Raw genomic sequence first — 72,089 nt, forward strand, 5'->3', positions numbered from 1 at the left:
CTACCGCTATCAATAACAACATCCAAAATCTGATGAAGTATACCACTTAAGTTATTAATTTAACAATATGCTTTTCATTGATTTTGGCAGCCATTTTGAAAAAAAGCGCCCACAACTATGACCTCCTGTTACCTTCATATTAATAACCTGACTTAGTAGTACATTATTGCTATCAATAAAAATCCAAAATCTGGTTAAATATGCCCCTAAAATGACTAATTTAACCATAGATGTTTTTCATTGATTTTGGCGGCCATTTTGAAAAAAGCGCCCTCAGCTGCGACCGCCTGATACCTTCATATTAATAACCTGACATAGTAGTACATTATTGCTCTCAATAAAATCAAAATCTGGTTAAATATGCCCTAAAGTGACTAATTTAACCATATATATGTTTTTCATTGATTTTGGCGGCCATTTTGAAAAAAGCGCCCTCAGCTGTGACCTCCTGTTACCTTCATATTAAAAACCTGACTTAGTAGTACATTATTGCTATCAATAAAAATCCAAAATCTGGTTAAATATGCCCTTAATTGACTAATTAAACCACATCATATTGGATTTTGGCGGCCATTTTGAAAAAAGCGCCCTCACGGAAAAGTTCTCAGGTTACGGGCTTTTTACCCAACAAATTCTTGTTCCCCATGCAAAACTGGTCCAGATAAACCATATGAGAATTTCTGGTTCTCCAAGTGGTACTTAGCTCAGTTTTAACCTGGTCTACTAGTAGCTATCTAAAGATTTTAATGCAATGTTCAAAAATAACACAAATTCTTGTTCCCCATGCAAAACTGGTCCAGATAAACCATATGAGAATTTCTGGTTCTCCAAGTGGTACTTAGCTCAGTTTTAACCTGGTCTATAGCTACTCTAGGAAGGAAATAAGAGTAAAGGACCATTCCTGATGGAACTAAATTCCAGTTATAGACCAGGTCTGACTTTAGACCAGGTCTAACTCTTTTGTGCATACAGCCCTAAGAGTTTGGTTTTAGTCGTATAACCTTATGGCTTGCATACCTTTTGGACTACCATGTGCTCCATGTGTTGTTCAATTTGTTTGTTTTTTGTTAGTAAAAGTATATCTCTCTGACTCTGGACAACTATATGTTCTTCTTTGTATACTGAACTAATGCTCATCCATGAAAGGACATTCATCTCAAAATGGAAATGTCAGCTTCTGCAAACTGCATGAATGCTACTTGTAGATCTCTTGTTTTACCAAGGTATCAATTACTTTAAAAGTAATTGATATTAAAGCAAAGCAAGCCATATAACATGGTCCTATAAGTGGTTTCCGGATATATGATATTGCATGTCCTGTTATATGTTGCAAACCTTTTTATATGTTGCAAACCTTCTTACAAGTGCAGCTACAAATTTGGTCCTTCAAAAAATGGAATTTGTCCCTAAAAACAAAAATGAATGAAAACAAAGGACGAGGAAATTCCTTGTTTTAAGGAGCACTCATCTTCAGAAATGGCTGGGTTGTGTAGCGGACTATTTGTAAGTTGGGGTCATTGAGATGAGGATGTTACTCCATTTTCATTAAATACGTAACCCCAGATTAAATTATACATCAAGTATTTTCATGGTTCGTCATGGCCACAGTGGCAGCACCACAGGGGGTAGGGGGGGAAATCCTCTAGTCAAAACTCTTGCCCACCAGTATAAATCAAAGATTAGGAAAATTTCCATTTTTTACCCCCTTTCCCCATACCTACTCCCTCACTGTAAACAATTCAGTAGATGAATAGAAGAACCCTTTGTCTGGTGTGGAACATACAAAATAATGGTATCAGACTTATTGCATGATTCTCAGTGCCAATTTGTAATGATGAACCAAAGGGAAATCAGATTCAAATCTCTGTAGTAATGTTTTTTGAAACAAAAACATGACCCTTAGATGTCCATCCAGCATTTCATTTCCATTTCTATAATTCTCTGTCCTCCTTCCATAACCTAAATCCATCTTCAACCTGCTGTTTCTTGGAAGAGAATAGATCCATGTAATATATCCTAAGGCTGCTTTCTGTTCTTTGATTATTATTGTCATTTACCATGTAATGATATACATTTGTAATTGATAATTAACAAATACACTAATAGAGCTTTTTATGTTATTCAGCTCTATTGGGGTAAACATGGTGTTGAAAGCATCTGTCCATAGAAAAATATAAACATGTACACTGAAATCACAAATCCAGGGGGGGGGGTCTCAACTTTGGTTTGGGTGGGGATGTGCGGCCGGCTGGGACTCATAAAAACTACCTAACTTTAAACCAAATTTGACAAAAGAAATCTCTGAAATTATACCAATTTTTGAAAAATGTTTACAAATTTTGCCAAAAAACAAAGAAAAATTGGCAAATTTTAGAGAAAAGTTTGAAAAAAAACACCTTTTTTAAACCAAATTTTCATGAAATTGAGGGTCATCAATAAACCAAAATGGCTGAAAATGCTCCCCAGGTCAAAACTATAAATGGCTGAAAACAGGGACTGCCTTTTAAGGAGAGCAACAGCAATCACTCTCTACTGCTCTACTCAAATCTGATATGGGAGAGTGATTTTTAGCTCTCCTTGACCATTCTCTCTTTACATTCTATTGTAAATGCTCTAAACAGCTCTCCTTGAAGGCTCCAGAAGAGCTATTTAATGCTCTCCTGCAAATTCCAAAAAACAGCCCCTGTGAAAATGCTCTCTGAATCTGCTGCACCCGGAATCTGCTACCCTTTGGATTAAAAAAAAAACCACCACTTACACCAGGCAGCGCATGATATACATATATATCCCATTCCCGGCGAGCTGTTCGTTTACTATATCTGTATAGCAGAACACACCTGAGAACATGGCTGGCTGGCTACATCAACTATACTTGATCTCATATGACTACATTCATGTTATGTTAACCCGCTTCTCTTTTTCCTCTTAACACAAATGGATCAATTCTAATAATAAGGTTCCAACCATGTCTGACCTTATTTTCATTTGATTAATCAGTTTTTATGTTTTGTTGAGGGAGATTGCCCTCTCCGGAGATATATTCTATCACAAATTATGTTTCATAACATGATAAAGATAATAAAAATATATTTTGAACAGAGGTTCAATTACCAATTAGTATTAATTCTATGTAGAATGGAGTTTGTGTTTTCCGATATTAAAGGTTCACCATCCCGGGCTCCATCCTTAAACTAGCAAGCGCACATGTACGGTTATAAATTATGGCGAGTTTGTGATTGAAGCAGCCATGGCCACTCCAATGTAATTGTTTGTTTTTGTGTTTGTTTGTTTGTTTTATTTAAAAATTATCTTCCTTTTACTTGACAATGACCCATTACATTAGAGGGTTATGGCTTGCACTACCCCCATCCCCGGTGTACTTAAACTGGCCCAAATAGGCCAATTTCTACAAATTGTATGTCTGGAAATGTCATTTCGTAAGACTTGCATCTTGAAAATCCTTTTTGGATAGTACAATATTTGCTCTAGCCTTTTGGGTAATGAGGAAGAACTATTCCACTCTCTAACACTAAAGCCCTCACTATGAGCGTGTTTCCACAGAGCCAAATACCGTTTTGGAAACGGTATGGAGCCGTTAATCACTCCTGTGGAAACAGCCTCCAACGCCTTTTTGCAACGCCTTTTCAACGGCAACGGAAACCTCGTTGGAGTAGGTTTTTGCCGTTGACGAAGCGGGTAGATTTTCTGTAGAAACAGACCGAAGCGGTGAACTTGCTGTTTATTGAGCAAAATCAGGCAAAATGGCTGTTAATCAAACACGCTCTAAAACATTCTTAGTAAGTTTAAGAGAGCACTCATCAGTTCATCCATCCCCAGTTTGGCAAGTCTGTTTATGACTAGGAAAAGGGGGAGTAATTATATATGGTTATGAGTACTACAAGTCAGAGTCAGCTAAGTTAAATCATGTTGTTGATAACCTAAGTCTAGAAAAGAATAGCACTGTATACATGGTACTTTCACTTATATTAATATGGTCACCATCATCATCATCACTATCCCCATCTGCATCATCATCATCATCATCTCATGCATCACAATGCAATGTAATGGACTTCTGTAAAAGAATATCAACCTTGCCTTGCTTGGCTCCATTAGTTTGTGAAGTAAACAGTAAGTCACAAGTCCCTGAGCGGTATAAGGCTGCAGTGAAATAGAATTACCATAGCTGAAGGCGTCTGGCTGAAAACAAGGTATATTACTGCCAGTCTAATTATGGAGTATGCAAAGATCGGGCTCTTCCAGTTAAAATACATACACCCCTTATAGAAGACATGAACTTAATCTCCGCACACAGGGGGTGTACATTTCAAATGGAGTCACCCATTCAAGTAACCCTATTTGAAATCCACACTCCCTGTATGGAAGATTAAAGTCATGCCTTCCATAGGGGATGTATGGATTTCAACTGGAACAGCATCTTTTATTAAAGAGACACCCATCATCAACTTCTAAATTTGTAGTTGGTCTATGATGAACGGAGACATACTGTCACCATCTCATACATGTATAGCCAATTGTTTTTCAAATGCATTCTAAATGAGGTCATCAAGATCCCTAGAGCTGACTTGACTACCATATCCTTCAGTATTTTATTTTTGGCGGTTCCCATTTGCATCTTTGCTGGAAGCAATTATTAAGTTTGATTGTGTTGGAATGAGATCAAGGAGGGAGATAAAGGATTGGAACCCGGGAATTGAACATATCCATCTCTGGAACCACAGATATTGGAACGTGTGCTGGAGCTCTCGGACTCCAAATTCAATGTCCAGTTCTAGAATTTGTTTTCATTAACGAAGGTCAATTCCAAAGGTATGTTACTATCCTGCAGAGTTCAGACATGGGTTAATGTCCTTTTATCAGCATTTTAATAGTCATTATTGATAGGTGTTAATGTGAAAACATTGAGATGGTTTTGTGTTACATAGGATTGCCTGCAGCCAGTCAGGTTCAAGTGTTGTTTCCTATCCTTGAATGTCAGACAGATCTAATTGTAATATCTTGGGGATAATTGTTTGGAGTGTTTGTGAGCTCAAATCATCAAATCAAAAGCTATTTAGTAAAGCATAAATTACAATTTTTGCCTCTAAAGGGAATGTTTAGTCATGCATTTTAGATACACAGATGTTTTCTGTGCAACATATTTGGGATACTGCCAATGAAATGATTAATTAGCATAAAAGAGATACTAAAAATTATAACATAGCTAATGTACTTAGAGTAGACCCTGCAAATGTTAAATGCTATCCCTGGATACTATCCTGCTAGCATTAGCATTGACTGCTCACATTTGAAAAAACTACAGCCTGGCTGAAATGGGAATAAAAGATTAAATCTAACTTCATGTTATAAATGTCAGATTTTGTCAAGGTTGATTTGTTGTTTGACATTAGCTTGATTAGTATGTTTTATTTATTTATCAAAATAATGCTAATTCCAATCATGCAAAAACACACAAAGAATTTTTTTTGACATCTGAAAAGAAATAAATAAAATGGACACTATGGATTCTGGTTGTTACAACATGACCTTTAATTTTTCGTTTAGAAAATATTTGCGAGCAAATTATCAATATTTTCTGAAATGGCACAAATATATCAGAATGTATACCTCAAGTCCGCAAATACAGTTTTCATTTTATGTACTAAGATTTTAAATCCGCTTCCACACACTCAACACTTCATTTTTGAAAAATGTTAACTTACATGAAGACTCGTCGCTGTGTTAAGCCCACAGCAAACAAAGTCAGCAAAGTGACGATCTTTTGCCATCCTTATATATTATTGCCTACAGTCAATTTGTTCTATATTACTTACAAGATATATCTTACATATCACTATGAAATTACTATATGAAATAAACACTAAAGGCATAAAATGTCTGTACTTGATAGGTTTCAAGAGAATGCCAACGTAAACAAGTCAGCCCGTTTGAATAAGCAAATATTTTGTCCTCGACACTTGATTTCGCAAACTGGTACAAGAATCCTTAAAAAGTAGTCGCCGGTAATTTCAGATGCTCAATGATGGGATATGTTTTCAAATTACGATCAAGATAAGATGTACTTGTGCTGTTTAAAATTCCTATAGTGAAGTGCGTAAGGGCTCGTTTTTCCTAATGTGTTTGCTGTTTTTGCTTTCAACTCCTCTAGTGAAGCAGGTAGATGGCCTGTCCTTGGCCTCTCGTTTGTCTCTACTAGATGAGCGCTATTGAATTAATTAGGGAATGGTCCGTATTATTTACACTTGATAAATATGTTCAGGTTCAGTTACATTGGGCCGTTCCATTTGAAATCCACACTACCCCTGTAGAAGATTTTGAAAACATCTTACACAAGGGAAGTATGTTTTTGAAATGTAATTAGTCAGGGCTAATCATTTTAAAACCCATACTCCCTCTGTATTATGACTTTACCTATATCTTCCACAACTGGAGTGAGTATTTCAAATGGAAGTTATTCAACTGTCTATTCTATTTGAAACTCATACTCCCTCTGTGGAAGGTATTTCCAAAATCTTCCACAGGGGTAGTGTGGATTTTAAATGGAACAGCCCATTTCAAACATATTGCCTCAAGCCTTCTCTGTTCATCTCATGAAGAGGATGGATGGAAAAAGTACTTTAGAATATAAAATGGTTTTTGGTTTGAACTTGAATTGGCCGTCGACGTCGTTTTGATTGAATCCGACAATGTTAAGCGTTGCTGAGTTAATTACGGGATGGTGGATGGGTTTGGTATGCTGTTTGCACTTGGTATATGCACTTGGTTAAGTTTTATTACAAAACACCTTTGTTACTGGTATTGGAATGCTTTATGATAGAGTTGAGCATGTTGATAAAAATGGGCTAGAAAGTACAAAAAGGCATAAAAGTTGTAAATCAGGGCAGCCATCATCCAGGGGTGGGAGGAGGGGGGGGGGACAAGACTTCTTACAGAGGGGCAGCTGCCCACCCCCCACCCCCATGCCACTGATGCACACAATTACAGATTCAGATACAAGAATGTGGTTGTCAACTGATCATAATAAGATTCATTTATAGTAATTGCAGCTTGGTGAGAGCTTCCAGTAAAAGCTAGAGATAGCAAGAACCCACAAATACCTGGTACTTCATAGTTTATACTCCATTGAAATTAGGCTATACAGGGGTGTAAATTTCAAATGGTGTCACCCTGTATGGAAGATTAAGGTCATGTCTCCCATAGGCCCATTATTGTGCAAGTATACTCTTCCAGGTATCCAGAAGGAGACAACAAAATTAATGCGGTCACAAACAACCAATTTTACAGCTAAGACTTGGGTCAAAGACAACCAACAATTTTACCGGTAACAATTTTTGGTCGCAGACAACCAAAAAATGTGCGACTAAATATCCGTGCCATTTGAATGTGACATTTTCATGTTGACATCCACCACACTTTGTCAGCAATTGCAGCCACTCATTGGTACACACATTAGTGGCATTGAACTCCTCATATAGCCCGATCTATGTGATGAATTCATTGGAACAATTTGGGATTTGGCAAGCTGTGTTTGCACATCAATCATTTCAAGCTTGCTTAGCAAATTCAATAATGGTGTATGTGTTTGTATAGATTTTCTGCATAACCAAAAAGTTAACATACTTCGAAGACATCTTTCCAGTTTATAATAAGCGCAATGCAAGAACTACTGACCCAGTATCAGGTTTGTTTGTATTGTATTTACTTATTTATACAAATTTATTCGAATGGCAAGTTCTAAAATCATGTCAAATTTAGCACCATAATGACACAAATTTCACCTAATAGGCACACAAGCACATAAAATGTTAAGACACGGAACATGCATGCTGTCAGCACTTGGCAATCAATGTTTCAAGTGGAGTCCCATTTACCTGAATATTAGGCCCAGGGACGCCTTTTGAAATTTCAAGGGTCCTCTCGAACTTGAACTTAACTCGGTGGTCAGCATGTACCAATTATTGAGAATCTAAAATTATATTAACCATGAAATAGCCGGTGTTGCCAAAACAGTTCAGCCCAAATGGAGGGGAAAATCAGTGTAAAGTCACCCAATTTTTTAACCATTGGTTAACACCATGATCATGTGTTATCATGGTTAAAATGGTTAATGGACAGGTGCAACAACTAAAAATTGTGATGGCCCTAACCCAAAGTTGCCTACTGTTTTCCTTAATTATTGGTTCGTATTGGTTGGGGATCAGTCAAAATTCAATGAAAATCTTCAAATGTCACCCAATTGTCACCCGGTTGTCCTTAACTATTGGTTTGTATGGGACAGTGAACAGTTAAAACTCAGTAAAAATCTTCAAAAGTCACCCAATTGTCCTTAACCATTGGTTTGTATTGGACAGGGAACAGTCAAAATGCAGTGAAAATCTTCAAATGTCACCCAATTTTACTGAACTATTGGTTTGTATGGGACAGGGAACAGTCAAAACTCTTCAAATCTTCAAAAGTCTCCCAATTGGGCTACCAAATCATTGGTTTAGTAACTATGGAAATAGATGGCATCATCTCATTATCACTGTAGCGTGTATGTAAAGTCAGTGAACCCACATGACACCAAGAGGTTTCCCCCATTGTCTCTTGCCATTATTAGAAGTTAGCGCAAGTATCTATGTCCGCCTTTGAACCATGAAACGATATTTTTCACACCTACCTGTTCAATGGGTTATATCAGCTGGGGGTTGTCGGAGTGTGCTGTGAATTTATATTGTTCAGGACAAATTTTGGGAGAGGCAAAGTCAATATGAAGGTTTAATAAAACAAACACAATCTGCAGGTTTCTCTGCATGAGGAAACTGGGGCATAAATGGAGAGGTAGTAGTTGATACAAGGCCTATGGTCATGTGAGGTTGAGTAGGGATATTTTTCTTCATGAAATACGATGTGTATGATATTTAAACGTAGGATGGATGAAGTTGTGGGATGCTAATCGTAACCAGATTTATAAGTTGTTTTATGTTAGGATGTTCTTGTAATAGCATGAAAGTAGCGAGATATGACAGTGAGATCATAATATGCATATCATTTGTTTTCAAGTGAATGAATACAAGACATTTACCACACTAGTATACATTACAAGTGCCCCACCATTTTTATTGATGTTTACATTGTCATCATCATATTCATCTTCATCTCCATCTCCATCTCCATCTCCATCTCCATCTCCATCTCCATCTCCATCTCCATCTCCATCTCCATCTCCATCTTCATCCCTTCCACCTCCTTCTCCTCCTCCTCCTCTTCCTGCTTTTGCTCTCCTCCTCCTCCTCCTCCTCATCATCATCATCATCATCATCATCATCATCATCATCATCATCATCATCATCATCATCATCATCATCATCATCATCATCATCATCATCATCTTGGACCACTACTTTCACCACCACTAACACCACTACCAACAACAACATCAACAATGACATATCAAAGATTGAGAGCCAGAGAGCCTCAACTCACAAAGGATTTCTTTGTGAGGTAAGGCTTTCTCACAGGTTCTTAACCCTCGAATGTGAAAAAAACACGGATCAATATCTCTGAATTCTAAAAGCTTCTGCAATAAAAACAGTCATTTAAGTTCAGCTCTTCCTGTCAATTTGCATACTTTGATTCATCACAGCTTCCTCAAACACATAAAAAAGGAACATACTCATCAGCCTGATCATATAGATAAACTCTTTGAAAAGAAAGTTCAAGTATGTTATGCTAGGCAAGACATATTTATCATCTTCACATGCTAGTCTTATCTGTCAAAATGTACATCAGAATCCATTCCTCACTGTCTCCAGTAAACATAGGTATCGGGCTATTCCAGTTATAATCCACCCACCCTCTGTGGAAGACACAACCTTAATCTCCAACACAGGTAGTATGAATTTCAAATGGGGTTACTTAAACGGATGATTTCATTTTGAATCTACACCCCCTGTGTGGGAGAATAAAGTCATGTGTTCCATAGGGGGTGTATGTATTTCAACTTTAACAGCACATTGTATATACCATACTTGGTCCTGTCTGCTGTTATTAATGTCTCATCCTATCCACTTCATGGATATTTTTGAAAAGATAATTTTCACATTTTTCAGTTTCATATAAATTTCTGTAACATATCGTAGTTTGGATCAATAAATTGATTCTGTATGTCAACTTATGATTGATGCACTTATAACATGTGTCAGTTTATATAAACTTAATGTAATCGTCTATTGAGTAAAAAATGATAGCTAAAAGCAAAGCTGCAATAATAGTAGCCTCAATCATCAATAAATCAGTTGATTGTTTACACTGTATGTAATCCAGGAAAGGTTCCTTCATAAATAAACATTTAAATTATTGGTGTAAGGTAATGTATTAAAATACACAGTGGGAAAATAACAAATTTATTATTCATTTCTCCGACTTCAAATTTTATATAAAAATGAAATAAATCCAGGAAGTCGAGTGCTAAGTTTCTACCTGTAAGCCAGAATAACACCCACGTTTGATACGAGCTGAAATAATATTTCTCCTGAGTGAGTTCGACCTTAACACTTGTCAGTAAGCTCTTTATTATATTGTCCTTATGTTGTACAAAAAATGAATTTCAATACCCCTTAAATGCTAAGTTCACAACCATGATACCTCAGTATGTGGATACTGAACTGTGTACTTGTGAATTTTCACATTGAAGGATCGTTTTTTAAGTTACAATACATTCTATGATGTTCTTAATACAGTGCTCTCATTTTGGAAGAATGAATTTTAATATCATCAAATGCAAAGTTCAAAACCATTATACTAAAGTATATAGATACTGAACTTGTTCTTTTGCATTTTTTACATACATTTGACTAGGATCTTTTTAAAGTATATCAATAAATTCTATGAATTGTAACCTATCTCCTCCGTGCCCACTATTCTCATCAATCTACATGAGCAAGAAAACCAACACTATTTATACTCCAAGAGTGTTTCATTTCAAGTTTTCGCAAGCAATTTCCAACCAATTTGTCACAACAGAATTTGTTGGCTATTAGCCTATTTAGACCTGCATGGTGTTTCTTTTTGGCAGACCTCTGGCAGGCAGGCTATGATAAGCAGGCGGTGAGCGTTTATGGAGGGTAGTGTTTTCCCTGATAGGGGACAAGCTGTCAAGAGGCAGCCAGCATTTATAGTGAAAAGACTCATAAGGTGGAATGAATCAAACCTGTTCAAATTTGACACTAAATAGTTGCCTAAAGGCTGCTTTTCCAAGACCACTGGTATGCCTTAACATTTTCATGTATAAATTTTTCCCAATTTTGGTAAATTCATTTATTTATTTTGTGGTCTTGATTAAAATTGAAATCAGATTGCATTTATTAACAAAACTTGTTGGGGAAACAATTGTTTATTTTTTTCAGGTTCAGATTTAACACCAGAGAGATTTTTGTTAGACATTGAAAGACAAGTACATTTTCTTTGCTGATGTGTATATTGAACATCATGATGATCCGCCATATGGAGTAGAATTTGACACAGGTCATTATCATTTTCTTTGCAAATATTACAGTAAACTGTCAGATCATATAGTTAACTAATATGAAGATTTATAAAGAGACTATACAATGATGAATTTTGAGTCGCATTAAGAATAAACATGTCAAATAGTTTTAGGTAGCCGATGTAAGATGGAAGGTTTAACATTATCTCATCATGAAAAATGCATGGCAACGTATGTAGCTATCCATTTTATTATGAATCACAGGCCCATAGCTATGTAAGAAGTTATTAATATTAAAGTAAGTTTCTATTATTATAAAATTGTAGTTTCCACCTGCACACAAACAAATTTTACAAAATATTACGATCAGGATTTAGTAGTAGTAGTAACTTTACTGACGATCACAGCCTACAGAACATAGGACAAGTTTGTTAAAAGCTATTTTGTGCACTTCTACTTTTACTAATTATGTGTTTGTGCATTATTTTATCGATGTTTTTATGTTTATTACCGCCTTGCATTTCTTTACTTCCATTTCTTTGGTTTTGCATGGATACGATTACTCAGAATGGAAAATACGAAAGCAACATTTATGCAGCTTACTTTGAAAAACATAGCAAATGCCAAATTGAAATTATGTGGGCCGGAAACAGCGATTTCAATCGAATTTAAGAAGCGAACAAAATGTGTTTGTGAAATATTTCAGCATTTGGAAATTCCTGGAGTACCTCTCTATACTGTCATTCATATTGATATTTAAATTTCCCATGATGCATTATGTCCGGAGCTCAGCAGAGGCTTCTGGGAATTTTGTTAGGTTTATCGCCGTCGGATGTTGATTTTGTGTGCTGCAGTAGTGATGAGGCATCACTATGGACCACAATGGCCTCATCCCAATGGCATAGTTCAATAACCTCAATTAAACAATCATGGTGAAAAATTTGACCTCAAGTTGTGGAGTATGAGTTTTTGTACCCAAATTTTCAAAGGACATTCAATGAATGTACAAATGTATTGGGGTTAAAGAACTGTGCCTGATAGATGAACATGTTGTGGATCCTAGTGCATGTGAAAGCTTAGCTCTTCCAAGCTTCAAGGGATGCTAGTTACATGACAGATAATGGTGTCGTAAAAGTCTTGAGATGAATTTCAATGATTAGTTGTCTGTTTTTGCTTGGAGACTCATAGTTTTGTTTTTACGAAAGAGTCGTGTTTGTCTGTCGCCGGGGGCATGTCAATAACATTGAACCCTACATTTATACCTTTTGTTATTTTTAGATAAAACATGCTCAACTTAAGGTAGATTTTGTTCCCTAAAGTCCCTAAAAATAGTGTTAGATTTTATTGTTGGGTGTTTAGTATCAAAATAGCTATTAAAAACATTTGCAGCTAAAGTAGGGATTTGCTAGAACATATTCAATTGGAAAGAAAAAAAGACATAAGTATGTTAAGATGCCACTGGTTTGATGAACTATTCTAGAATTGTAGAGAGCTCTGTTGTTTCTCTTAACATCAATGTTTGTATTTTCACCTGCAACAGCTTTTACCAATGACTGCCTTAATGGAACTAAAATACCGATGTTTACCGAGTAATTGAGAGACGACACGATCGGTCATGAGGCAATCGGCTTCCGCACCTGATCACGTACATGCTACGACAAGTATTATTTGCTATCAGTAGTTCACTGGTGGAATAAAGGGTATTATCTATAGTGCTTGTTTGCCGGTGTGCAATTGTGCTCCAATTACTGATATGTTAACTTTTCTAATTTGGTTTTGTTGGTCAAAAGGTTAATGTTATTATTTACTGTGAGAGACGGGTTAGATGATTGGTACTCTAACAAGTATAGCATGATTTATTGATTGGATTAATTCATTATCATGGCTGTGATCTACTCTATATGCTTATACTTTGATCAGCTCGTAATCGGCGGGAATTTTAACATCGCGGATTAATATCAATATATTTTATTTAGAGCATTGTCTTGTGACACCTTGCCAGAAAAATCACAAATTATTAATTCAAGTCATATACTTGCCTACTTTCTTTAACATGCCCATTGTAGATCTTCCAGATGAACAATATCACTCTTAACGTGGATCTACTTTTTCGGCGTAGTGGTAAAAGCCTAACAATTCCCGCCGATTACGAGCTGATCAAAGTATAGGGCTCATATTGAAATGCCCTACCACGTTTTCACACAGAAAGAAGGCAGGATTCCCCTCGCTAAGCGCGCGCCTCAGGAAAGGTCAGTCATAAAAGCGGATGGATTATATGCATCAGTGATACACCCTGCCCAGGATTTTAACAAAAGAAGGCTAGCACAGGAAAGCTGCAGGATGGCGCACACCTTCCTGTGTAAGGGAATTTCAATATGAGCCCTTAATATAAGCCTATTTTATAAATACCTCCATCTGTGGTTTGCCGTTAGTAACTAGTTTATCAGTATCATTTCAACTTCATATGTCAAATTGGTATCATTGTCCTCATCTACAAGGTGTCCCTCAACTGCTTATATCAGATGTTTTTGATTATTTCACCTATCTAGTGACAGCAGTCAATTGCCTGATTTCCATATGCGATACTACTACAAGATTTTTGTTTTACGCATCCATGTACCCCTGACAGTTGATCAATGCATCTATCTACTGCTGATAGCATATGGTTTATAATATATGCATCGTATACTATTGAAAGTAAGTTACTTATCAACGTCTTGTTTATTTCTGATGCACTAGAGTTCATTGGCACTGTATATTCTGCTAATGAGCGTAGCCTATTATGGTAATTATGTGGCAGTTGGTGCCAGGTAGTTTATCGATGCCCACATCTACAACTGATACAAGTAGGTCATTGGTACCTGTGGCATCATCTATTGCTCCTCAGATTGGTATCAGTCCACATTTGTTGCTGTTGATACCAGGTAGTTTATTATTTGTTGTTAAATGAGATATTTATAGGACATCTTCTCACAATAAATGTAGTATTTGGTAGGTAGTTCATCAGTACACCACCTCTTGCTAGTGCAGAGAGTTTACCGATTATATTATTGGAAGCATATATTAATCATCTCACCGGTATCGTATTTGTTGCTGGTACCAGGTAGTTTTTCAATATACACGTCTACCACTGAAAACAGGCGGCTCAACAGTACCTCATATACTGCTGATAGCAGTTATTTATCAATATGCACAACCTTTATCATATCTGTTGCTGACACTGGATAGGTTTTCAATATTGATGGCAAGTTTTAGGTCATTAGCAGGGACAGGCGATTTGCGCGGGAAAAAAAATAGCAAATTGCACGGAGATTGCGCGGAACTTTTTTCAGTGCAAATCATGTATCCCTGCCAAGGTTTATTAGTGCAACTATCTACTGTTGATAGCCAGAATTTCACCAGGATACCAATCAACAGCTGATAGCAAATAGTTTGTACTGCTGATAGCAGGTAGTTTAATGAGTGCACCTATCTACTGCTAATAGCAGGTAGTTTATCAGTGCACCTATTTACTGCTGATATCAGGTACTTTATCAGTGCACCTATCTACTGCTGATAGCAGGTAGTTTATCAGTGCACCTATCTACTGCTGATAGCAGGTAGTTTATTAGTGCACCTATCTACTGCTAATAGCAGGTAGTTTATCAGTGCACCTATTTACTGCTGATATCAGGTACTTTATCAGTGCACCTATCTACTGCTGATAGCAGGTAGTTTATCAGTGCACCTATCTACTGCTGATAGCAGGTAGTTTATTAGTGCACCTATCTACTGCTGATAGCAGGTAGTTTATCAGTGCACCTATTTACTGCTGATATCAGGTACTTTATCAGTGCACCTATCTACTGCTGATAGCAGGTAGTTTATCAGTGCACCTATCTACTGCTGATAGCAGGTAGTTTATTAGTGCACCTATCTACTGCTGATAGCAGGTAGTTTATCAGTGCACTTGGCTACTGCTGATAGCAAGTAGTTTATCAGTGCACCTATCTACTGCTGATAGCAGGTAGTTTATCAGTGCACCAATCTACTGCTGATAGGTAGTTTATCAGTGCACCTATTTACTGCTGATATCAGGTAGTTTATTAGTGCACCTATATACTGCTGATAGCAGGTAGTTTATCATCAGTGCACCTATCTACTGCTGATAGCAGGTAGTTTATCAGTGCACCTATCTACTGCTGATAGCAGGTAGTTTATCAGTGCACCTATCTACTGCTGATAGCAGGTAGTTTGTCAGTGCACCTATTTACTGCTGAATGCTGATAGCAGGTAGTTTATCAGTGCACCTATCTACTGCTGATAGCAGGTAGTTTATCAGTGTACCTATCTACTGCTGATAGCAGTTTATCAGTGCATCTATCTACTGCTGATAGCAGGTAGTTTATCAGTGCACCTATCTACTGCTGATAGCAGTTTATCAGTGCAGCTATCTACTGCTGATAGCAGGTAGTTTAATCAGTGCACCTATCTACTGCTGATAGCAGGTAGTTTACCAGTGCATCTATTTACTGCTGATAGCAGGTAGTTTATCAGTGCATCTATTTACTGCTGATAGCAGGTAGTTTATCAGTGCAGCTATCTACTGCTGATAGCAGGTAGTTTATCAGTACACCTATCTATTGCTGATAGGTAGTTTAACAGTGCACCTGTCTACTGCTCCGGGTAGTAAGTAGTTTATCAGTGCACCTATATGCTGCTAATAGCAGCTAGTTTGCAGGGCATCTTTATGATGTTGATAGCAGGTAGTTTATTAATGGCACATCTACTACTGATAGCAAAATAGTATCTACTGCCGATAATATAATTTTTATCAAAACACCATTTGCCAAAAGCAAACAATCTGTCAAAGACACTTAACCCCCACAGTTTGATACATCGAAACTAAACCTACATATCAATCCAAATGAGCAAGTTTTCAGTCCAGTAATCCAAACACATCATGATGATATTCAAGTTGACATTTTAAAAAAGTAGGTAAATATACAAAGTAAATAGGGAATTGAAGGGAAACAAGTGTCGCTAAGTTGATTGAATTGTAAGCACAAATACAGCAAGTAGCTGCCTATGCTACCCACACATTGATTATTGAAGGTGTTATTATGTAAGCCTTCATTCGGGCTTCATCTAATGGAGGAATTATTTACGGTCAATTGCCTTGGAATATCCTGAAGGTATCGGCTGCTACTGTTAACAGGCTAAAAAGTAGCACTCCTTTAAATAGAAAGTAAGAGTTGGATCGTTTTTTTGCTTCTCCAGGCATTTATTTGACCACGGACCTATTTTTCTTTCACACATGTGTCTGGTTAGAGCAGTGTCTGAAGGAACGTAATTGAAGAATAGGTCAAGGCTCTTCACCTGTTTTTATTAGAGGAGAAGAGGAGCTGTGCACTTTTTGTAGTTCACCTGTATACTCGACTCAATTATTTCTCTTTCATGTTAAGGATTGTTTCTGGTCATAGTATAGTCGGTATAAATAGTGTGGACTTGTTAACCGCTACTTGTGATTTAATAGCTGGACTGATTTACATTTATATATCCACATCTACGTAATGATAAACTGTGAGGCTCTGGATTGGGTTATTAAGATCAGTGTCAGGGAATCGATAGTTAATTGAAAGAGGCGATTCCTACTCCAATTGTGGTGCACGTGGAATAGTGAAATTTTATCAGTATTGGACAAGATAGAAAACGAAATATGTGAAATTAATTTAGATGAAAGTTGGCTACAAGAGCAAAAATAGTAACTTAATAAATTTGTGTATAGCTAAATATTATTAGCAGATTACTAATTGTTTTTGTTGTGTGACAAATCCAAAATTGTGCTTTTACCATCCAGTCTGATGGCTTGATCACAAGTAATCTGGTCCGCTGCATACAATTTTTGGATTTGTCATTTCAAAAATAATCAATTTTATACTCAACAACCATGTACAATCTTATGATCTACTCATGTATCTGTTTACGGAAGCTAAAGTAGAAGTTTGGCAAAATGCCGTCATATATACAACCATTTTTTTCACACTTAGTATCTATACTGTTATAAATATGTGATAATTTATTAGTTGTGGCTGAAAAGATCAAATTCAACATGTTGGCTGAAGTACTTACTACTTGTTATATAACAATACACCTGATTCCTCTCAAGCATATCAGACATTTTCATTCCAAATATATATTTCTCAACTTGGCACTCAAAAGCATCGATTTGTGCGAAAATGCGCTCTGGCATGGCACTTACGAGTGTAAAGAAGTGTTTCAATATTTGTCATCTTGTGTAATCATTTCTATTCCAATTCACCAAGACACAGTTCGGTATTCTGTATACAACTATTATCATTATAAACTGAACTGTGCATTTTAGGTACCTAAACTCATCCGTCAAAACATTTGGGTCAGGGTAGGTGATTACATGTGTAGAACTTTGACAAGCGAATTGAGGCTATTAGAGCCTTGTGTTCTCCAAGATAAGCATTGAATCACCTGTAGACATTGCTTCACTCAATGAAATACTCATCCCTAGTGTGGGTTACATGAATGTTTTGGTTGCAGGTATGTCAAGTGATTGTTAAGGATTAGTTTACCTGTGACAAAGTGTTATCTTTTAAAATCTGGGCAACTAGAAAGTGTAAATGAAACTGGTATGTCATCGTATACCTTTGACAAACAAATGGATGATGCATGAAGAGTAGAAAAAATGAATGAAAGAGCATTTTTGTAGGGTCTCTTGGAAAAGAGAATAAGGAGGAACGGTTATCAAATATATTTTGTGGCACAATTTTGAATTTGACGTAAATAAGACATATTATATGTTTTCTCCCGGAAGGAGAATGGGTTAATGAGTACACTAGCACAGATATGTAACAAAACAAATTTTCTGAAACAAAACAGATTTTCTTATTACCCCATGGCCTTTTTATCAGTCAGTATGATATTCTTACAATTATCGTTAATTTGTTTGGCCTAAATTATCTGAAAATCAATAAATAAAGTTTTTAAAACCTACAATTTCGTAATTTTTTTTTGCAGTTCCAAACCTATCAATATTTTTCCAAATCTAGATTTGTCATCGTTTTTTATTTGCACCGATTCCTTTCAAATAATTTGTTGAATATATCGCTCCTGCAAGCATAGCAGGGATCAAACGGCATCACGAAGAGTAACAATCCCATGTATAGCGAAGGATTTAACAGAATATATTTTTTTACATAGCATGACGATATGAGTCTCCGATAACATTGCATCGCCATGGCGTCGCATGAATTTGACAAGAAGTGAGAAATCAAAATATTGATGCGCTGGGTTTTCCCTTGAATCTATAGGAAAAAGGTAGTGGTAGTGAGACATTCCCAGTAGTATATGATTCATCGGTAGGAATAAAATCTGATGCTTACAGTCACTTGTTATCTTAATCACTTACTTTCACTTTGAAGATTCTTTATAAAGGTTTTTAACCTATCGTATGCAAAATGGCGGGGTAGCAGACGACGAGATGAACATTTTTGCAGTTGTGAAAAAAATTCTTCATTGGTTAATTTTTATTGGTATATTTTAAATAAAGATTAAAAATGCATTTAAATAGGGACAAACATGGCTAGTACCATACCAGTAGTTTTTTATTAAATGACAAAATTAAACAAAAATGTGATATTACGAATAACTTGACATTTGTGGTGTTATTGATACCTTCACCATAGCATATGCAATATTAACATGCATGTCACTGACTTTTTTTGAAGAGTAGCTTCCCTAGTGACCTGTAGTGCATCAGAAATCTGATCTTTAATCATCAAAATGCAAAATGTTATGTAAAATGGTAAAGGAAATACATATTTAATAAACTTTGATGAACATCTCTACGTGTTCATGCTTGTGCCGTGTACCTTTACTGCGAAGATGTGAAATTTTTTTGAAAGTTTTGAGACGGGAATTGGCAAGCCTGAGGCTCTTACAGATCTATGCACTATCGAACCATCAATCTAGTCTCGTTGAATTTAGGGAGTTGGGGTACGCTAGGGATCTCAAGATAGACATACCTTATCTGTCTGATGTATTTTTTGACGGAATTGTAACTTATTTTCTAGATTTTAATGTTTCCTTTTCATTACCTATGTATTAATGTTCAGGAGTATTGTATAAGTTCATAAGTGTTGAATCAAATGGTAAATGGTTGCATAATAATAGAATGATTGTTTTGTATGACAATTAAATTATCATAAATTTTCATCTTTTCATGTTGCAGTGTGTAAACTGCTGATATTTGCAATAGTTTTTTTGTCATTTTTTTTTAATTACATGGAAATTTTTATATAATGACAGATGAAAATACATTGGTAAAATTGTGTTATTTTTCATACTAATAGTTACGGTTATGCTATAGAATTTAGATATTTTAATAACATGAACACAGGATCTTGCCAGTAATAAAAATTTGTTCTAACTTCTCCGAAAATAAAGACTTTATAATAAAGACTACAATAGTGCTCAAATACAGTCACACATAAACTTTGAATGAATTATGTATTAATTAAAAACAACATATTAAATTTATTTTAACACCAACCACCAACCTAACCGATATGAAATTTCAATTTCCTTGAAGTTGTATTTTCATTTCCTTCTCATGGATACTGAGATAATAAATTTACATCATTATTTTTCATCCCAAGTATTTACATCCAGAGATTTCACAGATCAAAATAAGAAAGAAATGATATAAAAACAGGAATTATTAAAGCCATCTTCCACTGTTCAAATTCTCTAGAGTTCAATTGCATTATACTTGACATTTGAAAAGAAACATTATTATATATATTTTCATGTGATATTATATAAGACACATTGCAGATTTTTGATGGTAATTCTCTTTTTTCTTTATGTATGTGTTTTTCAGGCGGAGCTCTCTTGAGGCATTAGCGTCTCTTACAGATAAAGCTAGGAGTGCCAAAGATTTTATGGTGCAGTTAAACACACCGTGGAACATGTACAGGTGGGTAGAGTAGCTGTTCTTAGTCGCAAAAAATATTGCGTTTCAATAATAAAGTTGATATTTTTGTCATAGTATCAATAAATGAATCAATTTTGTGGGTTAGGAATACAGGTGTAGATTCCAAATAGTTGTCAACAAACATTTTTTAGCGGAAGGAAAGATTTGAAAAAAAATTTACCACTGGGGCTGTCCATATTTTGTTGTTTTTAAGGTGGCTATAAAGGCAAATTCAAGTTGTTATATATAATTTGTTTTTAATAGGCTATTCGAGTTAAAATCCATACACCCCCTGTGGAAGACATGACCTTGAATCTCCGCACACAGGGAGTGTGAATTTCAAATGGAGTTACCTGAATGGGTGACTCTTTGAAATTCACACTCCCTGTATGGGAGATTAAGGTCATGTCTTCCACTAGGGGTATATGGATTTGAAGTGGAATAGCCTAAAGAGACTTCTTATAATGGGCTAAGGATCCTGAACATAATTTTCATATTCGATCAGCTAAATTATCATGCAAATGATTATGCAAATTAGGTATAATCATAGGGAGGTTATAAGTGCTTTCTGGAAAATGGTCCATCAGGTTTGACTCAAATTTAAAAGTGATGATCGAAATCCTTTACCACCAATATGATAAGTCTATTTGAAGCTTAATCTTAAATTTGAAGCTTCATTTGCCTTTTGTAGCCATCTTAACTTGTTAAAAACCAAATTTTCTCCAAACGTTTGCTGTATTTTTGTAATAATGTTCTCCCAGGTTTATAATCTGAAAGAGAAGCTATTTCTATCGAGTAAGGTTTATCTTCAAATCAAACTCGATACAGTAAATAAGCTTTTTCCATCTATCTTATATATAGGAAAAAAATAGTCATTTTATGAAGCAGAACAAATCAGCCTTCTAACGAACCATAAACAAACCCATTTCATGTTCATGAAGAGATACACTGATTATTTATCAAGGTCATTAGCTACTCTCTCTTTTCACCAATAATTGATTTTATCATGTTTATTCATCCCCAATATGTCAACAACCTGTCATTATATATAAGAGAACATTTTTGTTTACAGCAAAACTATTAACGAGTGACAAGCAACATAAAGCCCCACAGAGCTTTTGCCTTAAAGACCTGCCTATAACAGCGCATTGAAAATGGTGGGTCATTGACGTAAAACGCAAAATTGCCCGTTTATGTAAGCATTATGTCCCGGAACTCGGTATAATTTAGTATGCGATAATGTACCATGAGATTTATGTTGTGATATGTTGTGGCAGCCGGTTTATACCCGCTTTTCCATTATAATTACATTATAAAACACACTTGTATAGTCAATACCAGTGAACGTGTGTAGATCATGTTGGATTTGTAATACTTTATGGTGTATATGTTCATCGCTAATGTAGTAGGATTGAGGTTTTTAAATATTCATGCTGTTAACTCATTCATGTTTTATTTCATAGGCAATTTCAGTCATGATGTAATATGATGTATTAAATTTCAATCATTTTAAGCTAATTTTCTACGTGATATATGCTCCATTACTTATTTTATATTCATTTATGAGATCAAATATATTATGAAATACCCAGTTATTTAAATTTAGCAAATTGCCTGCAATTTGTGAATTTTTAACTGTTCAGTTGCTGTGAGTAATTTCAAAATATATTCTTTAATTACAAATTAATCCCACCCACGGATCTCATTTTTGTTAAGTATTTCTAAATATTTCTTTGGCAATTATTTGATGCTTTTTCATAATATTTAAATGTAACTAGTGCGCAATTATTCTTATGTAATTTTATGTTTTTACAATATCTAAAATGTTTCTAATATGCTTTATTTTTGTTAGTTGATGTTTCTATACTATTGTGTAATTCAGCCACTTGGATGCAATGTGTTTTTTGAATAAATATATAGGCCTAGGCCTAGGCCTATACCTATACCAGTATAAAACAATTACACCATATATTCATAACCATCTCTAACATTAAATGTGTACTTTTTTGTTTTAATCATCATTATTAGGGACCGTTCACAAACACTTGTTAGGGGGCCTGATGCAAAAAGGGGCCCTTAAAAGTTTTGAACCTCCTAAGGGGGCCCTGAAAAAATGACCACAAATTTTTCTGGGAAAATTGACTTTATATGCTTTTCTATGGGGATTGACCCATAAATTTCATGTCAAAAAAGGGGGGCCTGAAATATTTGAGATCTGAAAAGGGGGGAGATTTTGCGATGAAATTTTTTTGCATCAGGCCCTAACAAGTGTTTGTAAATGGTCCCTTATCTATTTCGTTCTTTTTTTTACAGGGAAGCGGCATTGATTTTGAAGCCAGTTTAGTTGCAAAATTCGACCACCTTATCGCCTTATTACAGAAAAGAAAAGACGTACTTCTTCAACAGGTAAGAGTACATGTAGCTATTAAAAATATTCGCGATTTAAAGTTAAGGTGAAGAAAAAATATATCTTGGTGACTTCATTCCCTCACAGTGGTTGTATGATATGCAACATGAAAAACAGTGATGCAATGAAATGGGTGTAGCCTCAGCATTGGGCTATACCAGTATTTCAAGAAGTGAAAAAACTGACATCACAACCCATTTGTGGTGGCCGGTCACGTATGCCAGGTGAATTATTTTACCGGAAATAAGTATAACATGTTTTAAAAAACAACAAAGTGGATGAAAGTGTTAGATATATAAATATTTAAAGAAGATGATCTGACCACCAATCCATCAAATGTGCTATTCCAATTGAAATCCATACACCCCCTATGGAAGACATGACCTTAATATCCCACACAGGGAGTATAGATTTCAAATTCACATAACCCTGTTTGAGATGCACACTCCCTGTACAGTGGAAGATTAAGGTCATATATTTTATAGAGGGTGTATGTATTTCAACTGGAATAGCCCACATTTCTGAGGAAGCTGAAGCCTGATTATGGAGAATTTGGTCATAGTTAGAAGTGAAAAGCATCCAAAAGGGCAGATTTAACAGAAAAATTTCATTTTTATCCAGATACTGCAATGAAACACAAGAAGTTGGATGTTGGAAAAGTGTATTTTAAGATCTAGCCAAAACCTTCATATCCCAGAAACAATTGCTTCAATATTAATGGCAGTTTCAGCAATAATTGTAATTTAACAATATACCATATCAAAATTTAAAATCAAATACCATCACCATCCGAATCATTTTGCTTGATTTCACTGCATTTTCTGTTAGTTTTCCTCGCATCTTGAGCATATTTAAATTCTGTGAAATAAATGAAAAGAAATTAATTAGCGGTTGTAAGCTACGTCAATTCACCATCTAAAGCCAAGTCTAATTAAACTGTGCGGCTTAATTAATTTTAGTTACTTTTTTCCCACATTGAAGATTGTAATCTTGTAAATAGATTTAATAAAAAAATATGGCCGCAACACTCCTTCCTTAACAATCTGTCAGCATATGCTCAGCGATGTGATATATTAATTGCTGATGATTTGTAAATAAGCCTGGGATTTTCTTGTCTAGTATGCTTTTCTTTCTTGTTTGTTTGTTTTTAGTTTCCTTGTATATTTCCCTTAAAATTCTGCCTGATATTGTCAAGAACACAACATTGTGTTTGTTTTATGTTTGGTTGCCTGTCGTTGATGTTGTTTGTGTTGATTTTTAACATTATTATGATTTGACAGTATGTATGATAAAATGCTTCCCATTCTACTTTTCATTATCGCATCCATCCATCCATTAAAGCATTTCTATAGCATTACCGTATAACTTATATTCTCTCCACCCAAAACAGGGTTAGGGTCAAATTCAAATTGATCCAGAATTGAGCACCACACATTGCAGAAGATCTATATAGTGTCTCCTTTTTTCCTTCATGATTTATTCATTTTCTTAAAAAGTACTTAAAATGGAAGTGTGTTCGGAATTCTTAACACACAATTGGATATTACCATTTCCGCTCTTCAATATATCTCCTGCTATCTGCTTCTAATGCAAGAAGCATGGCAACGCAATGAATAAAGTTCAGAGTATGTGGTCGAAGTCCATAAAGATGATTAAAAATCATCCCCTGAAATGAGAAAAACTGTAACATAACCCACTAGCCTACTTAGCCCTTTAGCTGCCGTGATATTTGGCTACATGCAAATCACTGGCCTGAACTATTTCGGTCGAATGAACGTGCGGTGTGATCAGTTTTCCACGTGTGGCTTCTGGATGCTGCAATCCGTGGTTTAGGATAGCATGTGTGATATAGGCTATAGGAAGAAAACTTGAAACAACCATCTGGTGATGAGGAACAATGATAGAAGAAGTTGCGTTAATGCCCAATCTTATTACAAATCACAAAGATGTTATTAAGATTACCAATATATACCAAAAATCAGCACTACTACAGTTGAAATCTTTACACCCTCCATGGAAGACATGACCTTAATCTCCTACAAAGGGGGTGTAGATTTCAAATGGATTAACCCATTCAGGTAACCCCATTTGAAATTCACACTCCCTGTGTTATTAAGGTCATGTCTTCCATATGGGGGTGTGTGGAATTCAACTAGAATAGCCCAATGGAAAGGGGAAAGTAAATTTGTATTTAAGCCCCAAGCAAATCACTGATCCTTCAAAAGACAATATGGTACCCTTACATCTGAAACGACCTAGATCACAGGAGAAAATCTCCGGTTGGAGTGTGTATTCAATTAATGATAGGTGGATTGGTGGGCAAAAACAATGGCCTAAAAATGTGATTTCTAAGACAAAAGAAATTGCCCATTGTGTGCATTGCCTTTTCTGGCGATAAATTTCCACACCGCTTTGGAATTTTTCCATTTTTGTTTAAGACAAACTATTTTTTTAACTTTTTCTTCATTACGTTACGATGCCAGTCAGGATATTGGGTCATCTGAACTGCTCATTAATGTGGCTTTGTTCTCGGATAGGCTGTGATGGGCGAGGCAGAAATTGAAACATGTATATAATATATCTATTTATGGCAAACTGAAACTCTGATGTGGGGATGTGGTGTATGGAGGGTGTGATGCGACCCATTCCCCTAGTTGGTCCACTTTTTGTACAAACATACAGTAAAATTTGCTAAAAAGATCACAAATTTAAAATGTTTCACAGCAATTCCATTTTATTAAATAAAAACTGTTCGAAAAATGACCCAAAATGTCCACTTTGAAAAGGTCTCCCCTCATTCCACCCTCTCAAAACCAATTCTGGCTATAGGCTGGTTACAAGTACTGTTCTAATGTACCTGTTTTTGCTAGTATTTATATGCAAGAATCTGTACATGCTATATATTTGAGATGTTCGTATGGTCAAGATGCGGAAGTGCTACTGTTAGGTGCATCAGTTTATCACTCAGTAACCATGGTAACTACTTCATAATAGTACTCTTTTGAATTGAAACAAATTAACAAATCAGACAAAGTCAAATTGACAAATGCAATCACGTTTCATTGTTACTTGATACATGTAATGACCATTAATTCCTCATTGGAGATGTCCACTCTATGTCCACTCTTATTCCAACCAGCATCTAATGGTCTGGCTTTGATGGTATTAGGTCGTAACAAACTGGACATTGAAAGATAATGGTCATAATGAGGTCAGACTACCAGGCACCAAAAGAAAAACTGACAATAATTATCTCTGGAAGTAAAAGCTAGTTAAGCGCGGTATTACTTCTTAATCGCCAACAGAGGGAAGATGCTGCGCTGATGATGAGTTAAAACAAAATAACATCATGTTGACTAGTAAAGGAAGGGGATATAAAATATGTGTAGTAAATCAACGATGTGTAGTAGAGGCGGCACAGCTGCCTGACAGGTGATGAGACTACGGATCGTCACGGCAACTGAGATGATGTGGACCGGCATCATCTTCTTATCAGTTCATAAGCCAATATATTCACATCTTAAAAAATTTTGGTTTTGAATTGACTTTTTTTTTTGTTGAATTAGGTAACTTTAATTCTTTTATGGTTTATTTTAGCTGTTAGATAAATGTTTTAATTTTTTTTTGCCCGTTTTAAATTCAAAATGTGTAAAATTTAGTGAACTAAATAAAAAGAAAGCGACTGTACATAAAGCTAAGTCACTCATCGTACTCAAGTCGAAAATTCAATAAAAATGGGTTAACATTGTGATGATAATATAAGATATCAGTTGTAAGTTGGCAGCTTTACTCCTTCTTGATCGTGTTTTCTTTGAAATCCCCTAGCTGGTTTTCAATTTTGTTTGTTACATTAGGCGCATTGTCACAGCTGTTTGGAATGTACTTAAGTGTTGAAGAGTGTTTAAACTAAAAGAAGCAGAATTGGATTTGGGGTGGAAAAAAGAGCTATAATTTTGATACTTGCGATGTCACGCATATCACACTTGTTTGTTATACATTTTCAATCTACTGTTAAAAAAGACATGTTTATGATACTCTGTCAAAAATGTCTTTTGAGATTTGGATCAAAGGTATTTCGTTGTAGCCTAGTTGTCAATACTTTTGGAGTGAAACGCCATGCAAATAATGCGATGCAGCACATCAAAAGAGGGCACTTTGAGGTGAAGTTTTGTATAGTTTCTTTGCTTGATTATATCAAATGAATTTTGTCATATTATTTCTCACTTAAATATTAAAGAAAATAATAGGAGCATGAAATTATATGTGTCCAGCCACCACAAATGATCCGTAATGCACAAATGGGTCGTAATGACGGCAGAGATAGTTTTAAGATATGGTCTATTAAACCTTTCAAAAACAATAGAAAACAAAGAATTTCCCAACCAATTTACTGATTTTTTTATTTACTACCTTGTAAATATAGTAATATAGTAAATATAAGTAATATAGACATGTAATATATCATTGTAAAGCTTAGTTTGAGGAGATTTTGCCTTTCCAGTATTTCAAGAAGTGAAAATGCTGACATCACAGCCCATTTGTGGTGACCGGTCACGTATGCCAGGTGAATTATTTTACCGGAAATAACATGTTTTAAAAAACAACAAAGTGGATGAAAGTGTTAGATATATAAATATTTAAAGAAGATGATCTGACCACCAATCCATCAAATGTGCTATTCCAATTAAAATCCATACACCCCCTATGGAAGACATGACCTTAATCTCCCACATTGGGGTTGTAGATTTCAAATGGAGTCACCCATTCAGGTAACCCCATTTTTGAAATTCACACTCCCTGTGTAGGTGATTAAGGTCATGTATTCCATGGGGGTGTATGGATTTCAAATGGAATTGCCCAAGACATGGTCATGGCATACAGAGGGCAGTGAAGTGTTTCTAGTTTATCAGTGAAATGTTCACGCAACTTATTTTTGTACTTTGTGTATTTAAAATAAAGTGAATAAATAAATATATTCAAGATGGTTTTGATAGATCGATATTGCTATGTACCAATAAACATGCGTTCAGGTTGAGAAGTCCATTAAATCGGACATATGAAACAAAAACAAAAAATATCCTATGTGTGAGTGTATCGTGAAAATTTAAGCCCATGTGAAACTATTATGCAATTCAGTAGCATCCAGCTCATCATTTATTCAAAAGCATTTTCTAGCTTGGTCTAATTTGAGGCGAGAACTTCACAGGTAAATATGTTAGCTAATGACTTGGAGTTACTCTCCAGGTATATACCGTCCATCTAGTTGTACCATAACATCCCGTGACAAAAATTGGTCAGAAGAAAATTTTCATGCATGGAGAAAATGCACCTGTTCGGGAATTATGATAGAATTTTATCTGATACAACATTGGTATTAATTTTGAAATAATAAAATAGGGCAAGTAGGACTTATCGTATTTTATGATGTTAAGAGAAGATTATTTTTAGAGTAGTGATTTTAAAGCCAATTTGTGAACATTTTATTGTAAAAATAAGTCATTTTTGAAGTGATGGTAAAATACCCAGACCAGGTGCCCAGAGTATGGTAATGTAAAGCAATACAGAATTGAGATGAGGTATTAAGGACTTTACTTAAAGAGATACTTATAGCAGGATGTTTTTGCCGTATTAATTCTAAACAAAAAGAGCTACACATTAAATCATAGACATAAAAAAAAAGATTTGTATGGCGTTTTCGACCGACCCTAAAATCTGAAAAAAATAGGGTTGCATTTTGTTTTTCCATATTTTAATTTACATATATTTGGTATAAAATTCACAAAATGTTTTGCCTGTTAGTAATTCGTACCACAGAACTGATATATTTTAATATATCAGTTATTTAAAAAAAAACCAGCCTGACAAGCCTGATAAATCATTGTTTACCATTGTATTTTGTGGTGAACTTGTGTTTTTTGGTATGCAATGTGGCAGGCAAATATTTAAGAAAAAAAAATTCTGACCGAGCGACTCGGACTTTGAGCTTTAAGGGCTGCAAGACAAATTATTTTCTAGGCCTTATGGTCAAAAATACTTGTTTAGGCTTTTAAATTTGCAGTTTAAACTGAACTGTGATAAGCGCAAAAAATCAACACCTCACAAAATTTTCTCTGCTATATAGTTGTGAGGAAGGGGGTAAAACCAAAGCAGCTGTTATGTAGCTCTGTGCATGCACTGGTATCAAATTGAATGACATTCCATTTATGAAAGAAACAAATATGTCATATGTTTGTTTTGGTAACATTTTCATTTGGATAGTTGAAAGTAATTAAAAAATGGCGTTTATGCTACTGCTAATATCTTGATTATATCTTGATTTACTGCTGATTATATCTTGATTATTGAAATAATCTGTTTAATTTTGCTCAATGTTTCAGAATGTGCTTGTCTGTGATAAATGTTTAACACCATTATTGGATTGAGAAGATATCATTTTGTATAATATATGCTTTTATGAAGTTATGACTTAAATTTGAGATAAATACTTCAATGAATTCAAAGGATAACTGATGACAAATAAAATTACAGGCTTTTAATAGGGAAATATGTTAGAAAAAAATAATGATTCTAGGTAGGTAATGTTGTGCTTAGAAAGAAAAAATATAAGCTTTATATGCTCCCCAACATCTGATCCGCTGATATTGACAGAGCAGCAGAAAAAAAATCCATGAGGACATTAAGGGTATTTAAGCTTGACCATAGTCATGATAGTAGGCCATTATAAAATCATTAGCCGATGCAAAATAACTAATTTTTGCTTTGAAAATATTTCACTACTTATCACTTCCAATGTTGATTTAGGTTAATTATTAGTGTTATTTTGGAATTGTTAATGCTTTATAAATATTCATTCAAATTAAAATGATTTTATCTTTGAAAACTTTTTGTATTCTGTAGTAATTCATAAATGCAAAAGTAAATGTGTCAAATATATAAATTTCAAGTGTATTGGATTGTTAACAAAAATCTATAAATTGTTTACGCTAACTGACCCTGTGTGATTTGTTAAAGCCAGCGTCAGCTTCCATTGACCAAGTAAATTAATTTGACCTACATTGAAGAAGCTAATTTAGACATTATAATGTAATTAATTGAAACCACAAACTCGTTAAGTCCAAAAATACAACACAAAATTTTCAAAAGCAAAACACTTCAAATGGGCGATTCCAGTTGAAATCCATACACCCCTTTTGGATGATATGACCTTAATCTCCCACACATGGGGGTGTGGATTTCAAATGGAGTCACCATTTCAGGTAACCCCATTTGAAATTCACACTCCTGTGTGGATGATTTTCAGTCATGATCTATACAGCAGCATCTCTAATGCACTTGTAATTAGGTGCTTAATTAGCTGTAGTGCTGTAATTGCTCCAAGTACATCAAAGATTGTCAAAAATAAATTCAGAATATAATACTAAAGATGTCCTTAACGAAAGTGATATACTGAAGTTGACAGGGGGTGTAAGGATTTCAAGTGGAATAGCCCAATATTTTCTATCTGCAACCCCACACTCACTCACCTATAGATAATCGTTTTTGTGTCACCCAGCTGGAGTCTCGGTAGGAGAAAGGAACAGCATCCCTACCAGGCATGTGTTGGTCAAAAGAAATGATTCAATATCAAATTCAAAATTTTATTAAATTTTGTGTTTTTCATAATAGTAGGCAATCTAAAGACTGTTTTTACAGCTATTCATCATGTTACAAAGAATTATGAGTAACATTTTAAATGTAGTGGAGATGTTACTTAGTTACTTATTGAAACAATTTTGTTCTTCTTTACATTACTGAATGCAGAATACCAATGACAAACAAATGGGGGAGGGGGCAAAGAGGCTGCCATCCCCTGATAGAATATGGTAATTTTGCCCTTCATAAGTTTTAGATGTCTTGGAAACTACATGGGCATCAATCCTGGGAGGGGTGGGAGATGTCCCCCCAACTTTTTGACAAAATCAGCCATTTCTGTTCTTTTTAGTCACTTTTTGACAATTTAGGTCAACTGCTCCCTCTTTATCAAGACTGATTGACGTCACTTGGAAGTTATGAGCCTACCTTTCCTTCCACCACTCGTCCTTGTGCAAGACTTACAGCTTCTTTTTTTTTTATTGTCACAGCAGAAATTCAACTCTAGCCTTTGACACACATAATTAATTCATTCTTACAGAATGCAACTTGTTATCAATTTCATAAATCATTGCATATATTGACCTATTTTCAGTTTCGATCACAAACACAACCACTTTTGCGACACTTTATTTACCGATATACCTTTCCGACGTCTAATCATTCAATCACTTTTCATCAACACTTGTTAGCTCACAACATGCCCAGTTAAAATGTTCACACCCACGCGACGAATCTCCTCCAACCATTCCAGTCCCGTTAAATACTTTGTCGATTCCGTTGACATTAACAACATAAACCCTAGATAATCCTTAAACAGTCTGCCTAAGTATGTTACAAAAACACAAGGGATAAGAGTATAAGACACCTAATAGAGATTTAAATATTTAAAAAAACTGGAATAAAATATGATATGCGTACAGAGAATCTGCAATTAATGCTCTGCGTGCTAGCCATAGACTTCCAACATAAAAAGTCAAATTTTTAGATACTTCTCAAAATATCAAGAGCTATCTCAAGAACCACTGAACCAATAATAGGCTTGTTTGTACTCATTTTAATTCATTTTTCATGTTGATTCCAAATATGGTCATGAAAATCTACAATTCTGAAATTTTTTGAATTAAAAATAAAAATTTAATTTGTCGTCTGCATTCGACACCCACGTGGATAGAGTTAAGGGTGCTCCAATACAAGAGTGCTTATACTATCTCCACTATCAGCCCGTTGTGGAATCAATTAGTGATTTTTTTTTCTCACTTGACAATTATTTTTTCGAGGATAATGTTCTTTTTGCCGTGAGGTGAAAAAAACGTAATGTTTGTTTGAACATTAATTTGCGAGGTATGAGGCTTCCTTGAAGTAGCTTAATGGTTTGAGATGTGGTGATCATGGTTGCACACGAGGTGCATATTTCACCCAATTGGGCTACTAGAAATAGCTTAATGGTTTAAAATGTGTTGATCATGGTTACCCATGAGGTGCATATTACACCCAATTGGGCTACTAGAAATAGCTTAATGGTTTAAGATGTGTTGATCATGGTGATCCATGAGGTGCATATTGCACCCAATTGGGCTACTAGAAATAGCTTAATGGTTTGAGATGTGTTGATCATGGTTACCCATAAGGTGCATATTTCACCCAATTGGGCTACTAGAAATAGCTTAATGGTTGTATGTGTTGATCTTGGTTGTCTATAAGGTGCATATTGCACCCAATTGGGCTACTAGAAATAGCTTAATAGTTTGAGATGTGTTGATCATGGTTGCCCATAAGGTGCATATTCCACCTAATTGGGATACTTTCAAATTGATGGCAACACCTTAGAAATAAGTCACTGTATCTTGCTCAAATTGGGCTGCTTGGGATTTTCTCTGTTAATTTACCAATTTTCACAGGCTTGTTTGTCTAAAAAAAATGGAAAAAATTTAATTGCGCCATGCAAGTATTTTTAGAGAAAAATGTGGTCAGTCATGTTGTAATGCATTCAAATTGGGTGATTTGAGACTATAGTGTCTTCACCTGAATGAGTAAAGGCACCCAAATAGTAGTCTTTTTTTTTCCCTGTGATTGGATATTGGGCTACTTGAGCACCACCCGCTGCCATCTTTACCTAAAATTTTGTGGCAACCCTGCATTTGATCATCTTATGTGGTGAAAGCATTCTTCAATGGAGATGGATGTGTAAAGCAGTAATTAGGATGGAGTACATAGGAAATCACTTGGGAATTTAAACTTTTTTGAATAAATTTTGACAAAATAATAAGCATTTTCGAACAAAACTTGCATATATTACAATATTTTTCACATAAATGGATGCCGTGCCTGCATGTATAACTGACATGAAAGGTCTTTTTCACTGATTAAACAAACTTTTTAGCTTCATATTTTTCTCATCAACATTTACAATACAATATTATTATCAAATATGGTATTGTCTGAAAAAGTATGTCAAGTTATGCAATCTGTTTTCTTTACTCCTGCTTTCTGCTTCAATGCAATTTAGAAATGAAATTTATAGCTTATTCACTATTTAGCCTACATCTAAGCCAATATACCATCATAGATTTCCGATGGGATTGGGGTGGAATATTAACTGGTTCCTAGATTTCAACTAGACATGTGAGCAAGTATAAGCTATGTTTCAACACTTTCCCTATACATATGAAAATTAAAATTGCCAATGTACCAAGTGCGATACATTGTGATGAAGATTCTGACTCCAAAATATGTATGTCATGAATGTATTCTTATCATATACTTCTTGAAAGATATCCAACATTAAATGGCATCATTCATCACCATCATTCACTCATTATATATGGCTGCCCTAATTTTCAAAATTTCATTTACATATTTCTTTATAACGTCCTATAAAGTTTTGACTCAAAACTCTATTTTAAAGAGGAAGCCCCACCAGAGCAGTTTTTCTGAGGTGAACCAAACCTGCCTGGTTATCAAATTATTCAGTGACAAAGTTATCAGGTGCTAATTGATGTAATAACATTAAACATCAATTAGCACTTGTCAAATTCAGAGATAACCTTGTCACTGATTAATTTGATAACAAGGCAGGTTTGCTTTTACCCCAGAAGAACTGCTCGGTAGGGCTTCGTCTTTAAGCATCCATGCTTTTTAAGCAACCCTTATTTTTGAAAGCAGCCCCAATATTTTTTTTGATCTCACTAGAGATGCGATAACATCTACTTCATCTTGTCATCACTACTGTAAACAACTTTTCACCCTTCCTTTTTTGTTTACATGTTTCGTCGTTCTACATGTCGCTCCGCATTTGTTACGTCCACGTTCTGCCACACTTGTTTACGTCTTACTCCATCTTTATGTTTGTGCGTAACCGTATGAGATTTCTTATTTTCTTCTATTGTTTCACAGGCAAAGCTTAGCATGAAATCCCATGGTTTTATAGGATTCTGTCCACACGTCTGTTGCCTACTTAGATTTCAAAATTCACTGAAATGTTTGTAAAGTATAATTTGTAGTTATGTACAACATCGATATGTTTATCAAGTTGTCTGTTGGTATTTACATTGTTGCATTTTCAAGCGATTGAGCTGTTCCAGTTAAAATCCATACACCCCTATGAAAGACATGACCTTAATCTTTCACACAGGTGTAGATTTCAAATGGAGTCACCCATTTAGGTAACTCCATTTGAAATATCACACTCCCTATGTAGGAGATTAAGGTTATATCTTCCATAGAGGTGTATAATTTCAACTGGAATAACCCATTTTGGAGCAGACAACACTGGGTGGCTACATTTGACATTCACACTCCCTGTGTGGGAGATTAAAGTCATGTCTTACATAGGGTGTAAGGATTTCAACTGAAATAGCCTACTATCTCTTTAATGAGATTTAATACTTTTGCTGTATATAGTTGTCTTAAAATAGACTTCTTGATACTAATTCATCATTAAAATGGTTTCTTTTTATCCTTTTTTATGTATTTACAGGTACAAAGAGAGAAAGAATTCAAAACTAAGATGATTAAGAACCACATTGGTCAGTGCAGCAGTAAACTCAAACAGACGACAGGACTCCTGGAATTCAGTATCGAAGTGATGAAAGAACAAGATGCAGCGGCGTTTCTAATGGTAATAATAATTAGGGATGGATGGGGAAAGGAAAGGAGCGGTAGTTTAGGGGTAGGAGCAAACTTGAAGAAATATGTTTAATTTCTTCTTTTTTAACCATCAAAGTGATGATTGAAGAAGATGCAGGAGTGGTAATAACGATTATGGATGGGTGAAAAAAGGAGACAAAAGGAATGGTTGTTGGTTGAGGCTAGGAGCAAACTTGAAGATGCAGTAGCATTTTTTTATGTTAATAATTAGGGGTGAAAACTGAAAAAGAGAGGGCAAGATAGGTGACAGGTAAATGGCGAGTTAAAAATGGCGAGTTAGCAAGTTACCCCCTGCAGCAAGTCCTGTCGGCGATTTAAGATTTTGACGCCAAGTACCGTCGGCAAGTTACAATTTTACGGGTTAACTCGCTTTTTTTTAACTCGCCTAGTTACTACTTTTGGCAAGAAAGGGAGTGGTGAAGGGAGGAAAGTACACATACATTGTTTGCAAGCGGCTTTCCTTTTTGACAAGATTCTTACTGGTAGAAAAGTGAAGTAATTGATGAGGATTTTTGAAATTTATTAATCCAAGTGATGATAGGTTGATCTACAGCATCATCTCTAATGCACTTGTAATTAGGTGCTTAATTAGCTGTAGTGCTGAAATTGCGCCAAGTACATCAAAGATTGTCAAAAATTAAGAATATAATACAAAAGATGTCCTTAACAAAGTTGATAAAATGCATGGATTCAAGTAGGGTCGGTCAGTCAGGATTTTTTTTTTCTTTTTCTGGAGGCTAAAATGATGCTAAAGTTTGAAAAATTGTCAAAAATTTGATAATTTGTTTGTAAACATATTTTGAAAATGTTCTGAAATTTTTTTTCAAAAATTTTCAGTCAAATCAGTGAATTGTGGCCCCAAAGCAGCTGATTTTACATGGCTATTTGTGAAGGAGAAACCAAAGATAGTTTTACCTCATGGCACATGTCATTAGCACAATATTTTTTCATGCAATATTTAGCCATTACCCCAGGCTCTACACCTAACTTGAGTTGTTGGTTGAAACCATACCACATTCCATTAATGGCTGATTAATTGTGGCTACTTCTTATTTTCCAAATTATTTTGAAATCATTTTCTTGCGGTAATATTTTAGCCAATTTCCCGAGAGAAAGCAAGTCAAGCGGGTCTGTTACAGTTATGCTATTATAAGAGGCACTTGATCGCTAATGGACTGAAGGCGAAGTAGAACTTTTTGGACATGTGCATTTATTTCTGTGAAAATGTCGATATTAAAGAGGAATCATTAACATTTATGGTAATGTTTGAACGTTTAAATACCTGTGTAGGCGCCAGCACCTCATCGCTTGAACTTGGATCCTTTATGCTCTTCAATAATAAAAAAAATCAAAGATTTGTTGAAAATAATATGAACTTTCAGAAACTAATTGTGAAATATTTGTATACACCAGTAACCATTCATGTTCATGGCCATGTATTCATGTTTTCCAAGAACTTCATATAGGAGAAAAATGTACAGGAATGCAATATACTATAAAACATTGGATAAAATAGTAGCGAGATCATGTGACCCCTTTCAAATTTCATCACCGCATTCCTTCTAAAAGCATGTTGGGTTAGCAATGACATTTTCGTTAAACCTGAATCTTGATTAGCACATAATCGCTAATGGCTCAGTGCAATGATTAAATCGCTGCAATTTGTCTCTATTTATAGACAATTTTCAATGTTATTCAGCACAAAAATTTTGCTTGCGTAAATTTGGTTCATTTTACTAGTTTGTCAATTCAATGTGTTGCAGTGGCATGTTTGTATATTGGCGGGTATATGGTGTGGGGATCAGGGTGGGGAGACAGGTTGGGAAGGGGGTGGGGATAAGCCATATCCGATGGAACCAAGGCTGAACCCCGGGCTGAACTTCTCAGCTTGACCTAGTTCTGCCTGGGTTTTGCCCAGTATTTTGCACAGGAGAGGGATGAAAAGTGTGAAACTTTTATAAATGAAAATCTCCATCAACACTTCTGTGAAGTGAAAATTTCCATTATGTATTATAGTATTTACATTTAATGTTTAAATCTGCAATATAAATATAAACTTTTCCAAAGATATTAAATGTATTTTATGAATGTACAATTGTATATGCACAGCTGAATGGACATGTGCAACAGCTGTACATGCGATTTATAAATGAACGCACAAAAACATGAAAATTAATATCAAAGCAGTATATGCCTGGAGGTGCGTGCTCAATGCATGGAATAATTCATGTGCTCGGTAGCGGCGGCGTGTGTAGTTAGATACTTGATGAGGGGTGATAGAGTCATAAGTGTGTTTTTATGGCACAAATAGATTGCGGTAATGAGGTACGTGGGGCTGCCAGGGAGGGTTGTGAAATAGGGGGTGTTTTTGATAATATGTGCATAATTATTTACGGTGAGAATGAGGGAATGTATTACATGCTATCAGGAGATATAAAGCTGTATAGTGGGGAATGTGGTCCGTTGCATCCAAAGAACACACATCCACCCTATGCCCATGCCCTAACACTTGTAAACGCCAATAACCAGGGACACACACATGCACGTTTGAGAAAACACCATACAACCGGGGACACACACATTTAATTTCTTACTATCCAACAGGGCCACATGTGAGAAATCACCATCCAACCAGGGACCGTCCTATACTGGGTAACTGTGGACTCGTGTTATATGCTTTAACATGCAATTTAGGCCAACCTGGCACATCTTGGCAACTGGGGACATCCGCAGTTCCTGTGGGTCCACATTTCAACAGTGTTTTTTTTATGTGTGGTTACGAACGCCGCCATGCACAAAGCATACAAATATATACATGTGTGGTTGCACACATAATTGCAAAGACTTGATTTCATTACTAACATTAAAACAATAGACATGTTGACATCAGTTGATAAAATAAACAAGCAAACTTTGTCTAACTCCATTTTCTAGTCCGAATTGTATAATTCTCAAAAAAGACAAAAGAAAGACCACAACAATATGACCCTTGCGCTAGATTCTGATGATCTATTTAGGCATCACCCTTCTAATTATACCCAGGTTTTCTCATTGATTTCATTATACTCGCTAGTTTACTTGCCTAATGAAAAGATTTGCTTTCCATAATTAGATAAACCTCCTCCGGTTTGTTTACTTGATCAAATAACGCTTTTTAATTTCTTTTTATTAATTGAAAGGTATCTGGTGCTCTTATAAATCGTGTGCGTAACAGTGAAGCATCCTGGGAGAAGGAGATGATCCTGGAAGCGAGAGTGGCGCAAGATTTCGAGTTGACGTTGGACAGCGACCTGGCGTGCCAGTCCATAGAAAGATTAAACTTCAAAGAAATGAAAGGTATATTATTACTTTAGTGGTTTGTGATTATTTCCTTGACTGGAAAGTTGAGTCCAAAGGGGAGAAGCATGTGAGGGTAATGCATGCATAGAGGAGTAAGAAGGTTATTGTGAGTTGGTAGGGATGGAATTGATTTTAAAGCATGGAATAGGGGTCAAAGCCTTGGGGTCAAAGTTAACTGTTTATAACCAATTTTGATATTTATACAGGAATAAATTCTACCCAATTCGTGGCTAACATCTATTTGCTTCCTTTAATGGTGATACCATACATTAAAGGTTAAAACCAAGTTTCAGTTTTGAAGAGATTTCATTCGATTTAACCTTATGGTGTCTGGCGTGTCAGAACTGCCAAATTTGGGTATCAGAGTTTACCCTTTTTCCATTCTTTTTTTCTTAAAAATCAGGCTTATCATTCACTGAATGCTCCCACGTCCCTTGCTCTCAATCTCATAGATGCATTCCATATGTAGGTATGCCATAGGGCAAAGATACTAACATTCATGTAAACATAGGGCAAAGATGCTTAACATTCATGTTTGGAAACGAAATATAATCTCACCAAAAAAAAAAAAACATGACAAGAAAATTGATGTAGTTGTCCACATTGTAAGTCAACTATTAAATGCATATTAGCCTGACTACCTCACAGAAAGTAACTCTAGGATAATGATGTAATTGACTAGTTGTCCCCAATATAAGTCAACCATTATATGCCTAGAAGCTCCTAGAAGACTACCCCACAAAGGAAACTCTGGAATTGACAAGAAAATTGATGTAGTTGTCCCCATTATAAGTCAACCATTAAATGTACAGAAGTCTAGAAGAGCTTGAACAGTGAACAAGTCATTTTCCTTTCATACTTATGTAAAACATGTTGGTGTACAAATTAAGATTGTGTATCATCCAATAAAAATCACCGAGCCGCAAAACTACCGTAACCTCAATTACACGGTGGAACAAATGCTCCAGTTAAGTGACTAATAGCTTTACGTAGGGCATGTTGGTCCCTGGTGATGAGAATAATAATACAATAAAAATTCCCTTTAAAGGGAAAGCCAGCTTCGATGCAGAAGATGCCTTGTAATTAGTTTGGGTGGTGGCATTTTTAGGATCACTCTTTTTTATGATCCATCATGTTTCATGACAGTCCACCAAACCATCAATGATGAGAACATGCACACAGAAACAGCAAACCAAACAACTCCTATAACTTCCTGTCAATTAATTACTCCAAATTGTTTTGTCTTTTTGTCTTTTCTGCCTTTTAGGCTACCCTTAGCTCATTATTAATATAAAGAAATGCAGTTTTTAGTTAATTGGCTAAAAACTGCCATCCTACTTGCCTTATACATGCACATTAATTTTATATTAATTCGCAATTTATACTTAATATAGCACATTATAAAATGTATAAAGACTGATATTGTTCAATTATGATAGGCCTACATGTATATAAATTATACCCATATCAAAAATAGGCCCTGAAATTGCATCCAATTGTTCTCAGCTAAAAGACAAAACTGATGTTTAAGATATAAATTATTTCATAAATGACATTTTGAGTCATTTTTATCCATAAAACGATACAGGATATAGGATATTTTTACTTTGACTTTTACGTCCATAAAGGTTTTAATCATGTTATCAATACACTCACATATCATGCAGTGCTGATCTCCAGGAGGTCTGCGAATGTAAATCTAAGAACGCCTGATAACAAGGATTCTATAATTTTCTTTCGTTGATATGCTGTGGAAACTGGCATGAACTTTTAATGTCATATTTCCTTCAAACCATAACTTTTGAAATTCTCACTCGTTTTCATTCGTTGAAACGGCAAAACATACTTTCTTTTTCTTACAAATCCAATAACAGGTCTATTATATATTTTCACCATAAAAAGTTCCGCAAAGTAATTCAAACCAATGCTAGTACCCCGTAATCTCTTTAGCAAACAAAGACGATCTCCGAATTAGATAGCCAGCTAACGCTGGCGAAAATAGGAAATAGGTTAGACTATTTGGCTCCAATAACCTCCTGCTTTCATTGTTGAGTGGTATACCGTTCCATCATCACATTAAAACCAAATCATATTAATATAACATTATTTTTATCTAGTTACCCCAGATATTTCTTGACATTTCAACATTTTTTATGTAGTCATGTTCTACCAATTTGATTTATCTTGTTCAATTTAGGTAACTCGTCAATTTTATTGATAATTGGGAATGACTCACGAGTACGTATCAAAACTGGGGTCAAACATTCACTCTTATTAATGAATGAATGGGGAAAATGGGTAAAGAGGCCTGATGAAATGACTGGACTGTTTAATTAGCACTTTAACCTGTATTTGTTACTATAGTATTAGTTATAGCAGAAGTACAAAAGATTAATCACTGTGTATGCTCATCTTCTAGGCTCCCTTTAAAAGTTGTTCTCCCATCAGCACTGAATGTTGTCCTGTATGTTAACACTAGAGGGGGTATATCTTATATTTTATTAATGGGCAGTTTTATTAAAGCCAAGCAAGAAGTCAAAGAACATGATGTACAAGTGTATAAAAATTAATACAAACTCAAATTTGGTTTTATGTGTGCAATGCAGACGAAAAAAGGAAAATTGTTCATGTTGGTAAGAAAACAAATCTATTTGTTGGTATCTCAAATTGTGAAATTGGTGCTTGTTTTGTGGGTCATTCTGTATCGTTTATCATAAATGCTTATGCTTTATTGTAAAGATGGGAGTTTGTACATCATTTTGTTTTTTTCAATGTGCTCAAATCCCTGCATGCTGCCTATTTTGAGTTTATAATAGTGTGGTGTAAGCTTAATCGTTGCATTGATGTTGCATTGATGTCATTTCACTGATGTATTGATTTAGTTCAGGTATGATACGTTAATATTATACGTTGAATTTTAATTTCCAAGATTTCAAATTAATGCATGCTTTGAATAGATGTGAACTACATTTGTGTCATAATCTGATCCACTCAGGCCCAAAGAGGAAAGTTTAACAATTGAGTTGTCATCATCAACTTGCACATTAAGCTGTTGAAATCTTTACTAGTACAAACTCTGTGCTGAACTATGATACCTGTATGATATCGCTCGCCGCTACAATCCGCGAAATTAATAGTTGGCACACTTGCACTAAACAATTGAAATGCGTGCCCTATCAAAATTAGAGAGGCGAGTGAAACATACATGCAGTATATAATATGTGAAGTACAGACTACCCCCTATATCTCACCCTTCCCCACTCCCCATCTTTCAATGTTGGAGGGTCTCACGGGCCTGTTGACAACATGGCTTGGTCCAACATTGAATTGGGGGAGCGGGGGCAGAGATATACCAAAAGACAGGCAAAGTGTGCCAACCTTTTTTTCGTGGATTGTAGCTTCACCCGCTAATTCGAGGGGTGTCACGGTTTGCGAACAGTGCTAGTTCGAATCTAAGTCGGAATTTCAAATGTACATTCTTTGTCCTAGTTGGATCATATTTTGTCACATTTCATTTTTATCATGATTCCATGTGCACAATGTTTTGTCAGTTAGTTATGTTTGTATATCTGTTAGCTGTCAATGGTTGGTTGTCTTACGTACGTTAGAAAAAAAGATGTGCATTACGCATGTTGCCTGTCCTCAAAAACTGTAATATTATTTGTCTGGTGCTTGCTGAAAGCCAAATAAAAGCCCAACAATGTGCTCTCTCTTTGTTTTCTGTCCCCTGTCTCCACTTGTACCGAGAAGAGTAGATGGTAATTAATGTTGAGGAGTTCCACTTTCTTGTCACATTCATTTTAAAAGTGTGGAGATAATGTGGAAACCATGAAGCATAATGTCCAGCAAAATTAATCATTGTGTTGCTAAAAATTGATTAGTTACAGCAAAATACAGAGCCAATTTACTGTGTTTGAATGTTTTTTAAGTATATAGACGATTCTTCTAATTGGCACGTTTCAGCCATAGATGGGGTAAATAGTGTTGACATTGATAATCATGTGATATAAATATCGAAACTCACACCACTCCACGCCATACATAAATTCTCCCAGTCACATTTCCCCAATATGAAATTTTAAAAAAGTTACATTTTAATTTTACTTCTTTTAAAGTTTGGCAGAGACAGGGTTCGAACTCACGGCGCACCACACCGCTTTGGATATGCTCTATGAGCCTAGCGCCTTAGACCACTCGGCCACTTGTCTTGATGGAATCTATTATGAAACTTATTTGAATATATAATCGCAACTTCAATATAGGCCTACCACGTGACAAGCAAAAGCAGAAAACGTACCATATTTTGGACTTTTATTTGCCTAAAAACATTAATGTGTATTAATAGCGCTCAATTGTTGTTAATCTGACGATAAACATGATAAATGCTTGGCGTCTATATGGACAATACATTATATCGATTTTGACATGTGCTCGCACGGTGTTAGTACATTTCCATGGTCAGTAAAATACTATAGAGGAACCTACCATTTTTCTTGTATACACGTTCGATGTTTCTATCAATTACATAAGCAATCCATTTTAGACCCCAAATGTTTCTTCCGGAAATAAAAGATTAGATTACCATAAAAACGAAACAGTAATCTTTTGCCGGGTCTAATGTTATTTATACATAGAATTTTCAACGTTTTTTCTATCCTTATTCTTGCTCAAAAAAAAAATATTTTGGCGTATATAAAATTGAAAAAAAAAATTCTCTGCCTCATAAACGACCTCAAATGTGCCATAATTGGGTATCACGAATCGTTATATATGATGTGCAGTTAATATTCATATTTTCTTTTATACAGAGGATGCTTCAGTTTTGACAGGAAAAATATTTTCTTGAAAACCCTCTCACTCGGTTATTTCAAAAGCGGTAACCACGCTTCCCTAGAATGTGCAATAATTTAGCATTAAAATTTTTCTTATTCTAACAGCAAGCGTTTCTAGAATGCATTATGGCGAAATGTGGTGTAATCGAAACTGGGGTCAAAAAGGATATCACATGATTGGTCTCAATTTTCAGTAGTCATGTGATTATCGATGTCAAAGCTATTTACCCATCTACTGCTGAAGAAGTGTACCATTTAGAAGATCATCTATAGGCTACATATCAAAGAACTAAAGGTCCAATTGCAATGGTGGTTTTCAGCATATATTAGCCTAATTGGAGATGAGGTATTTTGCATATAATATAGCCTTTTAAACAGAAGTATGATATGGAAAATTAAAATTTGTATGGCAAACAAATAATTTTACTTGATCATATCGCATATAATTTTAAGCATTGGTGCATCCATGCAATATATTTGTCTGACCTGAAGCTTAGATACACCAGCATAGTAAACAACTTTCAAAATAAAACATTGAAAAACAATTATGCCCAAAACAGCAAAACTCTCTGCGATGATATGCGATACTCACACAGGTGATCCAATTCAGGGGTTTCTTTTTTCTTCCTCAATCAGTAAACGAGTAAAATTGGCAGCAAGCACCGTCTGGCAATGAGCTAAGGAGCAAAGATGTTAAGCCTTGGGCTAGCTATACTCCTTGAATCCAAGAAGGTTATAAGTCTTTTGTTATTAATATGAACTTACGACCTTTTTGAATTCAGTTGATATTACGACGCTTGCTATTCTTATATTTGTCTCGTGCGTGCGTCGCTATACTCATTTTTGCCGGAAAGTAACATGATATTATTATGTATTATTATATTTTCTGATTGATGCACTTTGTATACTGTTTTTGTTGTGTATTGTCTCTGCTCATATGTAACTTGTACCGAAACCTTGCCCCAACCATTTTGTTTTTTCGTCTTGGACACTGAATAATTTTATGACAAATTCAGGGTGTATCAAATAAATATAAGATTTGAATTGAACAAGAAAGATATATAATGAGATAAACAAGGAGCTTGTTTAATACCTGCATGCTAGTCATAGGCTTCAACATAAAATGTCCAAGTTTTGAGGTATTTTCTCAAAATATTGAGATATTTTTTCAGTCAAAATATGAAGACCTATCTCAAGAACCACCAAACCAATACTAGGCTTGTTTGTACTCATTTTAATGCATTTTTCATGCTGATTCCAAATATGGTGATGGAAATGTACAATTCTGAAATTTTTCAATTTAGATTAAAAAAAATTGAAACTTGTCGTCTGCAGTCGATACCTGTGTGGGGAGAGTTAAATTCTACACAAATCCTAAAAGTTGTGTACATGCATGCATCAATTCAAACAAATTGAGACATTTGAGCAAATCAGTTTCCATTTGGCTTCTGTATTAAAATAGTATCATCCGTTGTTAAAACAAGATGATAAAAATGTACTGAATATCACATCACAATTGGGCTTGTTGGCATTAAGACCTGATAATTATATTCTATGTTGCACAGAACCACAAAATAAGTTGAATACTTCTGTCAACCTTTATCTTATTTTAGTAATAAAAAAATCAGTCTTGTTCAATCAAATCACAGCTGTGAACTCAACAGGATAAAAATGGTATCAGTGCATTACTTGTCATTATTATCCCATCTTGTTACAGCACATTAATGTTGTTAGCATGTTATGTGATAACAATTCCTGTGGATGTACTTCACCTCTTGGTCTACAGGTTCACTGTTAGACGTCATTAGATACCGGGGACGTCTATGCTTGATACAGATTCCCAAGTAATGGAATATATAATACCACCGAGATGTATTATAGCCCCTATAGCCCAACCAGGGAATCAACTAAGGCACGCTTGTACCTATCCACTTTAGCTCTTGTCGGTCTGTCTGTCTGGGAACCTATTCATTATGTTTTCAATTCCAGTATTACTGGTGATTATGTTAGGAACAAATAGGGGAAATCAGGAATATTGTGTCAGGGAATTTAATAGGAACATTTGGAGTTTAATTATTGCACAGTCAACTATGTTCTAAAAGCAGGAACACTATCTCCTTACATGTTTCTATTCCTATTTCTAATATAATGAGTAAGAACCCAAAAGCCAATCACTTAAAAAGTATTGTATTGTTAAATGTAGTAAAATGTCAGCATTCTTATAAGCAAATTTGCTTGTAAAAAGTATGCACTTTTCTCTCTGAAGCATATCTTATCTGCTGTTTTTTCTAGCCCTAGCATCTTAACACAAGCCAACCTTTCTCTGCATATTTTTACATCTTATTTTTCAATATTTTCTCTCCTCCTCTCCTCCTACCATCCATATCAAAACTGACCATCCAAAATACATCACCAAACATCTCTCATTTTTGACTGCTATATTTTATGTCATGCTTTCTGCATCGCAATCCCATTCCTCAACCCACTACCTTACACCTACCAGAAGACGGGGAACTGGCATCACGCCTGGACCCTGACCAACTAGATGCAGGCAAACGTAAGACATACCAATTAATTCAAATCAAGCATCATCACACGAATGAATGGAATAATGGAGTTCTAGAAAACATGCCTGATAGTAACTTGCACACACTGTCCTCACCATCATCATATCTTGCTCTGCCAAATATTTTTCCCACTTGTCATCATAATGTTATGTGCAGATTTTTAAACAAAAAAACTAACAATTTTGCAAAATGTTTTGTGGTGGTGGTGATGTGGTTTGCATGATGTTTTCACCGGTAGCATAACCAGAGGGCACAGGTGGCCACTCTTCCCCCACCAAGCCTTGAAAGAAGCAGGCGCCAGGAGCATTTGCTCCTGGTCCTTGTAAAATTCACATGAACCAGGAGCAATTTTCTCAAACATATTGCTCCTGGTGCAGTAGTGCTGGTATGCTGTATTGTACAATGTATATGCAGAAAAGGATTTACTATTCGAAAATTGCCCATGATTCTTCAGAAATTGCTCCTGGTTCTTGTCAAATCCCAGTGAACCAGGACCAATTTTCACAAACAAATTGCTCCTGGTTCCAGTTCACTTATTTCAAGGCTTGCCCCCACCCCCACACACCCAATATGACCACCCTCATGAACTTTATACAAATGCCTATAGAGACAGTCCAGATTTTGTACCTTTGCACACTTGGTTTGCCCCACCCCTTCCCTCCCTCCTCCCCTCTCCAACTCAATCTACCCCTCCTTACTCAGCCAACCTGATATGAATCTGGTTATGCCACTGGTATTCATGCACTTTTTGACTTTTCAAAATCTAATTCATTCCTAACAACCTGTCTGACAACTACCTGTCAATTCTAGTTTGGATTTCCCAGACTACAAAATTAACTAAATTTGTTTCAATCCTGTTGGGTTGTCATGGTGATCAAATTAACCAAATTCTTCTCAAATATTATTATGTCAAATACACTCTCTGCTTTCACACTAACTTTAAAAAAAATATAAATTGTACAATTGCTGTTATTTTGACAAGAAATGTGCTATTCCAGTTGAAATCCATATACCCCCTGTGAAAGATATGACCTTAATCTTCCACACAAGGAGTGTGAATTTCAAATGGAGATACCTGAATGTGTGACTCCGTTTGAAATTTACACCCCTTGTGTGGGAGATTAAGGTCATGTCTTCCATAGGGGGTGTATGGATTTGAACTGGAATGCCCATTGACGATAAATTTGATTTGCTGTTGATTACGTTAGCCTATATTTAGTTTACTCTGCACGACCCCTGTCTGCTTGTACTTTTTGCATTTATATTCGTATTTTTATCATGTTTATTGGGTTGATTGGGTCTAATTGATTCAAATAACATTTTGTACCAAAAATTGAAAATAGGTTGTGGAGTAGTGTATTGGGCTGTTTCATTTAAAATCTATACTACCCCTGTGGGAGATTTTGGAAATATCTTCTACAGAGGGAATATGAATTTCAAATGGAATGAAAACATTAGCAGTTCCATTTTAAACTCGCCCTCCCTCAGTGGAAGATTCAGGTTGAGTCATTCTCAGAGGGTGTATGAAATTCATACGGAGAAAATGTGTTCATTCTATTTGAAATTCATACTCCCCTGTGGAAGATATTTCCAAAATCTTCCACAGGGGTAGTGTGGATTTCAAATGAAATTTACCATTTCAAATGTCATCAAGTGTGTATTGATGGCAAAATGATACAGCAACAAATACATTTTCTGACCCACAAAAATACATTTTCTGACCTACAAATACATTTTCTGTCCCAAAAACCTATAAACAACGAGATGAAATGATGATGCAGGCAGAGTATTGATGTGACACAATCAGATCCAACTAGGCCAAAGATGGGCAATTGTGAAATGGGCGGCTGTTCCAGTTGAAATCCATACACCCCCTATGGAAGACATGACCTTAATCTCCCACATAAGGGGTGTAAATTTCAAATGGTGTCACCCATTCAGGTACCCCCATTTGAAATTCACACTCCCTCTGTGGAAGATTAAGGGCATGTCTTCCATAGGGGGTGTATGGATTTCAACTGGAATAACCCAGTTGAGATACAGACAAAAGCAATCAAATATCGTAAAACGTGATATTTTATAAGCATTAGAACCCGTGTTTATGTAACATGACATTTTTGAGAATTTGTACATTTCTTTAAAAGGCCTATATAGGAATATCAAATATTTGTGTGCATGAAAGTTGTGCGAATCTACTTCATGTGCAAAATGTGTGAAATTTTCATGCGCATGCTTTACAGTAAATAAGAAAATTGGCATTGTAAAACCTCATAACTGTCTTAACTGAATAATCAATAATAGGGAGGTACATTTTTCAGCATGATAGTACAATTCACGATAACAAGAAATTCCATTTTTGAGTGGCAGTGCTATGGGGTGGGGGCAAGGGCCATTTTCCCCCAAATATTTTTCTTGCCCTCCCCCAGTTTTTCCCCAACTTTTGAGGTAAAACCCCAAAATTACCACTTTTGCAGCAATTTTATGCAAATTTGTTGATTTTCACCCCAATGCCCCCCCAAAAAAAAAATTCCAGGTGCCGCCACTTATGACAAGAAACTCCCATTTTCAAACTTTGCTCCTAATTTGGCTCGGTTGGATCAGATAATGTTACTAATGTACCATATGAGGTCACACAGATCAGAATTGACTGATTACAAAGCTAAACTAATGCTATCGGATTTGTATCGGTATTGATAGCCTCTGTCTCTGTAGATCAAATGATACTTTTTATAATACAAGAAATGTAATCAAGTTTTAACGCCTCTCCCAAATGGAACTAGCTTCATTGGGCTATTCTATTTGAAATCCACATCCCCTGTGTAAGATTTAAGAAAAATCTTCCACAGAGTGAGAGTGTTTTTCAAATGAAATTGGTAGGGTTAGCTATTTTGAACCCATACTCCCCTTGTATGTAGTTTTACATGATACCTTCCACAACTGTAGCGAGTATTTCAAATGGAAGTTACCCAATTGTGTAAATTCTATTGGAAACCTATACTCCCTATGTGGATGACTTAAGCTAAATATTCCACAGGGTGAGTATGGACTTCAAATGGAATAACCCATTCATAGAGTTTCATCAGTGTTTTGGTTTGCTCCCTTAACATATTAATGTGAATTTAACAAGACTGTAAGTGTAACATTGATAATAGGATTGTTGCAACCTCTATATGAACTGAACTGTTTTTAAGCTACCACATAAACCAGTCTGTATGTTACATGTACAATGTGCATGATATCACTATGGACCACAATGGCCTCATCCCAATGGCATAGTTCAATAACCTTAATTAAACAATCATAGTGCAAAATTTGACCTCAAGTTGCAGAGTATGAATTTTAGTACCAAATTTTCAAAGGTCATTCAATAAATGTGCAAATGTATTGGGGGTTAAAGAACTGTGCCCCTGATAGATGAGCATGTTGTGGATCCTGGTGTATGTACAATGTGCATGATATCCAAAGGTAATTTTGTGATGCAACTATCGTTAAGTAAAAGCTAATGAATTTTTAATTGAAGCAAGTATCATATGTTCAACTTTAATAATCTTTTATATCCGTTTTCTTTCTTTACCTGTCTTACAGTTCCCGAGCCACCCGTAGTTGTACCAGAAGACTGCAGCGTAGAAAACAACAGTGTAACGCGATAGCGTGGCAATCGCATCCCACTGAGCTGGGTGAAGGTTACGTGTTGGAATTAGGCGATGGATGCAATGGTGAATTCAGGGTATGTAGAAAAAGGAAACTTATCTTGGGTCTTTTGGTAAGGAAATGCTGACATGAAATAAATGAAATAAGCTAAATGCATAAAAGGCTGTGGGAAATCCACTCAGTTGCTTGTTGCTCATACATGGTGAGCAAAAGAGTGCACCTTAAGCATTTTCCAACTATAGCTCAATGTAATTGAACAATAAGCTTGATTAACAGGTACATTTAGGGTACAACCTACAGGGGCATGCCCAGAAACCTTATAACCAGGGGGTGGGGATGCACCCAAATAGGCTGTTTTATCATGTTTTTGCTGTAATCTGGGGCTTGAGAAAGTAACCCTATGGGCACGCACCTGACCTACATTGGTTGGCGTATGTGCTAGGGTTGGAGAGGGGGCTTGTGTTGAGTTTAGTGTTTCATTAAAAAATGCATGTTCACATAGTTCTTATAGTACATTCATAATCTCATGAATATATGCGATGTGTTTAATCCTATCACAGATAATAAATTTTAAATATGCAGATGCAAATGCAGGTTATTGAAAAAGTATAATGGCAGCATCTTGTGTTTAAAAAAAGATATTTGATTATGAATGAGGTTAATGACTTTGCATCAGTTATTTGTCGGGTATTGTGAAATATCTAAACATTGTGCTTTGGACTTCGGGATATTCCTCAGGTTCAAAGCACAATGTTTAGATATACCACAATACCCTCAAAACAACTGATGCACAGTCATTAACCTCTATATATGGGTAAAACCACTATACGCATAAAATTAATAGTTATATTGCACAACTGAAGCCAAAGACACACTTTTGGTGAGGGTTTTATAATTTGATGAATATGTACCATTCCTAGACACTACGAAATTTGAACTTTGCCCACCTACTCACAAACTAAGAGGGCGCTGTAAGATACATTCAACTGTGAGAGTGCTGTAACTATAATGTTGAAATTTGTTGTACAATGATAATATGGCTGATTCACAGGTAAGATTGGCTGGCAGTAATGAAGATACGATACTGGAGCTAGTATTATGTATTGGTATATAAAACCCCGGGTATAAAACAGCATAATTTTGGGTTGGGAGGATGTTTTAAGAATGCTTTCTTTGAAGCATTCTTGAAACATCCTTCCAACTTAAAAGTATGTTTTTACACAAAATTATTAAACAATTATTAATCAAATTTAAACTTAACCTTATTTCTTGTTTTTCAACTGATTTATCTAGGAGGTATACTGTGGTCGTGAAACTATCTGTTCTGTAGACGGGCTACACTTTGACAGTACATACCATGCTAGGGTGAAGGCATACAACCATGCCGGTGAAGGAGACTACAGTGATAGTATATGCCTGCAAACTGCTGAAGGTATAAGCTTGTTTTGTGTAAAAGTCTATAGTATATAAAGTTTGACATAAAAGCCTGAGATAGTCACAAGCAAAACTTAATTTTGTTTTGGGCCGTTTATTGGCTTCTTCATTCCAAATGTGGCATCATAGCAAATTGGGCTATTCCAATTGAAATCTATCACCCCTATGGAAGACAAGACATCGACCTTAAACTTCTCAACGGGCAGTGTGAACTTCAAATGGGCTTGCAATCTACACCTACTGTGTGGGAGATTAAGGTCGTGTCTTCCATTAGGGGGTGTATGGATTTTAACTGGAATAGCCTATTTAGGGGGTGTATGAATTTTAACTGGAACAGCCCATTTTGGAAAGTGCAGAAAATGGTCTAAACAATTATAATGATTGCATTACAGTATATTGAATTTCTGTTTGCATGCCATGTGTTTCCTCAGTTTCTCATTTAAGTTGGATGTTGAAACAAGGTACTGTTCAAATCCATAGGATTTATCTTGGAAGCAATGGATATGTTACCATGCAGGTTTCATCATGTCTAGTAGGCAATTCCAGTTGAAATCCACACACCCCCTGGAAGACATAACCTTGATCTTCTGCACATGGGAGTGTGAATTTCAAATGGGGTTACCTGAATGGGTGGACTCTACTTGAAATCTACACCCAATGTGTTGGAGGATTAAGGTCATGTCTGCCATAGGGGGTGTAAGGATTTCAACTGGAATAGCCAATTGCAGATATATATAGCAAATAGTTCATGATAATTCACTTTGGATTATTTGAGCGCTCATTTCATTGAAGTGAAAGTGATAACCTCGATGATCAACTTACCCGTTTGGCAAATTTGGTGATGATTTTGATTGCTGATAATAAATGAATGGATGTGAACTTGATTAGTTTGAATGCACTAGTTGTCGACCCTATGTTTAACGTGCTCACAAGGTTTGAGTCTCCAGAAAAGGCTAGTAAAGAGACTATATGATTTAATAGTTAGGTGACTACAACTAGTACAAGAAAGAAATGTATGGTCACCATAGCTGCCAGACTTGTAAGAGTCATGACTCAAGACTCAACTTTTCACAAATGAAATGACTCGACTTAGATCTTAAATTTTTCCCCATGGAGATTGTGTAGTGACTCAAGTCATTTGACTCAACTCGACTCTAGTAATTGTTAGAAATGACTTGATTCAACCATGAAATGACTCGAATCACTACAACTCTGAAAGCTGCCTTTCGTTATTTCAAGCAATATATAAACTTACATACATCAGTGATTCAAGATAATCTTTTTCGTATCCAGTATTGTTGTTGAGGAGGGGTGGGGATGCAATACTTTATAGCCACAAGGCACTTGTGACACAGCTAGCACATGATCATGACACTGTATCAATGTTTTTGTTAGTGTTTTCAACAATACTTGCCCGCTTTTGCGGGACATGAATAAATTGTCAGGCAAGCAATTCAAGAAATGCTGACCTCAACTCTGTTTTTAGCAGTTCTTGCCAGCTTTTGCTGAACTTGTGTAACTTTGACACACAAATAAATTAAGAACCGCCGACCTCAAAACTCTGGCTATCGGAGCATTTGATAATAAGTATGTATTAGTCTCAAGGCAGCTTATTTATAATGACCATCATATAGTCACATGACCAACAGACCTTGTCTAGACTAATCCGACAAATGGCATGAAATATTGATTCCAAACTGATCACGTTTATAGTCTGCAAAAAAAAAAGTTCATAGCACCGTTTTTTTAGTATCAGTATACATAACCTATGGTCTAGTACTGATGCATGAAAACTTGGCCTAGAAATTGAAATTCATAAGGCTAAGCTATACGATATATTCAGTTCAGATGGACTCCCATTTACATATAGATCAGCGCTTCTTGATGCATCAATAGAGTTTAGTACATTTCAAAAAAGCTGGTGTGGATCAAATTTGGGATCAAATTAGAGCTGCATGTGTGTAGAGCTACAGGTTGTAGGCTAAACATGCAACATGTTTCTATGGGAAATGAGTTTCTGATATAAAGGTGTTGGATAAGAGAGTAGTTTGGCCCTGATGAAACCGATGTTTGTTGTTATGAGATGGGCTAATAGTAGGCTAGACATATCGCTGCATTACAAAGGAGAAAGTGTTCTAGCATATATTAATAATTAGCCTCATTGCAAGTCCCAGAGAAAACAAGAAATGCTACGAGCTATGAAAAACTTAATGCATGTGCCCATTGATCAGTCGGTAAACTTGCAGCGGGCTGTTCCAGTTACAATCCATACACCCCCTATTGAAGACATGACCTTAATCTCTTACACAGGGAGTGTGAATTCAAGTGGGGTTTCCTGAGTGGGGGGAGCTCCAATTGAAATTTACACTCCATGTGTGAGATATAAAGGTCTTATCTTCTATAGGGTGTATGGATTTCAACTGGAATTGCCTAATGTGTAAGGGAAGTCGGCAATATAAGATAATTTCCAAAAAGCATATCTCAATTTAAACTTCTTGCCCATTGCTGTAATCTAGTTAAAATTTAACAGGATAATTCTGGATGCTTTATAGAAACAATCTTTTTGAGTAGAAACACTCTTTTTGAGTAGAAACACTCTTTTTGAGTAGAAACACTCTTTTTGAGCAGAAACACTCTTTGAGTAGAAACACTCTTTTGAGTAGAAACACTCTTTTTGAGTAGAAACACTGTTGTCTTGAAATATGTATTTATGTTATATGACCAATATTTTTGCACTTATTTATTGAATTCTGATTTACCCCGGGGTGACCAATCAATGCTCTAGCACTTCATCTTTAATCAGGATTTTTTTAGCAATTCCTAATTAATCCAGATTCAAAGCTCTGTGCAACTAGTCCTGTAAATTATATAATAGTTGATGTTAACTGTGTCAGTATTATGTTTTTGAATATGAATTATTAAATGAACGTTAACTAGTTTGGAGTAAAGATCAACACTTGAGACATGTGACCATGTTCATTCTTTGCATAATTGATAGGGATAGCCAAACTGAAATGTCAAGTACTTGGGCCGTGAATGGCGTAGCCTAATGTAGCATCAGTCGGCTTAAAGACGGCGCAATTAGGTGAAAAGAAGATTAAAAGAAGAATTGGGCTATTTTAGTTTAAGTTCATATACTTCCAAATGGAAGACATGACCTTAATCTTCCACACAGAGAGTGTGGATTTCAAATGGGATTACCTGAATGGGTTAGCCCATTTGAAATCTACACTCCCTGTGTGGGAGATTAAGGCTGTATCTTCCGTAGGGGTTGTATGGATTGCTATGTACTGGAGTAGCCCATTTAAATGTACCAGACATAGTTGCAGTTTTAACCGGAATAGATTATCTAATTAAATCAAGGGTTTAACATGGATACTACTTTCAGTGGGTATTTAGAATAAATTCTTTGAAAAGTAGCCCCTGATTATACTTTTGGCATGGACAAATTTTGTTTTTTCATTGGGCATTTTATAAATTTTGGTGGGAAATTACCCTTAATCCCAATTTATTTTGAGCCCTGCTACTGATAATGCTATATGTGTACAGCATGGTTGTAATTAATTTGCATGATCAAAATTAACTCACTAATCTAGCAATTGGCGAACATGGCACCGTCATCATACCAGTGTCAAGGAAGCCCTTGCATCCTCCCAGAAAAACATTTCCGTCAACTGGCAAGTAACATAACTTTACAGAAAAGAAAGAAAGAAAAAAACAAACCAGATTATACTAACATTCAGGCTTTATATTAAGCATGCCTGGACCAGGAGCTAAAATGAGCTCCTGGTCCCAAAGAGGGCTCCTGGTCCTACAGTTTGTTGTGTAAAATATTGGACACACCAGGAGCCAAAACTTGGCAACCATGGGTAAAAAAAGCCGTGGGTGCCTGCTTAATATAAGTCTGGTTAACAATTTCATCCTGCATACTAAACACTAGCACCTCAAAGTAAAGATTAGAAAATTTATTCTACTTCAGTACTATTCATACAACTTATATCCATCATGTCAACAATAACTTTAACCACTTTTTAACCAGCTTTAAAATATATTCTTACTTTTTTTGCCCAAGTTAAAAAAAAAACGATGTGCAAAAATTTTGTCCAAATCCATTTAAACTCATGGTATGGCTATACTTTTTTCATTTTAACTTCTTCCATACCAGACGTTGTCATACCACCCAGTAAGTGTCATTATCTTAGGCATAGCTTTTGGAAGAGTTTGATTTTACTTAAGATGAGACACTGATTTCAATAACCACATTTTGTGTGTAATTAATTGTATTTGCTGTGATTTTCTAAAGTTTAGGATACATTCTTTTTCAGATTCTAGGGTGAATCTTCCTTGGGTGTGTGGATTGAAATGCTTTCCTCACTTCCATTATCATCATAACACAAAATCATATTTTTTCCTTTGCTAATATCAACTTCTGTTAACTTCATATAATGACATGTTTAAAGCTATAGTGAAATGAAATGCAATGGTACACTTTCTTATCCAATGAATACTTGTACAATTCAAAATGTGCTAATGCAGTTGAATACCTAAAAGAAAGAAGGGCCCAACTCCACCTCTTTCATATTCCCAATATTTGTGGAAGAAAGGCCCAACTCCATGGAGTTGGACCTTTTTTCCACCAACCCATGATTAAGTGTATTTGGAAGACTATTTAAGGAGTGGATTTGAGCCCTTCTTTCAAATACAAGGAAGAACTGTCTGCTAGCAGTAAAATGTCTGGGTCTAAATTTTTGTAAAATGGTGGAGTTGGGCCTTTCTTCCACTTGGGTATTCAATTGAGGCAAATATTATGGCAAAGGAAAGCTTTGTGATTTCATATTAGAAGTTGTCTCATTGGATCAGATGTATTTCAATAGCACAATGGTGATGAAGTTTATGAAAACCAATATTTGTACTAAATTCACAGTATTTTCTTTTATAAAAAAGATCTCTTCATATTTTGATAATACTTTTTTACTTTTTTATATTCATTAATTCTTTAGAGCTTGCCTGGATCCTCTATTCTCTATCTAGCTATTCACAATCTTTATTTCATTCAATAAAACAATAACTTCCCTGATTTTGAGAGAATTGATTACAGGTCCGACCACTATTCTTTGTCATTATTTTGCTAATGTACAATGTATTGGGGTCTTCAGTCATGATCTGATAATACAGCTCGCTTATCTTTTTATGCCAAAAAAAATCAGGCATGGACTTCGGCATTTGTGAAAGTGTTGTGACAGGACCTGTACGTAATCTTTGAAGATGGTTATTATGTGAAGATTTTCCAAAATTTACACATGCATCTAAATTTATAGGACCAATTCCTTCAACTAGTGCAAAGTATAATGCAATTATACCGTAGATGGATAACTCTTGAAATTCCTTGATGAATCTTCATCTTTTAACGACTGAAACTTTACCCTACATTCGTGTGAGCAGTGTCAAACCTGTTTCCGATCTTATCAACTAGTCAACACCAACTACACCTGTTGTGTCATAAATTGCACCTTGCCAGCAGCTAGCGAACAGTCATTCTCTTAGATTTATAACAGTTAATTTACAGTTTAAATGTTGTACAATCTGGTGTTACTGTTGACTAGGTGTTAAGATTGTACTAGGTTTGTAAACCTCTATACCTGGGACACTTTTTACTAATTCAAACTGTCTTTTCTATAGTGTGATTTTCTTGCGAGGATTTGATCTTTGTGGACTATTCTAGTTGAAATCCATACACCCCCTGTAGAAGACATGACCTTAATTTTCCACACAGAATGTGTAGATTTCAAATGGAGTCACCTATTCATGTAAACCCCATTTGAAATTTACACTCCTTGTGTGGAAGATTAAGGTCATGCCTTCCATAGGGGGTGTATGGATTTCATCTGGAATAGCACATAAGGTTGTGGGAAGTAGAGTGGAAAAAGAGAACCCACAAGTTGAAAGTAGAAACTGTTTTAATGTGTTTTCCATTTGAAGTAAATTGGTTAATTTGGGACTGAATGCGATGTCAATAGTGAGAGGTGTTGCCAAAATTTACAACTACCTAGTATAAGGGCTCATATTGAAATTCCCTTACACAGGAAGGTGTGCGCCATCCTACAGCTTTCCTGTGCTAGCCTTCTTTTGTTCAAATCCTGGGCAGGGTGTATCACTGATGCATATAATCCATCCGTTTTATGACCGAGCTTTCCTGAGGCGCGCGCTTAGCGAGGGGAATCCTGCCTTCTTTCTGTGTGAAAACGTGGTAGGGTATTTCAATATGAGTTCTAATTGACAATAGATTCAAATGTAGGGTAATAAAGTGATAGATCACAAAAGCAATGTAAAATATTGAGGGCTCTGTGAGTGCAACGATCATCTCATGACATTAGCTGCCCTGGGTAATGTTATTCATAAGCACAATTGTATTAATACACAACTTTACTCAGGGCAGCTAATGTCATTAAAGGCTCAATCATCTCCATTATGGAGCAGTAATGGAGATGAGTCTTTGTTGCACTGAGTCCTTGATATGAAGCAAGAATGTTTGGGTTTCAATTGACATTTGTTTTGTACAATTTCAAGTAAATGTGACCTGCTACCACAAAATGAGCTGATGTTCTTTGTTTGCCATGCACCCGTGCCTGTAAGCCAGTAGTATGTGCTTCATGAATGGCCCATTGTCCCCCATTCACAAAGGACATACAGACATACTACTGTCTTGAACAGGTGCGCGTGAATTAAACAAAGAACACCAATACAATAGCAATGGCGTCTCGAAACTACCAACTTGCGACTTTACGCTCATTTCGTGGTAGCAGGTCACAAATGTGAAATAACTTGAAATTTCAAGAGATTTAACAATCATTTGGATGTAGATGCTGGGTTAGATTGACTATGAAGAAGATCTGCATTATCTTTACTTTTATAATTTGTCTCATAATTACCTCTGCCTTATGTATTGATACCGTAAACGTTCGCCTAATGGCGCTATGGGCTCCCTTGACATAACTGGAATTTTAGACACAAACTAAAAGTGCCCTCCCATAAAAATCCTACCAGCAAATGAGGGCACGTACCCTTAATTCTTGTTGGGATTTTTGTAGGAAGGAGCTCTCTATTTTGTACATGAAATTTACCCAAAGGATCGAGCCCAGGTGCGCCATTAGGCGAACGTTTACAGTATTACTAAAATATCAATACTTCAGTTTAATTAGGTAAATGAATAAAAAAACTAACAAGAATCTTCATACATTTTGTCCTCCACAGTGGCGTGGTTCCAGCCAGATCCTCGTACCTCGCACCCAGATATAGTCTTCACGAATGATAACATGACCTTGACCAGTAGAGCCTCAGACGACCGTATCGTGTTAGGCAACGTAGGTTTCTCCAAAGGCATCCATTATTGGGAGATCACCATCGACAGATACGACAACCACCCAGATCCGGCGTTCGGCATCGCTAGGTTTGACACGGCCAAAGACGCCATGTTGGGAAAAGACGACAAATCGTGGTCCATGTACATAGACAGCAATCGCAGTTGGTTTCTTCATAATAATGCTCATACAGATAGAACTGACGGGGGTATCGGGGTGGGGTGTGTTGTGGGTGTGTTACTGGATCTGACTAAGAGAACATTGCAGTATATTGTCAACGACCAAAGGCAAGGGCCTGTGGCATTTTCGGACCTCCATGGTGTGTTCTTCCCGGCAATCAGCTTAAACCGTAACGTCCAAGTAACTGTGCACCCAGGACTCGATATTCCTACCGAATTTGATGATATAGATTAACTGTATTAGTTACGGATTATTATGTATATTGTATAAATATATAAAATCTATATATATGTATGTATATAGAAAGGTTTTTTATATGGGCAATATTGCATTTGTATGTATAAGAGGGGCTTTTATTGGAAATAATAATTCTTGATGTTTGTCCAAGCAATTTGTTTGAGCTACACAAGAATATAACTGGGGGGAAAAAGAAGCTGGTATGGGATATTCCAGTTGAAGTCCATACACCCCTTGTGGAAGATGTGACCTTAATCTCACACACAGGGGTGAATCACCCATTCAGGTAATCCCATTTGAAATTCACACTCCCTTGAAGATTAAGGTGATGTCTTGCATGGGGGTGTGGATTCTAACTGGAATAACCCAATTTTTGGCCATTGCAAAAAAGATGTTTGGGCTTTCATATATTCCATGCGCAAATCAATTCACATTTTATAATGATCAATGTTATTGGAATATTTCAGTTGAAATCCATACTCCCTCTGGAAGACATGACCTTAATCTCCCACACAAGGAGTGTTAAAGGGGACTCCATTTGAAATCTACACTCCCTCTGTGAGTGATGAAGGTCATGTCTTCCATAGAGGGTGTATGGATACCAAGTGGAATAGCTGTAGTTTAATTGAGACATAACGGATGTAATTGACAGTTTTATGAAACAAATTTCAAGATATTTGAGGGGTAGCCATGGGCATGGAGAAGTATGATATAGGCCTATTACTGTTCAGCTTAAAGCTGAATTTTCACTCCACTCAATAGTGCAGAGCAGTTTTTTTAATTTTAATCTTGCTTTGGAAGACATAAGAGTAATCTACTTTATTGATGAAAATTGAACCACTCATCACTAGCAACTGGAATAAAATAACATGTGCATATAAAATGTGAAGCAAAAAATGCAATTATGTATCAGTAGTAACTGGAGTATAACAAGAGCATATTGTGTGAAGCAAAATTCAATCGCTTATTGCTAGTGAATGAAGTAAAACGTAAGCATCAGTGTGACGCAAACTCACTGCAATTGTATGCAAGAGGTATACAGCGGTTAATACATATCCAAGCAAATTTACACTAGAGGTTGCAATGTTTAGTTGTGATTTAGATGTGGCTGCATTGTGGGAATGATGACATGCAGACTATTACATCTGACTGTCTATGGGGTATATTCCAGTTGAAATCCATATATTCCCTATGAAAGACATGACCTTAATCTCTCACATGTCAAATGAAGTCACCCATTCAGGTAACCCTATTTGAAACTCACACTCCCTGTGTGGAAGATTAAGGTCATGTCGTCAGAGGGTGTATGGATATCAACTTGAATAGTCCAATCGAGTGGACTTGAGCTTGCATACCCAGGCATCTAAGTATAATAACTTGTCCTCTGCACATAAACCAATTCCACATTTGCATCTTAACTAAAAGTCATAGCTGTGAATTGAGAAGGTGTCTACATGTGCTGCAGTCAAGGGAAAGAGTTTAATGTCGTTAATATTAAGAGTTATTGGCCAAAAAGTGTTTAAATTCCTTTCTTGTAACTTGGTAAGCAGAAGTTCAATTTTCATGGGAATTTGGTAAAAGCATAGGATTTTTGAAGAGCAAGTAACTGAGGTAAAACCTTAAAATTAAATATTCACAACAACATCCAACTCATTTCCCATGATCGCATTACATATGCTTCCATTATCTAGTTATTATCTCTTGTACTTAAATTGGGCTATACCAGTTGAAATCCAAACACTTTCTATGGAAGACATGACCTTAATCTCCCACACAGGGGGTGTAGATTTCAAATGGAGTTACTCGTATGTGACATGATCAAGGGGAATGAGTCACATGTCGACCCTGGTCGAAAATGAGTTTTACATATGTTAATAAAGAGTACATTTAGAGCTTTCAGAAACAGAAAACCCCCTGTTGATACGACTTTTCTTTGCAAAGTTATGTCAATTTATCAATCGCTGAAAACAATATAAAGCAAAAGAATTTTAACACTTTCTTTGCCAATATCTCAAAATCAATATTGGCGACATCCGACTCATTTCCCTTGATCGTGTCACATATTCCCTGTGCTGGATATTGAAGTCATTTCTTCCATAGGGGGTGTATGGATTTTGCCTGGAATAGGCCATTCATAGTCTTTGCCATCATGTTTTGTACACAATAAAAATTAATCATCAGAAGTCAATATCTAATCATCTAGTGCCCCAAATATGCCACTCAATTTTTATTTTGGAAGGGTTTTTTTAAAGAATAAATTGCTATTATAGTTGTGTGAGTAATACATTTTCAATAGACAAAAAAAACACATAAGAGCCAAATTATTGTCCCTGTTAAACTCAGGGTGTCGTTTTCTATGCAAAACTACATTTGAATTTTCTCTTTTTGGTGTGCTTTTTATGTGATCACTTCATGGCTGTCCTGTGTGTTACTTCATATCAGGGTTAGTGGTTCTTCAGACGTAGTATGGTTACGTCCTCCATGTTGGATTGCCATGGTAACCAAAATGGTGTACCTCTTCTGGTATTTTTGGCAAAGGCTGCAATCGAATGATTATTTCTCCCATGCAAGTTGCTATACAAGGTAATTTTTGCAACTGCCAGAATTACGCTTTAATATATTCTCCCTACATGTTGACTGCTCAGTGCTCATGGGTAAGTGCAATAGCTGCCATGTGTAGATAAGTACTATATACTGTGTGTAAATTACCAGATGTTCACAGGGCAGCTATTGCACTTACCAATTTATGACACTAAGCAGTCAATATCCTGGAATCCTGGGATGGAGTACATTTTCTCCTTGCACAGGGTAGCATATGCATCAACTAATACAACAATCTTCGTACGGTACTGGGGTAATGTATTCATACGCAAGTTAACCTGTGCCAAGTTGAATGTCATGTACATTTGAATGTAATCGAGAATTTGTTTTTTTACCACATCCAATTGGTACCCCTGCTAGCTTGCTACACAAACTGCTTGCGATTTATCTTGAAAATCATCATTGGGTACGTAAAACCTCCTTGGTGTCATTGCTCCTGAACATGTTTAAAGCAAAACCTCCTATGTAACCTCTCAGTTTCTTAAACATGTTCAGGGGTTACAAATACATAGGTTTTTCCTGCCCAACGATGACATGCAAATATACAAAAACCAAACATCACTGCCCTGTTGGTATAACAATTTGTATGAGGAAAACAAATTTCATAAAGACTTTTTTTTTTTACAGCTATTATGTGTATGCTCTTTTTTAAATCTCTTTAAATGTAGTTGAATGAAAGGTACTTTATATATTTGTCACTTTAACCAACAATCTCTGTCATGATATACATGTAAGTGGGAATTGGGATACCAATTTAAAGCATCTTTCTTTAATTCCAAACTTACAGCATTGTCCGGTTCAAGTAGATTTTCTCTGTATGATTGAAAGTTTGTATGCTCACCCTTGTGCACATCATGAGTGTGTGATGATATGGGATACGATCAACCAAAATGGACTTTAAGGTGTGTGTGGTCAGATATTTTGTCATATTATGTTTTGTACCTCACATTGAGGCATGTACCAAAATAATCTGATTATCAAGTGAGGGGATGAGCCTGTCGATCTGGTCACACACCTAGCATTACTTTTTTCTGCCTTTTTTGACAATTTTACAGTCTGCAAAATGCTGAAAAGTCCATGAAACTTTGATTTATTGTTCTCAGTAGTAGTACCCAGCTTATTCAGATGGGTGGGTGTGTGGGTGTGGGGGGGGGGGGGGTGCACAGAATTTCAAATTTACTGAAGACCTAAAGATTCTAACACTTTTTGAAAGGGTGCACTCCAAAATTCCCAAGCCGTCCTAGTCCTACTGACCTGCCCCTAGGATTACTTACTTTACTGGTAGAATTGTGGCTGAAAATTGAAGTAAATTAAGTTTAAACAGACCAGAAATTGGAAAATTCATTTACTGGCATATAGCGAAATATGTGATGCGATCAAGCAAAATCAGTCGGAACTCGGAAATATTAAATTTTCAGTTTCTTATAGGATAGTAAAAGGCATTTACACAGCTGCATTTTGCAGAAAACCCTATTGAAATTGAACAATCAGTCCCAAAGATATGAGCAGTTAAAGAGTTTCCAAAACAAAAGGGAATCTATCCTTTGTTTAGCTATATCTCAAAATCAATATTTCTGAGTTCCGACTGATTTTGCTTGATCGCATCACATATACTGATGGGTTGTCATGTACCAACAAGACGTCATTACCGGAGGGAGGGGGTAGGATACAGCACCCCTTTGTCTAAGCCACTAATTGTTTCTTCTGTAAGAATGTACATTTGGGTACAATGCACACAGGCTGTGCTTTCTTTGCCACCTGTTAACTTAAAACCTTCTCAGATGAGATTGCCGATATCATGTTACTAAAAAACAGTAAAATACAACTAAAGTACATCGTGGTAATATTTCAAAATCAAATTTTCCAAACTCATTTTGCTTGATCATATCCCATATTATTTCTTATAATTGAACAACTTTTGTTTCCTTACAATGTGAATATGTCACAGTTGCTAACCGCAACTTGAGTGTACAAATTCAAAGACATTTCATTCAATAACTTCATCAACATTACATAATAGTTTAGTACATAACTTCCACCTTTTGGGTTGTATTCTTGGTGTAAGATATTCATGAGTTTGACTATAATCAAATTAAGTAATTCTTGGCCAAACTGGAACATGCACGTTGCGTCCATGTAGTGTACTAAGCGTGTACGCAGTGTAAGGCGTGTGTATACTTTCTTCTGTACCGCGCTATATTCGTGTGTGTTTATCGCAGAGCCACTAGCGTTCACAGTGTTCCAGTTTGGCCAAGAATTATTTAATTTGATTATAGTGTAAAGACTCCATTGAGGAATTTTAAAGCAGCTTACGGAATAAAGCTGTATAATCCTTCAATAGTAGATTTCTGTACTAGGCTAATTCTGATTTTTTACACGAAGAATAAACCGTCTTTTTGCCCACTTTGTTGTTATATTCCTTCGCCCTTGTTTAAGGTGGAACTACACCCCTTGATAAATTTTGTGACACAATTTTGCATTTTTCTCAAAAAATAACTACACACTGGTAACAAGAGGTATGTATATTATAGGGGCAAGGAATCCAATTAATTCACTAAATTTCAGTGTTTCAAGACAAGTGGCTCATTATATATGTTAAGAAATGAGGTACATTCGAGCACCTCTTTTCTTATCATAAATAAGGTACCGCTTGTCTAGAGTCACTGAAATTCCAGTGTAGTAATTGGATTCCTTGCCCCTATAATATGAGTATACATAACTTTTGTTACCAGTATGTTATATTTTTGAGAAAAATGCAAAAATAGTCACACATTTATCAAGGGGTGTAGTACCACCTTAAATGCAAAGTTGAATGTTACAAACCCATAAATATGTGAATAAGATATATCTGTTATTACTATGATTATTATTATTTTAATGGAATTGTGAATAAAAACATTAATTTTTAAAAACAAAATGTTTTGAAAAACATGTGCAAAATGTGAATATGTATATAAATGATAGAACAAAAAATATGTTTTACATTGGAGCGATAATAAGGACCACAATTTCAATGTATATTCTATTTTTGTCTCGCCTGATAAGGCAGGAGACTATATAATCACTTTTCCGTATGTGTGTATGTATGTGTGTGGGGGTGTGTGTGTGTGTGGATGTGACAAATTTGGTTAAAGTTTTGGTTAAAGTTTGCCTTCCGCCTATTTTCTCGGAGACTAGGGGTTGCACGTTCCTCAAACTTGGTGGGTGGGTGCATCTTGACCCGAGACAGAACCGGTTTGTATTGGTTAGTGGGTCAAGGTCACTGAGGTCATCTAGGGTTCATCTGAGGTCAAATTAGTAAAAACTGTCGTATGGGCATGAAACTTGGTGGGTGCAGTCAACATTTAAAGCCAAATTTGTGGAAGGTCATTTCAAGGTCACCAGGGGTCATCTGAGGTCAAATTAGTAAAAACTGTCGTATGGGCATGAAACTTGGTGGGTACAGTCAACATTTAAAGCCAAATTTTTGGAAGGTCATTTCGAGGTCACCAGGGGTCATCTGAGGTCAAATTAGTAAAAACTGTCGGATGGGCATGAAACTTGGTGGGTACAGTCAACATTTAAAGCCAAATTTTTGGAAGGTCATTTCGGGGTCACCAGGGGTCATCTGAGGTCAAATTAGTAAAACTCATATGGGCATGAAATTTGGTGGGTGCAGTCAACATTTAAAGCCAAATTTTTGGAAGGTCATTTTGAGGTCACCAGGGGTCATCTGAGGTCAAATTAGTAAAAACTGTCTGATGGGCATGAAACTTGGGGGGTACAGTTAACATTTAAAGCCAAATTTTTGGAAGGTCATTTCGAGGTCACCAGGGGTCATCTGAGGTCAAATTAGTAAAACCTGTCATATGGGCATGAAATTTGGTGGGTGCAGTCAACATTTAAAGCCAAATTTTTGGAAGGTCATTTTGAGGTCACCAGGGGTCATTTGAGGTCAAATTAGTAAAAACTGTCTGATGGGCATGAAACTTGGGGGGTACAGTTAACATTTAAAGCCAAATTTTTGGAAGGTCATTTCGAGGTCACCAGGGGTCATCTGAGGTCAAATTAGTAAAACCTGTCATATGGGCATGAAACTTGGTGGGTACAGTCAACATTTAAAGTCAAATTTTTGGAAGGTCATTTCTGGGTCACCAGGGGTCATCTGAGGTCAAATGAGTAAATACTGTCGTATGGGCATGACACTTGGTGGGTACAGTCATCATTTAAAGCCAAATTTTGGGAAGGTCATTTCGAGTCCACCAGGGGTAATGTGAAGTCAAATTAGTAAAAACTGTTGCATGGGCATGAAACTTGGTGGGTACAGTCACCATCAGCCAGATAATCGTGCCCAGCCGATAACCGCCAAATTCATTTACCTCTACCAAAGTAATCGCAAAAGCAGGCGGTCACGAAAGCAGGCGAGACTCGTGGTTCGAGAACCGCCTTGTCTATTTTCTGTTAGTTTGCCGTTGAATAGATGATAAATGTTACATATCCATATCAGTGGATTGTAAATGGAAATATTTTTTTTCTAAGTTAAAGTGTTTCTAGAAACCATTCACAGAATTCATCTCTGTCAAAGTATTTACTTTCATGACGAATTAAATCCCATTTTTATGATTTTATGGAAAATAATTCAGTTTTGTTATATGCAATATGATATTTGTCCTGCACTTGTCTAATTTCAGTTTCAGTATAAGCTACTTAAATATGATAATGTTAGTGCTACAAGGAGTACATCAGATGCTTCCGTTACAACTTTGACTGACCTCGTAACCCAGTAAATGCAAAATTGTTTGTAAAACTTTATAACTAGGATAACTAGGTTATAAAGGTGATTTAGTTTTAATAACATTTAAATGTCTGGTTATATAAAGGTTGTGAACACATCTTTAAAATGTTTAATATGAAAAAGCACTTTTTTTTAAATGTTGTCAAAATGTTATTGTAAAATAGTTTTGGCAAATAATTTGGTAAAATATGTTGTCAAAACTTAAATAACATTTTGTTAAAATGTTTTGCAGTAAGTTTTCAAAAATGTTTTTGAACATCATTAAAAATGTTTTATAACATCTGTATAACCCAACATATGAAGATGATCATTTTGCAAGTCCTAAAACGTGCTCACAGTTTGTTGATTGCAATGCCTCTCAGAAAGCTAGCGTGAGCAACTGCATAGTGTCCACAGGAAGGGCTATCTCAGAGCTTGTTCTGCAAATGTTGTACAATGAATTCTGGGCTTAATAAATAGTGGTGCAGAAAAGTAGGCATGAAGGCATATCTGCGACCCATGTGTGGTGTGATCAAGCAAAATCAATCTGAAGTCGGACATATTCAATTTTCAATTTCTTATAGAATTATAAGAAGTATTAGCAAAGCTACATTTTGCAGAAAACCCCATTAGCCTTTTCAAAATATGGCGTACACAAAAGTCTTCAATTTGGGTAAAACCCGGCAAATTTAAAAGACTTGACTCACTTGGTGCAGTGCCATCCTATTGTGTCCATCATATCTCGAAAAGGCTAAATGAAATTGGACAACCAGTTCAAAAGATATGAGTAGTTAAAGAGTTTCCAAAACAAAAGGAAATATTTCCTTTGTTTTGCTATATCTCAAAATCAATATATCCGACTTCCGACTGATTTGGCTTGATCACATCACATATAAAGGCACTAACATCCCTACGAACATCAAGGTGGAACTATATTGCTATTATGTCCTGCATGTTTTAATAACAGTCCTTTAACACAATTTTTTTTTTATGACAATAAGGGTAAATTTATACTCTTTGCTTTAATTTTTCTAAGACGATTCATAATTTTAGAAATTAAACACTTATGCAATTTTGCAAAACACATTTTGTGAATGGTTTCTTTAGTGGGATTTGGTAATGTTTATTCCTCAAATATCTAAAAACACCTTATTTCATGTACTTTTTTGTGCTTGTTTGCAGGCCAATTCTGTATTATTGCTTGTAATTTATTCCAAAGATTAAGTTCTGTCAACAATCCAGGAGTTGAACAGGGAATAAGATTTTCACATAAACTGTATTAAACGTAACATTTAGAAAAAACCAAATTAGGTTCTCCCTGCAAATGTACGTGCAAAAAGTGCAAATTTGTTTTTTCACTTTTCCAGCAACGTACCGGTAGGTACTGATGTGTAAAAAGTCCAATTGCTCCTAATATAAAAAGGGCCTAGATTAATATCAACCTTAATCTGATACAAAGTTGGGCAGTCTATCCTAATCAAATTTGCATATATATCATCATATTCTAACTCAAAATAGGGGGCCAAATATACTCTCTCGTATTCTAAACTAAACATACCCTGAGACAATCATGAATTGTTACTGTTAGAAGCTGAAATAGTCAATTATATCATCAATCCTGTGAAATACCTTTTAATAAAATTTACACTCCTTTTTGCAATGAATAATCATTGGTTGTTGATATTGATTTTAAATATTATTGTGTGCTCTTCTTAAAATATGGAAAATCCCACCAGATCTTTTAAACAAGTACCATCAAATGTGTAATTTAATTTCTTTTATCAGTACAAACATGATATAATTTTATTGTATATTTCAGTTATAATTATTTCTTCATTGTAATATTTTCCCTTCTGCATCTTTGCCTATGTTTGTTAGGATCCTCGTTAAGCAAGTTTGTGTAATTAATTATGCCAGTAATTAAGCAGCCATCTTGGATTTAAACAAAGTTGGGTTCATTTTAGGGGTGTTGTATAATGGACAATGTGTAAAATTGACTTACTTGGTACTACTGAATAATAGGTTTGACTTGGCTTATTGTGTAAGTTTTGTTCAGGTATTCGTTGTTGTAATGTGACGTCAAAATCGACCGTTGCTGGTTCAACTGGTTCACACTATCCATGTTCGGAACCATGATCAAAATGATCACAACACAAAGTCAATGGGTTGCTAACAGGTGTGCAAACCAGGCATGAATCGGTAACTAAAGTATGACAAATTCAATGCGATAGCGAATTACCTTCATGAAAGCCTTCCCAGTTAGCCTATTATCAAGGCAGGTTTATACAGTCTATGGAATAAAGCTGTATAATTCCTAATGAAGTCTTGACAATATGCTAATTCTGTGTAGGACAGACAATGTTGAACCATCTTTTCATCCAGCAGTCTAATTTAATTACAATGATCATGTTTTTTCCCTAGAAGTCTTTTAGTATGATTAATAATAATTATGATCTGTCCATACAAAACACACAAATTACTATATTTCTTTTTCTACAATATGGTTGTAGTTACACATTTTTGCATTATGAAAATCCTCACAATTATTTGATTCTGTTATTTTATATGCTAAGGACTATGTTCTGTTTACTTATATGCACTGCTATATAGAATGATTATATTGAATAAACTGGATCTGCTCACAAGATTAACCAATCATAATGACTGAATGTTATGTTTATTATCAGCGTTTATTATTAGTTGCGATCAAATTGTAACCCAGAAGGGGGTTTTTGATTTGTAACTTGGGCACAGAATTCAAACCAGAGAACTCAGACTCCTCATACTGCCTAAGATTTCCTCACTGTCTGAACTAGTTTGGGCTCGCCAAGTCAGGGAGGGCCACAGATTACGGCTATTAATGATCATGCGTATGCTGAAAAACCGAACTTGGGTTTAGTCTACGAATGTCTCGCCCTACGTGCTTGTAGGCTCAACCCGAGTTCTATCGTTCAACTTAGGCATGATTATAGCCGCAGTCTGTTCCCTCATATCATAGACTTAGTGAGCCCAAAAGTAATGATAAGATTAGAAACTAGGATTCTAAAAGTGCCCTTGTGCTGGTCATGATGGAGGGAACTTAGAGGGCCTTGAACAAGGCTAACATTGACGCTGTCAGCTATTGGGGGTATTATAGTATCCGGGTCCTTGCCGATGGTGCGTGGAAAAGAGTGAAAATAATAATGCGTCTCATCTGAAGCATTTAGATATGGCGTGTGTAGGTTCCACCAAGCTCCGCTCCCAATTTTGTCTCATGCGTTATCAAGTTCATGGGAAAACAATTGCCTCAAGCACATTCCAAGCCTGATTCCAACCGAGTCCTGGTTCTCTGGTTTTAATTCTGTGGACTAGGGTGAGATGTATGGCTGTAATTCTGAGAAATATTAACAATTTTATGGGAAATAGACCACTATAAATGTACCAATTGGTTTAGATATGAAATTATTTCTGCACAAACTGCAGCTATATTCGATTTTTTTTGTGTGTGGAAAAAGGCATGCTTTCTCTAAATCAGTTTTCCAAAACTGTGTGACCCATGATAGCTATAATAGTTACTGAGCCACAAAAATACTTCCCTTCTTAGCTGTACATCTCTATATGTGCCTGCCTTTAACTGTCACTAAAAAGCGCCCATTTGAGTTGTACATTGAGGTGTGCATATGATGAATACATTTGTCCTTGTTCTGAACTTGGAAGAGAGTAATAAGATCTTATCATACCATATTATCTTCTAATTTCTTTGACTGAAGCCATTAACTCTAAACTGGGCTAAGCAACCCCAAACCTTGCCCTTACTCGACCAATAGGCCATAGATAACAGGATTAATTACCATAGCAATAGATGAATATAATTTTTTGAATATATTGCACAAGCAGTTTGCACTCAACACCTGTGTATGTCTGCAATCATTGATTGAATACAATACTGCTCTTTTCAAAGATACTAATCATTCTATAGAATTACAATCCAGGTTTTTATCCCTGTCAGTGATGTGGTTCAATGCATAGGTACCGCATGAATGTTGTAGCGTAGTTAATCCGATTATTACATCACTTCTACAGCAAATTCAAGTTGAAATCCATACACTATGGTAGACATGACCTTAATCTTACACACAGGGAGTGTGAATTTCAAATGGGGGTACCGAATGGGTGACTCCATTTTGAAATATACACCCCTGTGTGGGAGATTAAGAGCTATTAAGGTCATGCCTCCCATTATGGGGTTTATGGATTTCAAATAGAATTGCTCTTTTCAAGTAATTTAGTGTGCAAATTGAATAATTGCATACTTATAATCACACATTGCATACTTACAGTAACGTAACTAGGGTTGGTCAAGAAACAAAATAAGACGCGGGAAGATATTGCCTCCCCCCCCCAATTTTTGAAAAATTGGACAAATAGGGCCTATCTCTAATTAATTTGGGTTATAATGAAGTTGAAATCGGTCTAAATTGATCTTTCAAATGATTTTGTTCCTAAATGCACGCGAAGCGTGCACACATTTTGACATTCAATGCTTGAAGGGTTGCAGAATCGATGCTGATTAGGCCAATTCAGCGCCCCCCTAAGGGTGGCGCCCAGGGCACATTGCCCCCCTTGCTCCCCTAGTTACGCCACTGCATACTTATCATTCCCAAACACCACTGGCCACGGAGCCTCCTCACTCCCCCACCCACCCCAAGACGAACAAAAATTGGAGTTTTATTGTAGAGGTGCATTGAAAACGGGTTGCATATGGCTTTTTATGGCATGATTTAAGATTTATTTTATCTTAACTTAACAAGCCATTTGAAGTCATTTAGAATCAGTAAAACAATTGATAAGTTGGCCTATGATGTCACATGTTTATTTAGTTTATTTATTTATTTATAACATTCGACTGAAGCCAGGCTAAGCCCAAAAGTAGTCAGAGGCTACTAAAATTACATTCAGAATGCCATCTGTTTCACACCAGGCAAAATAATAATACAGTAGCGTCTTATATGACAGACCAAAAAGTTTTCAAAGACTTGCAAAAGATCTGTATGCACAAAACTGGTCTCGCTTTAGACCTGGTCTAACAGTTTCTAACTATGGAGATTAGTCCTGCGGAACTTTTTAGTATTTACATACCTTGTAGATCTAAGGCCCGATCTAAGGGCAAATACATTGACCACATATTCCACCTACAATTGAGGTTAGTGACTAGTGTTGTTTAACAGAATAATGGTCTATTTGGCACCTTCTGTTTGAGACCCACTACATTCACAAGAAAATAGTGTACTCAGCCGTGAAAAGGGTGATTGTTTCAAGTGTGGTGCCATTGTAAAGGGGAATAAATTAGCTGTCCATTAATATGCAACACGATTAAAACATGTCACAAATAGCCTGAGATATAGATGCACAAAAACCTTTCCAAACTTTTCTTCAGGAGTTTACATTATTTTTTTATGTCCATGATCATACATTATGGCTTAGTTTAATTATGCGAGAAATGTTTCTCTGTATTTTGCATCCAAAACAAGCAAACTGGCCAAGTTAGGTATCTAATCAATTGTTGGGCCTACAAGTTTCACTTTTATGAAGGTAATGCGCGCGTACAAGAGATCCCATGCAAGAGATTTTAAAATGGTACAAGAACTGTTTGGGACACCCTATAGCACGCCACCCGTGAAACTTATTGACCTTTGACCCTGGTATTAAAAGTGCGACCATAACAAACTTGCTGAGGTCATGGGAATTTTCACGGCGGTGGAAACAGGTGGAATGCAATGTCGACACTGCTATTTTACCACAGATCATACATTTCTGAATGGAAATTTGAGGAATTCAGGTGAGGTGATTGGAAACGATTGATTGAAATTAAATGTGAGTTTACCTACGACATGGAAAACGGTGAATTCGTGCCGAACGAGAAACACAAGTCACAGTCACTCACTGACAAATTGACACTAGCTATGTTATGTATGTAAGCTTATAAATGCATTCTACTGGTCCTAGTATTCATGGTCACTGATGTGTTGTGTTCATTGATAGGCCTATTGATTTTAGTGTAGCTTTAAGCTTATACTGTTTTGTAGTCTATACGTCCTCCTCAGCAAATTGGTTTATTAAAACAAAACATATTTGGTGTGTGCATAGGGCCTATGTTTAAATTTTGAGCACATGCATTATAAGGTGTAAAATTACCATTCAACAATATAAAAATGGTGCAGCAAATGGCTTCATTTTGGCTCTAGTGTTTGTAAATACTTTGGTATGGGGGGAGGGGGTGGGGGGCACTTGGAAATTTTCAGAGTCAAAACTTTTTGACCCCCCCCCCTCCAGACGGGCCTCCAAAGAACCTGAAACTTGTTTGACCCCTCCCCCTCTTTAAACATAATATAACTTTTTTGACCCACCTTTCCAAGAGGTTAAAAAAACCTACATGACACGTGTTTGTTAAAGGGGCATTTCGTGATCCACAGCCTCATCCCCCCACTTTTCTCAAAAA

At 35.9% G+C, this 72,089-nt stretch overlaps 2 protein-coding genes across 2 annotated transcripts in view; both read left to right on the plus strand.

Annotated features, from left to right (window-relative positions):
- The first annotated feature begins 9,445 nt into the window (after nucleotides 1-9,445).
- Nucleotides 9,446-59,778, plus strand: LOC140152321 (E3 ubiquitin-protein ligase TRIM9-like). Its single transcript, XM_072174624.1, is given in 11 exon segments — nucleotides 9,446-9,504; nucleotides 20,382-20,446; nucleotides 20,449-20,477; nucleotides 22,788-22,880; nucleotides 34,490-34,630; nucleotides 37,839-37,995; nucleotides 40,605-40,631; nucleotides 48,983-49,041; nucleotides 49,044-49,124; nucleotides 50,342-50,480; nucleotides 57,734-59,778. Coding segments are annotated over 11 exon segments (1,371 nt in total). The 3' UTR covers nucleotides 58,255-59,778.
- An 11,519-nt stretch (nucleotides 59,779-71,297) lies between these two features.
- Nucleotides 71,298-72,089, plus strand: part of LOC140153511 (uncharacterized) — a 106,765-nt gene continuing 105,973 nt past the window's right edge. The window contains exon 1 of the mRNA XM_072176281.1: nucleotides 71,298-71,429. The gene's annotated coding sequence lies outside the window, so the exon portion shown is untranslated. The remainder of the gene's footprint in view (nucleotides 71,430-72,089) is intronic.

This window comes from Amphiura filiformis, chromosome 5, assembly GCF_039555335.1.
Source record: "Amphiura filiformis chromosome 5, Afil_fr2py, whole genome shotgun sequence".
Lineage (NCBI taxonomy): Eukaryota > Metazoa > Echinodermata > Ophiuroidea > Amphilepidida > Amphiuridae > Amphiura > Amphiura filiformis.